This window comes from Phaseolus vulgaris, chromosome 8 (assembly GCF_051622355.1).
Source record: "Phaseolus vulgaris cultivar YP4 chromosome 8, ASM5162235v1, whole genome shotgun sequence".
NCBI classification, from domain to species: domain Eukaryota; kingdom Viridiplantae; phylum Streptophyta; class Magnoliopsida; order Fabales; family Fabaceae; genus Phaseolus; species Phaseolus vulgaris.
In genome coordinates, this window is record NC_143505.1 from 21,858,574 (window position 1) to 21,930,662 (window position 72,089).

The 72,089-nt window shown below is 33.9% G+C and overlaps 4 protein-coding genes across 9 annotated transcripts; 2 read left to right on the forward strand and 2 right to left on the reverse strand.

Annotated features, from left to right (window-relative positions):
* Positions 1–27,324: 27,324 nt before the first annotated feature.
* On the forward strand, positions 27,325–31,750 carry OTP87 (pentatricopeptide (PPR) repeat-containing protein). Its single transcript, XM_068629720.2, has 3 exons — positions 27,325–30,609; positions 30,782–30,937; positions 31,158–31,750. The coding sequence occupies exon 1, from the start codon at positions 27,501–27,503 to the stop codon at positions 30,213–30,215; it is 2,715 nt and encodes a 904-aa protein (XP_068485821.1). The 5' UTR covers positions 27,325–27,500; the 3' UTR covers positions 30,216–30,609; positions 30,782–30,937; positions 31,158–31,750.
* A 1,667-nt stretch (positions 31,751–33,417) lies between these two features.
* Positions 33,418–38,319, reverse strand: HINT3 (histidine triad nucleotide-binding 3). Of its 6 annotated transcripts, none has more exons than XM_068629722.2 (7): positions 37,891–38,319; positions 37,203–37,258; positions 35,169–35,226; positions 34,757–34,823; positions 34,089–34,144; positions 33,915–33,968; positions 33,418–33,812 (listed from the first exon to the last, which is right to left on the reverse strand). In XM_068629722.2, exons 1-7 carry the CDS (start codon positions 38,077–38,079, stop codon positions 33,678–33,680), a joined length of 615 nt encoding a protein of 204 aa, XP_068485823.1. In that variant the 5' UTR covers positions 38,080–38,319; the 3' UTR covers positions 33,418–33,677. The 6 variants fall into 6 exon arrangements, 5 of the variants coding, with proteins under 5 accessions (XP_068485823.1, XP_090150100.1, XP_090150101.1 ...); XM_090293974.1 differs by having other exon boundaries at positions 37,165–37,258; positions 37,891–38,309; XM_090293975.1 differs by having other exon boundaries at positions 35,336–37,258; positions 37,891–38,305.
* Positions 38,320–44,776: 6,457 nt separating this feature from the next.
* Positions 44,777–47,820, reverse strand: LOC150025507 (uncharacterized). Its single transcript, XM_090294070.1, has 3 exons — positions 46,686–47,820; positions 44,892–46,643; positions 44,777–44,844 (listed from the first exon to the last, which is right to left on the reverse strand). Exons 1-3 carry the CDS (start codon positions 47,812–47,814, stop codon positions 44,777–44,779), a joined length of 2,949 nt encoding a protein of 982 aa, XP_090150196.1. The 5' UTR covers positions 47,815–47,820.
* Positions 47,821–63,094: 15,274 nt separating this feature from the next.
* Positions 63,095–65,190, forward strand: LOC137826312 (serine/threonine-protein kinase OXI1). Its single transcript, XM_068632240.2, has 2 exons — positions 63,095–63,730; positions 64,089–65,190. The coding sequence occupies exons 1-2, from the start codon at positions 63,324–63,326 to the stop codon at positions 64,972–64,974; spliced, it is 1,293 nt and encodes a 430-aa protein (XP_068488341.1). The 5' UTR covers positions 63,095–63,323; the 3' UTR covers positions 64,975–65,190.
* Positions 65,191–72,089: the final 6,899 nt, after the last annotated feature.

Genomic DNA, 72,089 nt, shown 5'->3' on the forward strand with positions numbered 1-72,089 from the left:
TAACATTTCAAGTCTATCATTAACACTCAAATATGCTAAGTATTGATGTTTAGGTCCAAACCCTAAAAATACCTCTCGGTCAGATTTAAGATTCTCAATTTGTCACGGAAAGTTAAAAGTAAAACAACAATACCAATAATCAATCAAGAACTGAATATTAATATATAAGATATCACCTCAATACATAAGAGTTTGAGCAGATTACTCCCAATCTCAAAGGGTAGAATTAGTTACGCATACTTCTAGCACCTTTCATTCTCCCAATTGGTTACAATTTACTCTATGGTGTTTTCCTCTCAATCTGGCACACTAGGGTTGAGCCTCTAACCCTCTATTTATCCTAGTTTTCTAGGGTTAGGTTGCTTCCTGTGTCCCGCTAATGGGCTAAATGATAAAACATAAAAAAGGCCCAATCTTTCTTTGCATCTTTTTTATCATTCGGGACCTTCCGGGTTTATCTTTTTAGCTCAAATTATTCTCCTTTATTCCAAATCTTCAATCTTCCCTAGAAATCTGTAATTAACACCAAATTTGGGAATAAAATGCTCTTATTCAAATAAAGCTCATAAAAATGTAAAAAGGTATAAATTCATAAATTAGGGATTATTTTATATGTAAATTAGCAATAAATTCTTATAAGTGCCTATATTTTAATATGAAATATTACTGAAATTAGGCATTTATCACTCTCCTTAGAATCTTGCTTGTCCTCAAGCAAAGTAAATGAATATATTTGAATTTAAATATCAAACAACTTAATTCACTAAACAACAGATCAAATTAGAAACTTATAATGCTTCCATATTCAAATATAGAAAAATATAGACACAATCAACTTCCATGATCAAATCAAAACAAACAAATGACAATTCATCCAGGAATATATTCTCATATGCTCACAGATAAGTGTTTCTCTCTATTTTCACTGAATCATAACAAATCACAGTTGCTTTTCATTTCATCTTCAAATCACAAACATATTAGAAACATGAATCTTGAGGTCTTTTCCAGGGTTCTAATGAGGTTGGGCTTCCAAAAATATTGGTTTTTCTTAGATAACAAAATGCACATCTTAAAGAAGAAGAACATACCTACAATTCAATTATAGAGAACATATATGTTATCTAATTACCACTTTCTTTCGATGTCACCTTTTTCCTCATTTTCTTTCTGTCTTTTCATGATTTTCATGATTTTTTTTCTTTCTTTTCTATTTATTTTTCTTCTTTTGTTTCTCTTTCTTTTTTTTTTCTTTTTTTTCAATAATAGGAAAAAATTCTTCCTATTTACAACTTTTTGAACTTTCACAATAAGAACCAACCATTCCCTTTTCTATATGTATTGCATCTATGTTCTCCTTCCTTAGACTTGCTAAAGGGTAGGAAATTATATCAATAAAGGTTAAGGTGCAATATTAACAAAAAATTTCTTGGCCCAAAAGGGATATATATAAAAAAATGGAATTCTAACAATATACAGGTTGGTTATTTGGCCCTAGGCGTGCCCTAAGTGGTATGGGTGGGGCACACTCATCCACCGCGCGCTCCCCTGCCTGTTGCAAATATCTGTGCAGTTCCTCATTGGTTCTGTGCAAATCTTCATTGTCCGCCTGTGTTGCATGGTGACATTGTCCCCTCCAGGGAGCACGACACCTGAGGCCGCAACAGATCCTTGCCTCGTACTCCTCATATCGCTGGTAAACTCTTAACACGATCACAAGTGGGACCTTGTTTTATCGGGCGGGGCGCCAAATGTTCTCGCTGGTTGACTCGTTCGCCGGTTGACTCAAACAGTAGTGTCTATCCCTCCTATCTCTGCCTGAGAATCGAACTTCCTTTGGTTGAAGAATCTCTCACCTTCAAAGACAAAGGGCTTCTTGACGATCGTTTGCACTCCGACGCTCTAGTCAGTATTAGGGCAAAAGAAACACTAAGTGTATAAAGTAGTTTCAGTCTTAGAAACTGTGTTCATTGTTAGGGTTCTTAGCACCCTTTATATAGGTTGAAACTAGGGTTTACCTTTGTTCCGTTACCCATGTCTAGGGTTCTTTAGAGAATGTCCTTGCGCTGCTATTACACAATCTTAATGTAATCTAGCGCATGGAACTTCCCTTAACTAGAGTGCAACGAATAACAAAATGGTCGCCTGGGTACCAACTTGTGCACCAAATCTCTGGGGTCATCTGTTCTGCGGGTGCCTTAAGTATTCACGTGTCATGCATGCAGTTTCCTTTGGAAACCTTAACCCTAATGGGCCTTAGCGCCTCCAATGACTGTTTACTTGTGTCGCGCCTGAATGCGCTATACACACCACTTGCATGGATCTCTCGTGTCTTGGGACTTCCTCTCATATCTGATATTTTAACTGGTAACTAGTATAATTCTGGGACCCACCTCATGTGGCCCAATATAACGACCACCGACGTCCGATCTCTCCTTCTGCTGGCGAGGTCCGATGTCAATTCCTGACGTTGATGTCTATGGTACCGATGTCCAAAGACTGACCAACACCTTGATATGTGTATCTGGGGCCTACCTTACGTGGCCCATCTTTACTATCAGACACTGGTGTGCGATGTCTGAGGTTTGTCACTGGAGTCGATGTCCGAGAGCTGGTCGGTACAACTTTGAAAGTAACGACGAAGTCATCTTACCTTGACTATCATTTTCAGTGCAACTTATTCCATCTTCTAATACTGCTTAGAGAATGTCTTCAAATGTTTGTCATAAGAACGATCGCACCAAAACAAAGCATCATTCAAAGATGTCTTCCTTTTTTAGTAAAATCTACAATATTTGCCAACTCTCTTGATACAAGTTATTTTCAACTCTAGCTCAACTATTTGTCTTGCATAATGTGCACTTTTACCATTATTTGGTGTAAACGATTATGCTACTAAGGAAGATAAGTATTGTTAGCTATTAGAAAGATTGAGTGAGTAAGAGAAGAGAAATTAATGCTCCTCCAGACATTTAATGCTTCTCAACATAAAAGTTCATAAGATGATAACAAAAGAAGGATAAGAAAATCAAGAAAGCTCAAGGCTACTCAACGACTAGAAAAGGGAATGCAACAAAAATTTTCTTTAAGGCTACATAAATACATCAAAGAGAAAAACAAGAAGAATAGTCATGATTTTCAAGTGCTAAAACTCTACTAAAATCTTCATGTGCCCTAAAAGCTTTGTAAGAATACAATTTGTGTTCATTCTAGCAAACTAGTAGAGAGAGCTTAAACATTGTATATGTTAAAATGCATTACTCTCTATAGTGAGAGAAAACCATGATTTGTTGATCACTCACATTCAATAATTATCTTGAGCCAATAGTGGCTTATGAAAGAATATTGCATTGTGCCAGGAGTGACTTGAGAAAGAATATTGTATTCAACTAGAGTGACTTATGAAAGAATATCGTATTGAGTTAGGAGTGGCATGGGAAAGACTAAGGCTTGATCCGTGTTGATAAGATCTTGGGCCCATTAAAGTAAGTTGATTCTCATTCTTCTTGTATTCTTTTGACCATAACACTAGTTGTTGGTCCTTTCGAAAAGGTTTTTCCATGACTAAGAAATGTGGGACTATTGAGTGTATCGAAACAAGTCCAAGTCGAGGTCTAAGGGGAATGAGGTTAGTCTTTAGAACCAATTTTCCACGCCCCCCTTTTCCAAGCCCCTTGGTCGAGGGCTAAAAGAATAATGATTCATCTTTGGAACCATTTTTAAATTCCCTCAAATGGTGTCAATGTTGTGACCTTAAGTCCATTAAGATAACATTGTTATAGTTAATCACCGCATTGTATTTTCCGTTTTGGAGCTCGAAATTCCATTATGGTTTTGTCGTTAAAAGGTACATAGTTAGGTTAAAGGAGGAAGGTGTATTTAAATTGTCATTGGTCTCGACTCATTAAGTAATGTGAGACTATTGAGTATACTGAAATAAGCCCCTAGTCGAGGTTTAAGGGGAAAAGGGTTAATCACTTTTCCATTTACCCTAGTCAAGAGTTAAGGAGAATGAGGGTCCATCTTTGGAATCACTTTTCCATTCCCTTCAGTCGAGGACTAACAAAATGATGGTTCATCTTTGGAATCACTTTTCCATTTCCATAGATGGTATCAATTTCGTGAACTCAAATTCATTGAGGTAACATCGTTAGAGTTAATTACCACATCGAGGTATTCTCTGCTTTGGAGCTTCATCACTTTTTTTGTCCTTAAAAGGCCCCTTGAGGGTTAATGGAGGAAGACATATTTAAATTTCCCTTCCTTTACCTTGAGACCTAGGTGATGTGAGACTATTGGACTTACTTGAACAAGAATCCCAATCGAAGTGTAAGGGGAACGAAGATTCATCTTTGGAACTTTTTCCATTCTCCCCAGTTGAGGGTTAAGTGAATGAGGATTTATCTTTATAACCACTTTTTCATTACATTAGGTAACGAAGCTCCATCTTTGGAACCTTTTTTTTTGTCCCTACAGGTGGGGCCAAAGTTATGACCACAAGTTCGTTAAGATAACATCGTTAGAGTCAATCAACACATATGAGGTATTGCCTACTTTTGAGTTAAGCACTTTATAACAATCTTATCCTTAAAATACATCTCACAAAATAAAACGAAAATTGCATTCTCGTTCACCCAAAGTATTAAGTTACATTAAGTTCTTTTAAGAACTCTTAAAGTATTCTAGTATCATCAAACACTAATAGTAAGAGAATACTTCACTATTTGACGTCACTCTTGGCAAACACAAGTAAACAAGTAATTCTTAACTATTTTTTCTTAATCTCTCTATAACTAAGAACTCTAAATATTCGTTATAGTCACTTCTAACTAAAAGTAAACAAAAAGAATAACTCTCGTAGGAAGAGGATATACAATAAAGGCCTTACACGGGTGTACTTCAAAAAAAATGAAGCATATGTGAATGTTTCTCTTCCACCAGTACAAAACACTAAGGTACATATAATTATAGGGTTTACAAGTTTTATTGTAAAGTATAATGTCTTAGGTATCTCATACGTGTCTCCATTTTATATATTTGCTCAAAATATGAATCTTAAAGAGCAATCTTCATATGATATCTTCGTTGTAATTTTGATTTTATATATCTTTAATTTTATTGAGCAAAATTACTAAAATTAGCTTGAGTGAACTTACTCGTTTCTTCTTTTGAAAGTGTGTGTTTCCTTTTGCTCATATGCTTAATTAAAAAAATGGAAATTGTGTACAAATGTAATATATATATATATATATATATATATATGTTGGCTTGGGCTCACTTCCTATGTGGAGGTCCACTCCAATATTAACTTTTACGGTTTTTTCGAACACAGAGACAGTCGTCAGCAGAAAAGTAGAGAGAGAGAAAAGAGTGAGAGAAAGGAGAAAAGAGAGAAAGTTTCGCCCAGCAACTTCCGACCGCCACCGACGCTTTGTTCACCGTTGGATCGGGCTGAAATTTTGTCAGCAGGTTCATCCTTTGTGTGACTTCAATCTAACAGTTCGGATCTTGAATAAGTTTTTTGAGTAGAGAGAAATTCATCTAACACTGCAGCAACATTCTCATCTAACACTGTTGTTGATGTTTCGTCCACCGTTGGATCAGGCTGAATTTTTGTCAACAGGTTCTTACCTCGTAGTTCTTCAGTTGGACCGTTCAGATTGTTCAACAGTCACCGGAACAATGACATATAGGCCACATATGGTAACTGCAGTTTGTGAATTTTCTGGTTTCTTGTTCTCTGTTGTATTGCTATTTGGATGGTTATTAAGCATAATTTGTACTCTGATTTGAGACTCTCTTGTAACCATAAGACTGGCTTGTGCCCGTGGTTTTTACTTCTCACATTGAAAAGGTTGTCCACGTTAAAATTCATGTGTCTTCCTGACGTGTGTTTTTGTTGCTGCCATTATTTGTTATTGCTCCTCACAGATTCTTGCAAGTTGGAGAAATTTTTATCCGCTACTTATTGCTCTTGTTGAGATATTATTTTTATTGTGTTGAATTTCCCATCAGAGTGGTATCAGAGCTCCTTGGTTGGAGCTATTTGACTGCTTGAATGATGGAGGCGAACACAAATAAGATGGTCTGTCTGAACGACACTAACTATTACTTATGGAAGGGAAAAATGAAGGATATGTTATTTGTGAAGAAATTGCATCTTCCTATGTTTGCTACTGAAAATCCAGAAGACAAGACTGGTGAGGAATGGAAGTTTGAGCATTAACAGGTTTGTGGTTTTATTCGTCAGTATGTTGAAGACAATGTTTATAATCACATTGCTAATGAGGAACATGCAAAATCATTGTGGAAGAAGATTGAGACTTTGTATGCTTCTAGTACAGGAAACAATAAATTATATTTGTTGAATTCCTTGATGAATTTGAGGTACAAGGAGGGGATTTCTATTTCATATCACTTAAATGACTTTCAAGGGCTCCGAGAGCAATTGTCACAAATGAGCATCAAATTTGATGATGAAGTGTTGGGATTATGGCTACTGAATATTCTACCAGACTCTTGGGAAACATTTCGGGTTTCAATTACAAACTCATCTCCTAATGGTATTGTCTCCTTGGAAAATGTTAAAAGTAGTGTTCTTAATGAGGAGATGAGAAGGAAGGCTCATGGTACTTCATCTCATTCTGAGGTACTTGTCACTGAAAATAAGGGGAGAAGTCAGAAAAAGGAACCGAAAGGGAGTAAACAGAACAACAGAAGTAAGTCCAAGTCTAGATACAAAAATGTGGAGTGTCATTATTGCCACAAAACATGGCACATTCAGAGAAATTGTTTTCTTTGGAAAAAGGAGAACAAGGATAAGAAAGGGAAGCAAAAGGAGAATCATCATGACAATGATGATCGTGTTACTACTGCTATTTGTGATGACGATCTTATTATTCTCCGTGACCATGATTCTGTTAATCTTGTATCAGATGAGAGCATGTGGATAATTGACAGTGGTGCTACACTGCATGGTACACCAAGGAAGGAGTTCTTCACATCTTACACTTCTGGTGATTTTGGAGTGTTGAAGATGGGTAATGATGGTGTGACTAAGGTAGTTGGTATTGGTGATGTTTGCTTGAAAACCAATATGGGAATGCAGTTGTTGCTTATAGGAGTCAAACATGCTCCATATATCCGCTTTAATTTTATCCGCTTTATGAAAATCACTTTGGTTCAGGAAAGTGGAAACTCTCTAGAGGTAATCTAATTGTGGTCAAAGAGGAGAGAATTAGTAAACTGTATTGGACAAAAGCATTGGTTGCTAAAGATAGTGTGAACACTATGGATATGGATGTTTCTTTGTGGCACCAAAGGCTTAGTCATATAAGTGAGAATGGGCTGAATTGTGTAGCTAAGAAGGATGTGCTTTCGGATTGAGAAGAGTGTAAAGTTGGAGAAATGTTTTCATTGCATGGCTGGTAAGCAAACCAGAGTATCCTTGAAGAAGCATCCTCCCTCAAAGAAGTCAAAGTTGCTTGAATTGGTGCATTCTGATGTTTGTGGCCCATTGAAGGTAAAGTCATTTACTAGTGCACTTTATTTTGTTACCTTTATTGATGATTGTTTCAGGAAGCTTTGGGTTTATGCTTTGAAGACAAAGGACCAAGTTCTAGAGAAATTCAAAGAATTTCATGTTTTGGTTGAGAGACAGTCAGGCAAGAAGCTGAAATGCATTCGTACTCACAATGGTGATGAGTATTGCGGATCGTTCGATGTTTATTGCAAGCAATACGGTATTAAACATGAAAAGACTCCTCCTAAAACTCCTTAGTTGAAAGGATGAACATAACATTGATCAAAAGAGTTAGGTGTATGCTTTCTGAAGCAAAGTTGCCTAAGCATTTTTGGGGTGATGCATTGTACACTGCAATGCATGTTATTAATTTGAGTCCTGCAGTTGCTTTGAATGGTGAGGTTCCAGACAAGATTTGGTTTGGCATGAATGTCAGGTATGATCATTTGCGAGTCTTCAGTTGTAAAGCATATGTGCATGTTCTAAAGGATGAGGGATCCAAGTTGGATGCGAAGAAAAGGCAGTGCATCTTTATTAGTTATGGTCAAGATGAATTTGGCTACAAGTTCTTTGATCCTGTTGAGAGGAAGTCAATTAGAAGCCGTGATGTGAAGTTCATGGAAGATCAAACCATTGAAGATATTGACAGGATAGAGAAGACGACATCTAAGATAGATAATAGATTGTCTAATGTTGATCCAGTTTGAATGCCTCTACGTGATTTGGATACTATTGAGAATAATGTTCAGAATGATGAGCAACATGATGATGTTGATGATCAACAACTTGGAGATGGTTTTGATGTTCCTATTGATGACGTTGAAGAGGAACATGGGATGTCACAAGATGAAGATCTTGGTGATGCTCCTAAACCACCTCAAGTTCAAATTCGGAGGTCTAATATGCAAAGGGAACCATCTACCAGGTATTCTTCTGATGACTATGTTACCTTGATAGATGAAGGAGAATTTGAGTGTTATATTGAGGCCATAGAGAGTGAGAAAAAGAAAAAGTGGTTGGATGCAATGCAAGATTAAATGAAGTCTCTGTATGATAATCACACTTTTGACTTGGTGAAATTGCCAAAAGGCAAGAAGGCTCTGGAAAACAGGTGGATTTATAGGGTAAAGCAAGAAAGCAATTCTACATCTCCAAGGTATAAAGCCAGATTGGTGGTGAAAGGTTTTAGACAAAAAAAAAGGGCATTGATTTCAATGAGATTTTTTCTCCTGTGGTGAAGATGTCATCCATTAGAATTGTGCTGAGTTTGGCTACTACTCTTGATTTAGAGGTAGAGCAAATGGATGTTAAAACTGCTTTCCTTCATGGTGATTTGGAGGAAGAGATTTACATGAAGCAACCTGATGGTTTTCTTATTGAAGGCAAGGAAGATCATGTGTGGAGGCTGAGAAAAAGTTTATATGGCTTGAAGCAGGTTCCGCGTCAATGGTACAAGAAGTTTGAGTTTGTTATGTGTGATCATGGCTACAAGAAGACTACTTCTGATCATTGTGTATTTGTTAAAAGGTTTGCTAATAATGATTTCATTATCCTGTTGTTGTTTGACGACATGCTTATTGTTGAAAAGATATTTCCATGATCAACAGGTTGAAGAAGCAATTGAGTCAGTCATTTGCTATGAAAGACATGAGATGATGTGATTCCAATAGCCACATAGAACAAGATTCTTGACACTTTGAGGAATCACCTTGAGCTGGAAAATGTAGAGGCACTTTCTTAGAAGTTGGATCATAGTTCTAAGATCAAGAACTCACCAAAACAAGTACCAAATCCCAAACTCATTTGGATGAACCAAATATTGTCAAATTGAATCAACAAAGGAGAAGGAAAAGAACAAACCGAACAGAATTGAACTTCAAAACAAAAGAACCGAACAGAATTTAAAAACTAAACAGAAAATAGGTGCTGGAAAATTAAAGGAACCGAAACAAAAACAACTCAAAACTCAAGGCAATAAGAACAAATTGAAGAAGAAGAAAGGAAGGAGAAGAGAATGCTCATGAAGATGGAGGAATGGTTGGATGATCACGCCACTAGAAGAATGGATGCTCCTAGATGAGTGTGGAAGCCGCCACTTGAGGAAACCATGGTCCTTCAAGATAAGACTAGAGAAGAAGCTCAAAGCTCTCCAAATGCTCACTCCAATTTTGAGTATAGTTTCTTTAGATAAAATTCAAATCTGAATTTTACAAAGGAAGCACCTCTATTTATAGCCTAAGGTGCTGAAAAATAGGTGGGAAATTTCAAATAAACTCATTTGAAATTCCCACCAAAAACAAGTCACATGGGAGGTGTGACCTTTTTCTACTATGACACCTCCCAAAAACTACACCTACACCACTCTCCTAAGTCACATGGACAATGTGACTTTATTTTACATTTTCACACACCTTTATTTAATAACCACACCTCCTAAAACTATACAAGAGTATTTCAAAGCTTGGCCTTGCCCCTCATGGGATGGATTTGGGCTCTTTGGGCTTTGGCCTTCTTGGGCTTGGGCTTGGGCTTTGGGCTTGGGCCTCATCTTTATTTTATGTCTTCTTTTAATTTTGAGAAGACTAGAAGGAAGAACTTCAAATGTGAGGGTGGATGTCCTCTTCCTCCATTAATAAAAGCCTCCTTTATTTGATTCTCATCATACTCCTCGAGTTGGAGAGAATTCGTCCACGAATTCTGAATCCCTGCATATAACAAAGTCAGTTTAGTTTTACAATTAAAAGTGGAAGAAAAATGTAAACATGACTTAGCATTTGTAAATAATGGGATTTCAGAAAAGGAGATTCTATAAATCGACCAAGTTGGAAAAATTTGTTTGGGAATGATGTGATGTTTTGGAAAAAGACCTCTTAAATGGTGACAACCATTAGGAGGTATGAACAAATCATCCCTAACATTTTTTAACCAAGATGGTGGTGAAATAGGAACCTTGGGTAATGAAAAAGATAAGGAAGGAAAACACCTTGGAGGTGAAAGGATAAGACCCATGTCAACTTGGCCTTCTTTGTCTTTTTCTTGTTTACTTGTGGTAGGTGGGTGAGTTAGGTCTTGTTTTACTTTGTTGATCTTTAAGATTTGCTTTTGTGGACAATGAAGAGCTATGTGCCCAAAACTTAAACATTTAAAACATTTGGTATTTGAAGTTTTGGTAGGCGACTTAGGAGTAGAAGGTTTTGTAGTAGAAACGTTTTTTGGAAATATGGTTTGTTTGGAAAAATTGGAAGGAGAATTTTGAGTAGACATTTTGTTGGCATCCTTCCTAGAAGAGTTGTAGAAATCATCATCATGAGTATTTTTGAAAGTTGTTTTCAAAAGATAGGATTCCACCTTGATGGCTTGGCGAAACACTTTCTTTAAAGAAGAGTACTCATTTAATTCTACAATTTCTCTAATATCTCTTCTCAAACCACGTACAAACCATTTTATCTTTGACTCTTCATTAGCATGCATATTCATTTTAGTCAAAGTTGTTTCAAAATCTTTAAAGTATTCTTCTACCATCCTATGTCCTTGAGGAAGCCTTTGGAACTTCAACAAGTGTTCCTTCCTAGAAGGAGGAACAAACCTCGCGCGCATACACTCTTTCAAAGCATTCCAAGAAACCACGGGAGGTTTCTTGCGATACATAATGTCCATTACAATTTTATGCCACCATTCTTTGGCATAGCCCAAAAAGGATAAAGAAACTAATCTAAGTTTTTGGTCATCTTGGACCTTATACACATGAAAATAATGGTCAACCTTAGTCTCCCATTCTAAATACACATTAGGATCACTATCACCATTAAAACTAGGGACTTTTTTACAAGCAATGTTGAACACTTGGTGATATCTTTGGTCACGGTTATAGCTCTCTTCATGAGAATGATGGTGATGCCACCTTCTTCTATGTTCTTCTTCACCAAGGACTGAAACTTTGCAAGGAGAATGCTGCTTGTAATATGCACCACTTGAATAGCCAGCCATTTTGCAAATAAAAAACAGCAAACACACAAAAACAGCAAACAAGTTAAGAAACAAAATTAGCAAAAACAGTGAGCTTGGCAATGAAACTGCCGAAGTGAAATGAGGCTGAAAAAAGAGATCACTCTCAAAGAAATAATGTTCTTGCACGAATCTGATCTTGAGGCCTTGGAATCCTCAAATGAAATATGTCAAAGCAAGCACACCAATCTTAAGAGCAAACCACCACAAAACCAAAGAAACAATAAAGACAAACAAGAAAAGGTATAAGCAAGGAAAGGTAATTGCAAAAGGAATACTATACGTAAGACAAACTCAAAGAGTAAGAATGAAAGACAATCAATAAAATAAAGAACTCAATGAGAAAAGTAGGCACACAAAAGAAAACCTAAGGAAAAGCACTAGAGGAGATGAAGAAAACAAAAAATTTAGCTACTGGAAATTTTTTTTTATGCAAACTGTGTTTGATATTCACTGATTTAACTGGAACGTTGTAGAGCGAACTGGATTATGAAATTTATACCACAGAAACTTCAAGATGTTAACTCAATAATGGCACTGGAATCAATTAAAAACAGTAAGCCAATTGAGAGAAATAAATTTTTTAAAATCACTGCCAGATTACCGTATTTTTTTCGGCAGGAATGTACACTTTTTTTATTTTATTTATCATTTTTTGTGTACTTCATATTTTTGAATGATTCTTTTTTCTATTCTTTTCTAACACTTTGAATATCTCAAATCCAGAATTTCAGAATTTTACAGTACGTAAATCAGTTGCAATAAGGAAAAACAGTAAGCACTCTTTTCAGAAACAGAGGAATCCTAATAGGAATAAAAAACAGAATGATGAACTAGCAAAGACATAATAGAAAATGATGTAGTGGAACTTGTATAGGTCTAGAATACAAGTATGAACTCAATTCTAAAAAGAAAATGCACAAAGGATCAACATCAATTCAGAAAATTATATGACACCAAAGCAAGAAACAATCAAAACAATAAAAGTACTACTAGAAGTAATGACATATATGGAATAACATGACTAAGACAAAACTTGACATGATTCAAAAATTAAAAGACACAACACAAATTGTAACAAGTGAAAGGAAGCTTAAGGTATACTCTAGGAAGGATAATGCCATTCCAAAAGAGCAACCATACTCATAAGAATTATGAGTGTCGTAAACCTTTCCACAAACACTTGGAGCAAAAGAAAAACAGCAAGAAAACTCAATTAAAATTCTAAAACAGAAACTTAAATTGCAAGAAATTAAAAGAGCTCTTGAAAATAAAGTGCACACAACTCAACAATTAAACAAGAAGAACCTAAGACTCATGATACCACATGATGTGATTCCAATAGCCACATAGAACAAGATTCTTGACACTTTGAGGAATCACCTTGAGCTGGAAAATGTAGAGGCACTTTCTTAGAAGTTGGATCATAGTTCTAAGATCAAGAACTCACCAAAACAAGTACCAAATCCCAAACTCATTTGGATGAACCAAATATTGTCAAATTGAATCAACAAAGGAGAAGGAAAAGAACAAACCGAACAGAATTGAACTTCAAAACAAAAGAACCGAACAGAATTTAAAAACTAAACAGAAAATAGGTGCTGGAAAATTAAAGGAACCGAAACAAAAACAACTCAAAACTCAAGGCAATAAGAACAAATTGAAGAAGAAGAAAGGAAGGAGAAGAGAATGCTCATGAAGATGGAGGAATGGTTGGATGATCACGCCACTAGAAGAATGGATGCTCCTAGATGAGTGTGGAAGCCGCCACTTGAGGAAACCATGGTCCTTCAAGATAAGACTAGAGAAGAAGCTCAAAGCTCTCCAAATGCTCACTCCAATTTTGAGTATAGTTTCTTTAGATAAAATTCAAATCTGAATTTTACAAAGGAAGCACCTCTATTTATAGCCTAAGGTGCTGAAAAATAGGTGGGAAATTTCAAATAAACTCATTTGAAATTCCCACCAAAAACAAGTCACATGGGAGGTGTGACCTTTTTCTACTATGACACCTCCCAAAAACTACACCTACACCACTCTCCTAAGTCACATGGACAATGTGACTTTATTTTACATTTTCACACACCTTTATTTAATAACCACACCTCCTAAAACTATACAAGAGTATTTCAAAGCTTGGCCTTGCCCCTCATGGGATGGATTTGGGCTCTTTGGGCTTTGGCCTTCTTGGGCTTGGGCTTGGGCTTTGGGCTTGGGCCTCATCTTTATTTTATGTCTTCTTTTAATTTTGAGAAGACTAGAAGGAAGAACTTCAAATGTGAGGGTGGATGTCCTCTTCCTCCATTAATAAAAGCCTCCTTTATTTGATTCTCATCATGAGAGCTACTGAAAAAATTCTTGGTATAAGAATCATGCGTGATAGGCAAGAGAATAAGCTTTGGTTGTCACAAGAGCACTATGTTAAAAGAGTGCTACAGAGGTTCCAGATGGAAAATGCTAAGGCAGTAAGCACTCCTCTTGCTACTCATTTTAAATTGAGTGGAAAACAAAGTCCTTCTAATGAAACTGAAAAATCATATATGCAACGGGTTCCTTATGCATATGTTGTGGTTAGGTTGATGTGTGCAATGGTGTGTACAAGACCAGATATTGCACATGTTGTTGGTACTTTTAGTAGATTTTTGACTAATCCAGGTAGAAAGCATTGGAATGATGTGAAATGGATTTTAAGGTATCTTCATGGTACTACTTGTTTGAAGCTTTGTTTTGAAGGTGGTAAGCCTACCCTTGTGGGCTATACTGATTCTGATATGGGTAGAGACATAAATTCTAGAAGGTCTACCTCAAGCTTTGTGATTAAATTTGCAGGGGGAGCTATGGCATGGCAATCTAGATTGCAGAAGTGTGTTGCGTTGTCCACTATTGAGGCAGAGTTCATTGTCATTACAGAAGCATGCAAGGAGTTGCTTGGGTGAAGAAATTCCTTAGTTTTGTTCAAGACAAGTATTTGCTATTTTGTGATAGTCAGAGTGTCATCCATCTTGGTAAGAATTCAACTTTCCATTCTAGGTCTAAGCATATTGATGTGAGGTATCATTGGATACGTGATGCTTTGAAAGCTAGGTTACTGGAGTTGGCAAAAGTTCATACAGATGATAAATGTGTCGATATGATGACTAAGACGCTACTGAGAAGCAAATTTGAAACTTGTTGTCAGATTGCCGGTTTGTCGATCATCTCCACATAGCTGTGAGGGGGAGATTTGTTGGGTTGTGGGCACTTCCTATGTGGAGGCCCAGTCCAATATTAACCTTTAGGGTTTTTTCAAACACAGAGACAACCGTCAACAGAAAAGACAGAGAGAGAGAGAGAGAGAAAAAAGTGTGAGAAAAGAGTAAAGAGAGAAAGTTTCGCCCAGCAACTTCCGGCCGCCACCGACTCTTTGTTCACCGTTGGATCGGGCTGAATTTTTGTCAACAGGTTCATACCTCGTGGTTCTTCAGTTGGACCGTTCGGATTATTCAAAAGTTATCGGAACAGTGACATATAGGCTGCATTCGGTAGCTGCAGTTTTGAGAATTTTCTCAGGTTTCTTGTTCTTTGTTTCATCTATGTTGTATTGCTATTTGGCTGGTTCTTGAATCTATGTTGTGATTTGAGACTCTCTTGTAACCATTGATCATAGTGGAGTTTGATTGACTGGTTTGTGTCCGTGATTTTTACTTCTCACATTCAGAAGGTTTTCCACGTTAAAATTCTTGTATCTTATTGAAGTGTTTTTTTGTTGTTGCCATTATTTGTTATTACTCCTCAGAGATTCTTGCAAGTTGGAGAAATTATTATCCACTGTTTATTTGAGATATTATTTTTATTATGTTGAATTTCTCAATCAAATAGAAATAAGTCAATTGTGCTTTTATGAATAATTTCTTTTACAAGTAGAAATAAGTCAAAGGTGCTTTAATGAATTTCTTTACTAATTGTGTTATAAACGTTAAACCATTTATTTGACCGTTACACATTTACTATAATCAAATTCTGTAAACAAGAGGTCGTCTAGTCCTCTAAACTATTAGACATTAGATTGTTGAGATATTAATAACCTTCCTCTTTTTTATTATGATGACTATACGCTAAGCTTTGAATTGGTTATTTATACTAAAAAAATATAACATATAAAAAACTTTGTTATTTATAACATGATATAAACATGGTGGCAGATAAAAAAAAATCAGAGCAAATATATATTATATGTAAAGGTATAAGAGCTTATAAAGATGGTAGATATGCATAAGACAACATATTGTAATATTGTATTGAGACTATCACTAGCACAAAATGTATAAACAACTATTTATTTAATGCGGTTTTAGGGTTAGCTGCTGTCATTCAAAACGCGGTGACATTTTTTAAATTAATTTAATTTACGAATGCAGCTATTTGTAATAGCTGCATTATTAAATCAAAACACATGATTTACGAATGCGGCTATTTAAATAGCTGCATTCTTAAATCAATTTTTACCCTAATTTTGAAGCGTGCCACTTACGCTTTCATACTTTCTTTCATTTTGGCACTTCGCGTTTTCTCTTTGTTTCTGCTCTGGTGTTCCTCTCTTTTTCTGCGAGTTTCATTGTGTTCTCGTACCATTGTAAGTTCATTTCGATTCGCTCTCTTTCTTCTTCACCAATGGTTTATAAATTTTTTTCGTTTCACTTATTTGTTTGTTTTCTTGCATTGGCGAAGGGTTTATAATTTTTTTTCGTTTCACTAATTTTGAAGCGCGCCACTTACGCTTTCATACTTTCTTTCTTTTTGGCACTTCGCGTTTTCTCTTTGTTTCTGCTCTGGTGTTCCTCTCTTTTTCTGCGAGTTTCATTGTGTTCTCGTACCATTGTAAGTTTGTTTCAATTTGCTCTCTTTCTTCTTCACCAATGGTTTATAAATTTTTTTCGTTTCACTTATTTGTTTGCTTTCTTGCATTGGCGAAGGGTTATCTGATGCTTCATTTTTTCTTTTGTTTATGCTCTCGTGCTTACTTTCGTTTTCTACGAGCCTTCATTGTCTTCTCTGTGTCATTGTAAGTTCGTTTCAAGTTCTCTTCTTTGTACCATTGGTTTATATATATATTTTTTCGTTTCTCTCATCTATTTCTTTTCTTGTATTGACGAAGGTTACCACTGTTTCATTGTCTGCTGTTTGGGTTATTGCTATACCATATCTACTTCATTGTTGTTGCTGCCACCACAATTGCTGCCTTAGGGTTTAGGGTTTTAATTTTTTTAAAAATAATTAAATAAGAATGCGGCTAAATAGTCGCACTTGTAAATCTCCGATTTAAGAATGCGTGTTGATCAAGTGCGACTATATAGCCGCCCTTATAAATGTAAAATAGCCGCATTCGTCTTTCTGCACTAGTATATAAAGAAACAACATTGATAAACACAATTTTACTAACAATTTAAAGTTTTAATTATTTTTAATTATTATTTGAATGTAATCATATATAAATATATTATTTTAATTAGGATTCATCTAATTGGGTTTATTTGAGTTTTAATTTTTATTTATGTTAATCTTATATTTTAATCGCAATAAACAGTCTAATATTTCCCAAAGTAGACGATTTAACTAGACAATTTAGTGGTTACATGGAGTAGACGGTCTGAAGGAAGCGTCTACCACTGTGTGGGCCTGATCAAGCAAAAGTCCAAGTAACTTCTCTCAATTGAAACGAGAAAGAAAATATGAGTTAAAGAATTAGAGAATAAAATCTATAATATCTCAGAGATAAAATTGAAAGCAAATCCTTTTCAAAATTGTGAAGAAATAGAATCACAACAAAATCTGAATTTTCTAGAAAGTTGGAAACTAAGAAATTTGTAAAGAATATATGGGACACATTATATTTTTGAAATCCTTAGAGACTAAAACCTTTAAAAGCAATGCAAGACTCAAGGAGAAATGAGAGTTTGACACAACGAAACACATTTGAAAAAAAAGAGCATCATAGTTTTCTTAGTTTTCTCTTTTTTATTCTTTGTATTTCTTACGTCTTGACTATGCTAGGAAGGATAAACTCCTTTGAGTTGATTCTCTTGTAATTTCATAATGAATTATGATGTTCTATGCAATTAAAATGTTATGCTTCAATTATCTGACTGCATTGGACAATTTTGTCTCTTTGAGTTTTAATTTCATTTTTGAGAATTGTTTTTGAATGCATATTGATGATTCAATTTTTTCTTTAATTGAACTCTTGTTTAGTTTGCATTATTCTGAACAATATTTTGGACGCAAGATTCAAAAAAGTAAAAGATTAAAAACCTTACGAGTGTTTTACATGGAGATGAGTAAGGTACTGAATAAATTTGTGGATGTATGCTTCATTAATTCGATTCCACTATTTTAGCTTATGCATGTTTGGTCAATTCAATTCTTTTTGGATGATTGAATGCATGATGAAGAATGCATTGTTGAAAAAGCTTGAGAGTCAACTTGGTTCCTTTACTATTTTATAAATGTCTATTTTAATTTTGTGCATAACAATCTTAAACCATTTTTTATCTTTATTGTTATTTCTAATCCTTATGAATTACAAATAAGTTATGACATCTAATTGACTAAATTTGTTATTGGATTCGTTGGAGATGGCTTGGGGTCATCTGACTTTTTCTATACTATCATCTCTTTTGTGTTAGGGTTTAACATTGCATTAGAATGTTTCTACTGAAATCGTTTTAATTTGATTGCTAAACAACAACTATCAAACATATTATACAGTAAATGAAATTTAAAAGCTTGTAGAATTTATCTCCCTTTTGTCATTAGTAACAAAGGGTTTGAATGAAGGTCTACCATCATGGTTGTGGTTTTTGGGTAAGAGGTTGTTCTATTTATTGGGGTGGTGTAGGTTAAGATTGAGGTTGGTTTATTACTTATGGTCAAGTGATGGCCTTTAGAAGCTTTGACATGGACATTTATAGTTGAAAGGAAAAGGTGGAAGTTACCAAGTCAATGATTGCATTTTGATGTTGTTCAAGATCTAAGATAAAAACTTTCTATATCTTCTCTTTGTAGTTGCATGACATCTTTGACTATGAGTTGGACATTGTCAATAATGATAGCAATTTAAGAGGCAATGCTAATAGGTACAATTGGTATGAGAATGCTCTTATAAGGATGGTTGGTCCTAAATTTCCTTCACTTAAAGGTCACAAATGGTGTTGGAAGTAACAACTTCTTCCTTTGCTTTTGCTTTGCTACTTTCACAATAGTTGTAGCAAGATCATAGTTTGTCTCCTTTGTCAACATTGATCAAGTACTCGATGTTAAACTAAATGATTTCTTGCTTTGTACGATTGAAAATGTTGACTATGATCTTGTCTTTAGTGATTGACGCATAAATGTTAGTTCTTGCATAGAAAGGTGACTTTTTAGACAGGTTGAAGAGGTCAACTTGCAAGGAGTAATTTCTCTTCTAGTTAAAGACAATGATTATCATTTTTTTTTATAAAAGTTACATTTTCATATGTTCAAGAGAAAATCATTAAGCTTTGTTTTTTTTAAAAGACACCAAGGGTAAAGAGATTCAAAATTGAAACTCAACATTTACAAACTTTTCACCTTCTAATATAATATGTTTATGTTATTCATGTGATGAAATTAGACCATTTAATGGTCTTATAACCCTTAAACTCTCTTTATGATGGATAAGGCATAAACACCATATAACAAGAAAATATATTAATTAATCATTCTTTAACAAATTTCTTGCCAAATTGAATTCATATGCGTATCAATCATTGTTCTACAAGGGATTTTGTAAAACCATCATCGTACACATTACAATCTTGCAATTGGTTCTTTATCCATAAAGATTGTGAACACTAACTAGAAATTGATATGTAATTAACTTATGCTAAAGATAAATGAATTTTTCCCTACTTTTTACTTGTCCATGGAACTAAATTTCGTCCCATTAAGTGACATCTTTCACTAGTGTTCTTCCTTTCTATCTTATCTCCCACATAATTTGTGTTCTAATATATTGTTAACTTGAAAGTTTCTTTCTCCTTTAAGCATAAGCTAAGATTAGTAATACACATAAGATAACAAAAAAAATTCTCTTAACTATTGTTATGTGTACTTCCTTCGGATCACCTTAAAAAAAGAGAACATAAAGGTAGACCAAACATAATATTTGGTCTTAACGTTGTTAGTCATAGAAGAGAACCAATCATTTTTGTTTGTAAACAATGTTGACTATTTCCTTAGAGTCACTTTTTGTTCCAAAATAGGTTGTTAGATGCATTGGTATCTTCATTTCTTTAACATCATCTAATTTAAACTTCTTTAGAATCTTTTTGATGTACTTCATTTGGTGTATGTAAATGAAGTTGTTTACTTGTTTAATTTGCAAACCCAAAAAGAATCTCACTTTTCTAATCATGATAATCTCAAACTCATTCTACACTAGTTGGAGAATTTCTCACACAAAAGATTCACTAGTAGTATCAAATATAATATTGCCTACATAAATTTAAATAATAATAAAATCAAAGAAGTAGTCTTTGCGGAACAAAGTTATGTCTACTTCTCCTCTTGTAAAATCATTTGTTTTTGTAATAAAGGAACTTAAATGTCCATACCAAGTTTGCTTTAAACCATAAAATGTTTTATTTAGTTTAAAAATATGGTTTAGAAATGTAGCACTCGAAAACCTAAATGATTGTTGTACATAGATGTATTCTTTGATTAGAATATTGAAGAATACACTTTTTTTTACCTCCATTTGATATAACTTCTTTTTATTGTAGGAAATAAATGAAAGAAAAATTTGTATTGTCCTCTAGTCTTGCAACATGAAGGTTGTTGTACATAGACTTATTCTTTTATTAGAACATTGAGGAATGCTCTTTTCTACGTCCACTTACCCTATAGTCTTATAATATGAGTATAAGCTTCATTGTACTCCATACCTTCCTATTGTGACTAACATTTGACTACAAATCTAACCTTATTTCTCACAAACTTAGCTTCTTTATTGAGCTTGTTTCTAAAAACTCACACTCCTATTATAGACTTGTTTGTTTGCATACTTACAAGCTTTCATTCATCATTCTTTTGAATATAATCTAGTTCTTTTTATATAACCTTCTTTTAGCTCTTGTTGTTTTATGCTTAGTTGACCTTCTTTGGTTGTATATTGGAAATGAAGGTTGATTGATCTTGATGGAATGATGATATTATTTAGACCTTCTTTTAGGTCACTTATGATAACTTCTATTGGGTGATTCTTTATTATGTGTGAGTTTTGTCCATTTGGTTATCGTTCTTACTATTAAATCGTCTTCTGGGCCTACAAACATTTCCTTTTTGTATTGAGGTGTTTTCTTATTTTTTGTGCTTTCCTACAAATTAATTTATGAAAAAAATAATCATTTGGTTTTATTAAAGGATACGGATACCAGAGTTATAGAAAGATCCTAATATTAATTGGGTGTCTTTTCTAATTATCAGTTGTTTCTCTTTATAGAGGTGAATAACCTTTATTTTGTCTTGTGTGTTATGATTCTAGTATTTAATTATTAATTTTTTTCCTCTTTAGTTAAACCTAGAATGAGTGTACTACTTGTATATATTCAGACCATTTGTTTTGATTTGAATAACAAGAAAGAAGAGATATTCATTCTCATATCCTTTGTCTTCAGTTTACTCTTTTGTTTATCTCTGTTCTATTTTGTAATATGGTATCAGAGCTCTGATTAGAGCTTTGGTTGCTACATTTATCTATGGGTGAAGTTGTTGATCCCTCCCAAGATCTTTGTTCACCTTACCATGTTAGTTTATCAGATAATTCATCCTTGAATAGAGTTTACTCTCTCATTACACAACTAGAGAGACAAGTTTTTGGTGATCAATCCAAGGCAATGATTGCTACTAGCAAAGGAGGTTATAATAACAATGCTACGACCTATGGCATGGGTGGTGGATATGGAAGAGGAAGTTATGGAGGAGGATATACTTCCAAAATTTGCAGTTATTGTGGAAAGACAGGGCATACCATTGATACATGCTATAAAAAGTGTGGTTTTCCACCTTATTTCAAATTTAAAAATCAGAACCATCATCAAAGTCATGCAGCCTTTCACAATACAAATTTTAACAATAATGAGCAGAATCATGAAGGTTCAAAGTTAGAAGTGGAGTCTCAACAAATTGGTTTTACTCTTGAGCAGTATCAAACATTGTTAGCTCTTTTACAACAGGTCAAATCCAGTGACAATGTTTCTAGTCAAGTCTCTGTTATTCCTTCCAACATGACAACACAAACTGGTAATAACTCTAATTCTTCTTCTAGTTCTTGGATTATTGATAGTGGTGCTACTGATTACATTTGTTCATCCTTAACTTACTTCACTTCGTATCATCAAATTGATCCTATTTATGTCAAATTACCAAATGGAAATCAAGTCATTGCCAATTATTCTGGAAGTGTTTTTCTCAATCAAAATCATGTCATAAACAATGTTTTGTATATTCCTTGCTTCACTTTTAATCTTCTTTCAGTAACAAAATTGGTTGCTAGACTATCTTGTGTTCTTACCTTTGATTCTAATGGTTGTCACATTCAAGACAAAAACTCCTTGAAAATAATTGGTTCTGCTAAGATGCAAGATAGACTTTATATACTCAGGATCCCATCTTACCAGAAATTTCAAATTAAACCCCTTGAATCTACACACATCATCAATACTGTTAATGTCAGTGCTAGTGATCTAGAAACCCTTGGGCATTTTCGATTAGGTCATATTTCAAATAAATGTATTGATGTTATCAAGAATAAATTTCCTTTTGTTAAATATAACAAATCTTTTGTTTGTGATGTTTGTCATTTTGCAAAGCAAAAAAGACTTTCTTTTCCTATTAGTACATCTAAATCGGAAAAATGTTTTGATTTGATTCATGTAGATATTTGGGGACCATACTCAATACCATCAATTCATGGCCATAAATATTTCTTGACCATAGTTGATGACTATTCGAGGTACACATGGATTTTTCTTTTGAAACAAAAATCTGAAGTTGTTAAGGTTTTGGAACATTTTGTTATTTTTGTTCAAACACAGTTTGAGACAACAATAAAAATAATAAGAAGTGATAATGGAACTAAGTTTGTCATGACTAATTTTTTTGTCAGTAAAGGAATAATACATCAAACATCATGTGTCAATACTCCACAACAAAATAGTATAGTTGAAAGGAAACATGGTCATTTATTAGATGTAGCAAGAGCTCTTATTATATAATCTCATTTACCCAAAATTTATTGGTCATATTCTGTGATACATGTTGCGCATATTATAAACATGCTTCCCAACCTGTTTTAAACTATTCTTCTCCTCATGAAATGCTTTTCAAAACTGATGCAGATTTTAATGGATTAAAAATGTTTGGTTCTTTATGTTATGCTATCACTTTGTCAACAAATAGAAGAAAATTTGATCCAAGAGCATCAAAATGTGTTTTTATTGGTTGTCCAAGGGGGACAAAAGGATATATTTTGTTGAATATTCAATCAAGAGAAATTTTTGTGTCTAGGAATGTTGTCTTTTATGAACATATTTTTCCATACCAAAGGGTTCAAAATACTACTAATGAAACTAACAGTCCCGATATTGATGATCAAATTTTGTTTGCTGAAGATCAATCTGTCTTAAGTCAGCCATCACAAGTCATTCTTGAACCTTCTGATAATACACCTTGTTATAATGTTGAAAATAGCAGTGATAATAATTGTGAGTCACAAATTGAGGTTTCAGACGTAGATTGTTCCCATATAGACCAAAACCTCAATGAAAATCATGATATAAAACAAAGTTATGAATCAGATCCATCTGTCCGAATGAGCACAAGAATAAAAAGACCACCTGAGTATTTAAAGGATTATCATTGTAATCTTAATGTTTCCAGTACATCTTCAAGAGTTAAATATCCTTTGAATTCTGTTTTGTCTTATAGCAATTTATCACCTTCTTACAAATCTTTTGTTATGTCTCTTTCTTCACATGTTGAGCCAAACACTTATTCTGAAGCTGTGAAACATGACTGTTGGAGGAAAGTTATACAATGTGAGATATCTGCTTTAGAGTCAAATCAAACTTGGGAGACTGCTCTTCTACCTAAGAACAAAGCTGCCATAGGTTGCAAATGGGTATTCAAAATAAAATATAAGGCTGATGGGACAATTGAAAGGTATAAAGCAAGGTTAGTGGCAAAGGGATATACACAAACAGAAGACATTGACTACCTTGATACTTTCTCTCTAGTAGCAAAGATGACCACCATAAGGTTGCTTCTTTCTTTAGCTTCTATTTATAATTGGGAATTGAAACAATTAGACATAAACAATGCCTTTTTACATGGAGATTTAAAAGAAGATATATACATGGTTGCTCCTCCTAGATTGACTTCTATTCCACCAGGAAAAATTTGTAAACTAAAAAAGGCTTTATATGGTCTTAAGCAAGCTAACAGAGAATGGTTTGCCAAACTGTCATCATTTTTGCTTTCTATGGGATATACTCAATCTATGAATGATCATTCCTTGTTCATTAATTCTTCTGAAGGATCTTTTACAGCATTATTGTTATATGTGGATGATATAATATTGATAGGAAATGATAAAGAAAAGATTGCTCGAATCAAACAAGCCTTGGATCAGACATTCAAGATTAAAGATCTTGGGAATTTAAGATATTTTCTTGGTTTAGAAGTAGCAAGAAGTAAGACAAGAATAATGGTAAATCAAAGGAAATATGCATTGGAATTATTAACAGATGCAGGTCTTTTAGCCTGCAAACCTGCACCCACTCCTATTGATAATATGAGAAATTCTCTTCTACTAGAAGTGTTCCTTTCACAGATATTCAAGCCTACAGAAGATTGATTGGAAGACTTATGTATCTCACCAATACCCGACCCGACATAACATTTTCTGTGCAACAACTTTCTCAATTTCTTGCTAAGCCTACAATTGCTCACTATAATGTAGCGATTAGAATTCTCAGATATATCAAAGGGGCTCCAAGTCTTGGTCTATTTTTCTCTTCCACTACCTCTGTTCATCTGAAAGCCTTTTGTGATAGTGATTGGGGCACCTGTAGTGATTCAAGACAATCAGTGACTGGTTTTAGTGTGTATCTTGGGAATTCTCTCATATCTTGGAAATCAAAGAAGCAAAGAATAATATCAAAGAGTTCTTGTGAAGCTGAATACAGGGCAATGGCCACTGTTACATGTGAAATTCAATGGCTAACTTATCTTCTTCAAGATTTCAAAGTTCCTTTTAAGCAACCATCTCTTTTATACTGTGACAATGACTCAACAAGATACATTGCAGCAAATTCAGTGTTTCACGAGCATACAAAACATATAGAAATAGATTGTCACGTGGTCCGGGAAAAATTAAAGAAGGGTCTCATCCATTTGTTTCTCATTTCCACCACCGAGCAACTGACTGATATTTATACCAAAGCTTTAAGTCCTCAATCTTTTAAGAATATTTGTTCCAAGTTGGGTCTCATCAATATTTGCTCCCCAGCTTGTGGCGGGGTATTAAAGGATACGGATACCAGAGTTATAGTAGGATCCTAATATTAATTGTATGTCTTTTCTAATTATCAGTTGTTTCTCTTTATAGAGGTGAATAACCTTTATTTTGTCTTGTGTGTTATGATTCTAGTATTTAATTATTAATTCTTTTCCTCTTTAGTTAAACCTAGAATGAGTGTACTGCTTGATATATTCAGACCATTTGTTTTGATTTGAATAACATGTAAGAAGAGATATTCATTCTCATATCCTTTGTCTTCGTCTTCAGTTTATTTTTTTTTTCATCTTTGTTCTCTTTTGTTCATCTCTGTTTTATTTTGTAATAGGTTTCGATAATTTCCTATTAGAATTATAGTCATTGAATCTTGCATGAATGACTTCTTCAACAATAAATATTCTAGAGTTATAGATTTTGCAAGCCTAAAATATTTCATAATATTCAAGCAAGATATTACTTATTGAATCAATTTTTCCAAAACTTTTCTTGGTATTTAAGATAAAGAATAAAATCCAAAAGGATGAAAATAAGATATGTTTAATATTTTACCTTTCCACAGTTCATAAACAGTTCAAAATAAAATCTATTTTACAAAATAACAAGTCATATCGACTACTTTAACCCATAAATGTTTAGGGCATAAGTTTATCATTTGAACTATTTTTTGTAAAGATTTAAACTCTAAAAATTTATTTCTTTTCTCCACAACATTTTGGTTTAAGTATTATTGAAGTTGAAAATTTATGGTTAATGTCATGTTTTTCTCAAAATGCTTGAACATTTTTATTTTCAAATTCACTTCCATGATCATTTCTAATTAGGACAATAAACATTTTTTTTTACATTTTTATTTTCAAACTCACTTTCATAATCATTTCTAACTAGAACAATAGATAAATATTTTTTATTTATTTTGAACATGTTTACAAAATTTACAGAAGATTTTGAAAGTTTTGTAGGTTAAGAATTGCAAAATTTCTTTATTATATACATTATGAATATTAAGTTATCTAATCAAATTTACTTATTGAAAATTCTCTAATTACACAATTTCACAAACTTAGTTTATATAATTAATATATATTTTAAACACACGTAAACCAATATTTTAACATGAAATTAGTTTAATATTTAATTATATTTATTAATTGTAAACAAGAGATCATTTAATATTATAAACTATTAATGGATAATTGGAGCAAATCGATCCATGGAAGACCTGCTAATTGGGACAAATCAATTCTTGAATGATCTCATTTAATTTTAATGATATTTACGGGAATAACGACTAATCATTAGCGAGGAGCAATGTTGAAAGGAAATAGGAGGAGACATTTTTCTCATTAAACTCTTTAACGAGAACAAAGATAAATGCTACAATTTAATAGGATTGTGAGGTTATACCGATTTTGATAAATGAAATAAAAAATTAATTAAAACTTTTGAGATCAAACGGTGGTAAAAAAAAAAAAACTGCTTCAAACTAAACACAAAAGAAAGGGTCATAACTCATACGTTTCTAAAATTTAAGATTAGAAAAAAAATGAGTTGTTTACAAAGCAAGATTAATGGACAACCCGTTTAAATTTCTAGCATTTAATACTTAAATTATAAACTGTGAATAAAACACTAAAAATCGTATCCAACAAATCCTAACTATTTGTTATTAATAATTGTAGTTAAAACAATAAAAAATCTAAATACCTAATTTAGTGGAATTATAAGTTGACTAGATTTCTTTAGTACATCTTTTATTGAATAAATTTTTTAGTACATCTTTTAATTGAATAAATTTTTTAGTAAATAAAAATAATTTTTATTTAATGAAATAAATAATTGAATAGTTTTTCTTTATTTCAAAATAATTAAGTAATTTATTTTTTTTAAAAGTAGCAATTATATAATTTTTTTGATATTATTTTTATTAAATTATATTATTTTTAATTATTTATTTGCAAAATAATAAAATTACAAAAATAATAAAACTATAAAAGTAATAAAATTACAAAAGTAATAAAATTATAAAAATCATAAAATTGTATATGGTTTAATATAATGAAAATGTGAATACATATTTGCAAATTGTAACTAAAAAGAAATACAATTGTTAAAGCCCTAAACGCTAAACTAAAATATAGAAAATTTTCTGGAAGCTAAAATTTGAGCGGGAAATGCACCTTTGAGAGCTTTCATAAATTGTATAGATTGCAAATAAAGAATTGTTCTAATCCTATTTCTAGCTTTTATGATTTGCCATTGGAATGTTTAACCGTATCATGCTTTTCAGTTTTGGATTTGAATTTTTGATTCATTGTTTGCTTGATAATTACTGAGAATGTAAATTTCTCAGATCATTAAACTAGAATTTCAGGAAGAGACTCTGCCATTATAGTGGATATGGTGATGATGTTCTGCCCCTCACGTATGATCCTTATGAATTATCTAATCCATAAAAACTTCAACTGGAAAAGTTCACAACTTGCTTACAGATTCTCCTCTTCCCTCGCTTTTGTACAATACCCATTTGGTTCATGTGCAAAACATGAAGAGAAGTCCTCATTTTCCAACCCACTTGGGTTCTTACGTGATTACAAGTTTTCAGGGAAGCACAGTGTTAGGAACACGGAAATCTTCCATGCCCATTTGCTTAAAACTTGTGATTTACAATCCGATATCTTCTCGATGAACTCTTTGCTCGATTGGTACTGCAAATCTGATGACATGTTTATTGCCTACAAGCTGTTTGATACAATTGCTCTTCCAAATCTTGTTTCTTGGAATATCATGATTTCAGGTTATGACCATAATTCAATGTTTGAGAAGTCATTGGAGATGTTTCGTAGAATGCATTTTCGTGGTGTTGAGCCTGATGAGTTTAGCTATGGAAGTGTTCTTTCAGCCTGTAGTGCTCTGCGAGCTCCAATATTTGGCAAGCAAGTTTATTCACTTGTAACGAAGAATGGCTTTCTTTCCAGTGGTTACGTTCAGACTCGAATGGTGGATTTGTTTTCAAAAAATTGCAACTTTAAGGAGGCTTTAAGGTTTTTCTATGATGCTTCGCGTGATAATGTGGCATGTTGGAATGCTATTATTTCCGTGGCAATTAAAAGTGGAGAAAGCTGGGTTGCTTTGAACCTTTTTCGCCAAATGCACCATGCATCTGTTATGCCAAATAGTTATACATTTCCAAGCCTTTTAATAGCCTGTGGTGCTCTTAAAGAGTTGCATATTGGGAGAGGAGTTCATGGGCGGGCAATCAAATGTGGTGCAACAGATGTCTTTGTGGAGACTTCTATTGTTGATTTCTATGCAAAATTTGGATGTATGAGTGAAGCTTTTAGTCAATTTTCCCAAATGCAAGTTCACAATGTGGTCTCCTGGACTGCAATCATTTCTGGATTTGTGCAAGAGGATGATATTATTTTTGCACTAAAGCTTTTCAAAAATATGAGAGCAATAGGGCAGGAAATAAATAGCTATACTGTCACTAGTGTACTTTCTGCATGTGCTAAACCTGGGATGATTAAGGAGGCAGGCGAAATGCATTCGTTGGTATTAAAATTAGGAATGAATTTGGATCCTAAGGTTGGAGCTGCTTTGATCCATATGTATGCAAAAGTAGGAGAACTTGGACTTTCCGAGTTAGCCTTTAGTGAGATTAAAAATATAAAGGATCAGTGCACATGGGCAGCCATGTTGTATTCTTTTGCACAGAACCTAAATTCTAAAAGGGCAGTTGAGTTATTCCTTTTAATGTTAGGAGAAGGCGTGAAACCTGATGAGTATTGCATTAGTAGTGTGTTAAGTATTATGAACTGCTTATGTCTAGGGTCACAGATAAATGGTTACGCTTTGAAGTCTGGGTTGGTTGCTGATGTTTCTGTTGGCTGTTCACTTTTAACAATGTACTCAAAGTGTGGTTGTTTAGAAGAATCTTATAAAGTTTTTCAGCAAATTCCTGTCAAAGACAATGTTTCATGGTCCTCCATGATTTCTGGTTTTGCAGAGCATGGGTGTGCATATCGATCTCTTCAGCTATTTAAAGAAATGCTATATCAAGAAATTGAACCTGATAACATAACCTTAACCTCCGCTCTAGCTGCATGTTCTGATCTTTGTTTCTTAAAGACAGGTAAAGAAATTCATGGTTATGCTTTCCGTTTAGGAATAGGAACAAACATAGTTATTGGTGGAGCACTTGTAAACATGTATTCAAAATGTGGAAGCTTGAACTTAGCAAGGACAGTGTTTGATATGCTGCCACAAAAGGATGCGTTTGCTCTTTCTTCCTTGGTTTCGGGTTATGCTCAAAAGGGTCTAATTGAAGAGTCACTTTCGTTATTCTGTGATATGTGCCAAACTGATATAACAGTTGATGCCTTCACAATTTCATCCATTCTTGGGGCTGCTGCAGTTTTGTATCGGTCAGACATTGGAGCACAACTTCACGCTTACGTTGAAAAATTGGGCTTACAAGCAGATGTATCTATTGGTAGTTCACTAGTGACAATGTACTCAAAATGTGGAAGTATCGAGGATTGTCAGAAAGCATTTGTTGACGCTGAGAAGCCTGATCTTATAGGTTGGACATCCATCATAGTGAGCTATGCTCAACATGGTAAGGGTGCAGAGGCTTTGGCTGCTTATGAACTTATGAGAAAAGAAGGCGTCCAACCTGATGCAGTTACTTTTGTTGGGATTCTGTTAGCATGTAGTCATAGTGGGCTGGTTGAAGAAGCCTTCTTTTATCTCAATTCAATGTGTCAAGACTACAATATTAAGCCAGGTTATCGTCATTATGCTTGTCTTGTTGATCTTCTTGGTCGATCAGGTAGACTGAGGGAGGCTGAAAGTTTCATTAACAAAATGCTTGTTGAGCCCGATGCTTTAATATGGGGAACTTTGCTTGCTGCTTGCAAGGTCCATGGTGATTTTGAGCTTGGCCAGCTAGCAGCCAAAAAGATATTGGAATTGGGGCCAAGTGATGCTGGAGTGTATGTGTCATTTTCAAATATCTGTGCAGATGTAGGACAGTGGGAAGAAGTCACAAAGATTAGAAACTCATTGAAGAGAACAGGGATGAAGAAGGAGCTAGGTTGGAGCCTTTTGTGAAGAGCTATGAATATTATGTCATGATTGGTGACTCTTAATTGCTACTAAACTGGTCTGTTGAATTCCTTACATAAACATGTGGGAAAAAAATGGTGAGTTTGACATCTGAAGACTAGAATGACCATTCTGGATGATGCTAGATGCACAGTTTTCATCTTAAGAAATGTCAAAATATACTGATACAGCCATAATGTTATATTCAATTGCAAGTACTTTTACAATCCAGATGCATAGATATGCAAGGAAACACAACTTGGCATTTGTATCCCATTTTATGGCCACATTGAACCGACTTTTTGCACTTGGGAGGCATCATATGCAAAATGATCAAATTGTTGTGCAAAACTGCTATGTTGTAACATTGCCTGGAGAGTTTCTATGGTGCATAATGCAGGTGAAATGATATTAAGCATACGGTTAGAATATTAGGATTCTTATCTAACTGTTTTAGGATTGCTGTTCTTATCTGCAGTAGTCAATTTTCCATGAACATACGCTTTAAGTTTTCATTGATTATTATGTGGGCCTACGGGGTATAATGGTTTTGTTGCTTGTATAACTTGCAGGTGGAATTGCAAGGTCAGATAGCTTCACTGATTGGATTTTGGGTTTAAAATTATCCCATGATTTTGGTGCTTATTAATGTGACAGTCATTAAGTAATTGGTGATTATTAGGCGCAATGCTAATGGCACTAAGGAGCATGATGGAAACACTTTCAAGGTACCAAAATTACCAACTGCATTAAGTTCATATAAAAACTTCGATATGAATACGATCTCGGGAATTCATCTAGATTTGGTAAATTTTTCAGCTGTTCCACTGAAGAGCTACGAACCTTAAATACTATAGGAAAATCATATCAAATGTAAAAACTGTAGGAAAGATCTTTTGTGTAGCTTTTACTTAGCTCATAACTAGTTAGTCCTTGTATATTTTGCAGGCCTACTTGCAACTATTTGTGACCCTAGCAGGGCCTAAAAGCCTTGATTCCTATATGCTAATGATGCTATGCTGGTGGCTGTTCTGCTGTGCCACCCAGGAATCTCCTGCTACATTGCCTGAAAGATTGCAACTTCTAATGAAGAGATTGTTGTTGTAGTGTGGGTGCAAGTCTAGCAACTGCAAAAATCTTACAAAATTTTGCACCCATAGGATGCATCAAATTTATAGTGATTTGTTGGGATCCCCAAATGTTGTTCATCTTGTTTCCATAATTGTCATGAAATAAAGAAGAACTAAAAATGAAAAGACCAAGAACAACTCATCTTTGAAGAACCTATGCTCATGATACCAAATGATGGCAAATTCATGAAACTCTTCTTAGAATCATGTGAAAGATGGTGCGGAAGCCATGGATGTGTATGTGCAAGATCCTCCTAGGAGCTATGGTGATCTTGAAGGTGCATGATATGTATGGAAGTAGGGAGGTTCGGCCAGCCCTATGGTAAGTGAGGAAGATGAAGATTAGAGCCTAGAAACTAGGTAGAAGCAAAGCATGACACAATGTTGACAGCATAACTTTACTCACAATAATCTTGCAATACATGAGGTTGGCTCCTCCTTTTATAGGCTAAGGAGGATCAGATTTGATGACCTAAATGCTACACAAATGTAAGCCAAATGAAATGTAAATGTGAAACACATGGGTGCACATGGTCCTTTATTAGTAAAGGCTTCTAGAAACCTTTAGCTAATCAAGGTTAATGCTTCCTTAATTCTAATGTGCAGAAAATTAAATAATTGTCCACATGGTTATGCTATTTACACCTCATTTAAAGCTAAACTACACTTGATGGGCCTTCACGGAATATGTGCTATTAGGCCTTTTTTCCATTCATAGCTTGATCCAAGTCTTCTTGTTCTAGACGCTCTTGGCTTGGTCTTAGACGCTCCTAGCTTGATCTTAGATGCTCCTAGCTTGGTCTTAGACGCTCCTAGCTTGGTCTTAGACGCTCCTAGCTTGGTCTTAGACGCTCTTAGCTTGATCTTTAGACGCTCCTAGCTTGGTCTAGATGCTCTTGCCTTGGGGTCTAGACGTTCTTGACTTGGCTCTTGCCTTTCATGGAAGGGTGTACTTGGCCCTCTTCCATCAGATGCTATCTCAACGAACTAGAGGTCAGGACAAAATTTATTTAGATTTTTTTCAAATTCATTTAAAATAGATTAAATCCATTTTGTTAATTAGATTAAATTTCATGTGGGATCGACCTGATATGGAATCAACTCAACTCAACCCCAGTCGACTGACTCGAGCTGTCTTAGGCCAACTTAGCTCAACTCGACCTAGCCCAGACCGACTTGGCTCAGCCTAGCCCGAACCGACTAAGCTTAACTTGGGCCATTCCAACTTGGCTCAACCTGGACCTGGGTTTAATTGGCTCGTCCTACGCTCAGGTCGACTTGACTCGACTTAGGTGTGGGCCGACTCGGTACAACCTGGGCCTGGGCTGACTTAACTCGACTTGGGCTCGAGTTGACTCAGCTTGACATGGACCCACGCCAACTCGACTTCACCTACGTCTCGACCTAGGCTCGGACCAACATGACTCAGCCGAGTCGAGTCAGCTCGACATGGACTCGGACCAACTCAAAATCGAACCCAAAACACATGTTGAATAATTCAAAAATTTATCCCATCTATATTTTATCCAAATTCAATTAAATAAATTATACTTAAAATTTAAAAATATGAATTTGAAATAAATCCATTTAAATGGATTTAAAAGTAATATAAATTTAAATAAGTATGAATTGGATTTTGCAATTTGAATTTTGATTTATTTATCATCATCTTTACGAGAAGACCTGTATATGTTACAAAGTGGTTACTTCACTCATAACTTGTGGGATGTGTCTATCGTGTTTCGATCAATAATTACTTGCATGTGCAAAATTCTGTCACGCACACTGTTATAAACAATAATTTCTTAAAACTAAAACAATTGTTTATATAAAGAACTCTTTAATTTGAAAAAACTTATACGTACACGACTCTTATTAAAATATTACTTTTATTAATAAAATACTCATCGGAATATTAACTTCAATTAGAGATGCTTCAAGGAGTGAAGTTGATTGATACTTGCGTTTGTGTTCAGAGAAAAGCATGGAGTCTTTGATATCACAATTTTGAGCTAAAGAATATTAGCATAAAAAAGATAGAAATGTCTTTTTTTAGTAAATCTTTAAAAATATATAACCGATAAATTACAAATTTGACTGTACATATAAGCACATGCATAAAAGAAAAATAATGCATGTAAAAAAAACATCTGACATAACCCTTATACTCCATAGTTGAGTAGTTGAGAATTTTTGAGTTCGGTTTAAAACAATGGTTAAAAAATCCCAACTACCCAATTTTTGAACTTGAGTGTTACATCAAATAATTTTTATGCGCATACATTATTCTTCTGAATGAAAATAGAAACTTATAAGTTACAACAGATGAATAATCCATTTAACTTTTACTTGAACAAAAATTTCCATTCTTGCTTTCCTGGCTCATGTCAGATGGCAGTAACTGCTTCCGAATACGCGCTGCAAGCTGAGAAACTTTCTCATCATCTAAATTAACGCGTCGCCTTAGCAAACTCTAAAATCAAGGAATTATGTTTTTTATTAGTACTCCCATAACATCGTTATAATATCACATATCCATATCCCATCAAACTTTGAAAGGGAAATGAAATTTTACCTCAGAAGCCCATAAACAATCGTATGCTTTACGAGGAATTATGTGAATATGTGTCTGGAAAGCACGTTTTATAGCAAAATTAGCTACATTTCAAAACTTGCCAAGTTTCGAGACCCAAGTAAATGTATGTTCCATAAAAGTGCAAGTGACATTATAGAAGATCTAAAATCTTACATGATATATTACTTGACCAGCAGCTGCCCCATTGTTGACCAACAGGTTGAATGAACCTGCAGGAATTCAAAACATCCTATGAAACTACATGGCGTGAGATTATATAATATTATGTAGAACTATCAAAAGAGTAGATGATAAACAGATCTGATACGAAAACAACAACATGCAAGGTAATTATAATTTTCCCCAAACAAATAACAATAATAAAAGTCTGATATCTTTCATTGAAAATTGGTAAACTTCTAAAGATTCATAGCCTTGTGAGGTATCCATACAAAGGGTGAGTTTGTTTGAGTTTTTTTTTTTTAGAAAGAAAATCATTTTTTAATAGAAAAAAACATTTTTTTTTATGTTTGTTTAAACTTTGTTAAAGAAGCAGAAGTCAAGAAAAAGCTAGTGCAGAATCGGTTTTCAAAAACACGGAAAGACATGTTTGATGAAAGAACAAAGCTTTTTATAATTATATCCAAACATAAGTAATTTCTGTTTTTGTCAGAATCACTTATTCTTCATCACTTTTTTTAAAAGCATTTTATTTGTAATCTTAAACAACTCACTCAATATCTACCAACAGGGTTTTCAATTGAATTTTTTTAAATCTATGCCATATAAGAGAACAAAACATAGTAGAGTTCAGATAAATGTACAAGTATTGAAGTACATACTGCAGCCCGTAGCCTTCATGATTGCATTGCTAATGAAGGGAACTTTTGAAAACATTGCAGCTACCACCTGTATCATCGCCAATCAGGCTAGGTGAATAAGAGCTTTGCTACACGTTTGACAAAAATGAAATAAATCAATCAGGCCCGACACCTTTCACTTAATTAACTAGAGAGAGCTGACCTATCAAAACATAACCAATTAAGTTTCAAGACAGGTATGTACAAATTCATATTTGTAACGAGGAGCATTTTGGGTAAATAAACAGGAGCATTTTGTCTCAATTGCACTTCACAGAAGGACTTTCCTCGTGGAGAAAGAGTTTATTATCGACTTAAAATTATAGAGTAAAGTCAGTAAAGAAGTTACAAAATAATAAAGTAAATCTTCTTGTACCTATTGAAAATTACTTACTGATGGAGGAGTAGCATCCAGTGAAGGAAAATGAGATTTTGGGATAATGAGGGAGTGCCTACAAAACACAACGTAGAAGTGAGAAGTAGATAAACAAAAAACACCGTGCAGTATAGTTGAAAAAGTAAATGGAATTGAATTGTTAACTTTTAGGCAAAGATGATTACCAGATCAAACACTTTGCCATTGACAAACTAAGAAATTATCCAACAATCATCATATTTAACCATGGCATTCAAATATTGTTTCAGAATTCCTCTAAAAAAACAAAAGTTTAAGTCACTTTTCTTCCAAATTGAATTGCACCGTTAAGAATATTTTGTTCTAAAATGCATCACCAGAAGAAGAAAAAGGCTGCATAGCAATTTTGTAATTAACTTGAAATAAAAACCTCCCACTTTTTTACTTTTCTTCCCTTTTTTCCTTTCCCCTCAGCCAAAATCTCTATCCCTACTCTGTTCTTCAAATTTTTGTTCACAGATTCTATACTTGTATTGTATCACATACCCCATTAACCTAATGCTTTAAATTTTTGTTTCTCTTCCTCTAATTCTTCATTCTCTCATTTTCTCCTCTTAGAAAACAACGCAAGAAGTAGTCATTGCAACCCCAGTGTTTTTTTTTTTTTGTAGACTTGAGGTTGGAAACAGAGGGAATTGTGCAATGCAAACTAGATGTATCTATCAGTGCCTAACTTGATCTCATGTTATTAATTTGGTATAAAACAAGTAAATAATAATATTTGCATATTTTCCGGGGTCCATGTTAGAATCTCATAGTCATTACTACAGATAACGTCCTAAGAACATCTAGTCATGAATAAGGATATTTTAAAATTTCCAAGAGAAAAAGAGCTATTCATTTGATGGATCATCCTGTATACAGAAAGGGTTATCAATAAGATGAAGCCATGCCCCACATCATGAGACCATATAATGTGATTGAGTAAAGAATTATCCATTAGATGATATCGCCCTAGGGAGGCATCGTCATTGGAGGATATGGCCATCAATGAGATGAAAACTTCCAGGTTTGGTTGTCACAACTGTGAATAGTGTAATATTAAAAAAACCTACAACTTTACCTTTTTGGAAATGGTTATATTTCATCATCAACTTTACATATTATTTTATGCTTGCTAAATAAACAAAATTATCTTTACAATTATTAAGTTATAAATTCCTAAATACTTATCCATGTGCATATTTTATTTATTTTGTTTATATTATATTCACCTTCATTTCACTAGATTTTTCTTACTCATTCCCTAAAAGGAACCACTAGTACCTCGTTGTCGTTTCCTTTTCCAATTAACTTAACTTTGGTTATTATGATTCCCTCCATGAAACTGAATGACTGACCTCTTTTATTTTTTTTAATCAGATTACGAGATAGTTCAGTACAAGGTTAGTTGGACTTGTAGTTCTCCCCATTAACTTTGGGTAGGTCTCCTGTTTTCTTGGGAATCTGACACTGCATCTGTAGGAGATTACTTTTTGGAAATTATCTTGGGTTGTACTAGATCTTTTAATTCTACAAACGCTATATTTGTTGTTTCTTGTTGTTGTTCGTTGGTGGTTGTTGGCATGTTGTGAGTGTGCGTGTGTGTGTTATTTACCATATGCTATCATTTTTGGGATGCTAATATTAGAGGGGAAACTATTGAAATTTTCAGCAAATCTAAAACACAATTTTTGGGATATTATTTTGCTTTATGTATTATGGTAGATTGGCTTACCAGGCTAAGTAGTTTTCGTGTTAACTTAGATTGTGCACCAGAATGACTTCAAAATTGCATTTGTGATGTAAAGGAAATGCAATGGAAAAGGATTGAAGACATCAAATATTGACTAATAGAAGCAATATTGATATTCAATGTCACAACTCAAATATAAAACTGAAAAGACATGCTCCTTATTCTCAAGTTGTGATGTGTGTAAATATTACATGCCCATAAAATAGTGAAATAACAAAAATACAATGCCTTATGATATACCTATATGGAATTGCACCTTGAGACATATGACACCTTACCCATGACTCAGCGGACTTGTATCCAGTATGCATAGGCACATGTCATCTTCATAAAGCTGTTGGTTTGACAAAATATAAAGAAAAGTCAAAGTTATGAGAAAACATGTTTGAAGAATATATTGATTATAACAATTTATAAACACAATATTTCACTCCATCAATTAAGCATTTATTTATGATTTCTTAGCACATATAAAGTTTGCACCATAAGGCTTAGCTATTACTTTTCATTTTTTTTAAGCAACATAGACCTTATCAAACTCTATTTGTCCATGTTTTGACAACAAAATGAGCCAGTGAACACATTGAGTGCTGTTCATGTATGTTTAACCAACACAGAGTGATTCACTGAGTTGTGGCTTAGCAGCTTTAGTAAATGCAGAATCATTTATAACACGTGGGAGAAACAAAACCACCACACTAATGAAGTTGGAAACCTCATTTTACACTAATCTGCTCCAGCCTTTTAAGATTCATAACATCAAACTGCTCCTTAAACAATAATTACGTCACTAACTAAAATCAATTCATTGCAAGGAACCAGTAACTTTGGAGTTTTGACCACTGCAATCCCGCAAACAAAATCGATGGCATTAACTCCGTAGATTCTGAAAAACTTTCAACGAGGATTTATTCTCAAACACTAATCGTTGACCGCAGTTTCCAAAAAAATAAAAACAGCCTGTACCTTCAAAGCTGGTGATTGGCCACGAATAATGTTGCAGAAAACGCAATCGTTTATCAGAGAGCGGTTTTGGGTGTCGGAATCAGCGGCGCAGACGGAAGGCGAAAGAAGTGGAGCGGGAGGATCCGGAGGAAACCGGGTGGGGTTAAGATGGGCGCAGAAAACGGCAAGCCGTCTTGCCTGAACGGACATGGTGGCGTGGGTTTATGAATGAAGAAAAAGGCTAAGCGTGTTCTATGAGTGGTGTTTGAAACTGGAGAGAAGAAAATGCAAAGAAACGAACATGATGGGGTTTGAGCTGGTGTGGCTTATCCACACGCGGGGACGATAGATGTGTTGTGGTGCCTCAATGGTCATTGGTCAAACCATTCTCCCTCCTCCTATCTCCAATGTCAATGTCTTTCTTACATTTCACATCACCCTCAACAACAACAAAACTATTATTTAATCCTATTTTTATTTTTATTTTAAATATTTATGTAAATTTAAAACTATTCTCATATAGTATCTAATTATAGTCTTAAAAGAAAGATATATGCTAATAATAAAGAAAAAAATGTATAATATAAATTAGTGAATATTAACATTGTTTTACTAACTCAATATTCTTAAATATATCACTCGTTATTATATCTATTTATATTTTTATATTTTTATGTATGACATTTTCGTCACAATAAAAATATGATATAATATGTTTTTTTTTTCTAATGCTTGAAGAGAAAATGAAGAATCTAGAATGTTCACCCTTTCGAATTACCATCAATCTATTTGTTTTCCTTTCTTAAAATAAAATCTTATTATTTTTTAAGAAAACATTTAATTTGAATTTTTTTTTCTCTTATAATGTTATTGTTGTTTAATTTCATTTTAAATTGGTTGTTATGGGAAGTTTATAGATTATATATTTCAAAATTTATTTTTTTTAAAATGAAATACAGTATGAATTGTGCAATCTGAAAAGTATTTATAGATCTGAAATTATATTTTTTATTGCATAATCTAGAATATAGTTTAAAAAGTTGAAAATATTATAAATTGTGCCCTATTCATTTTTAAAAATACCACTTGTATTGTTTAATTCAAATATTCTAAATTGCATAATTTGAAATGTATTTTTCAAAAGCTAAATACATTCTGGTTTATGCAATTTGGAAGGTATTTCAATATCTGATATCACATTTTGAATAGCATAATCTAGAATGTATTTCATTTTTAAAAAATATATTCCAGATTGTGTAATCTAAAATATTGTTTAAAAATACATGTATTAAATTTTCTTTGGGTGATTTTTGAAATTATTAATTTGTATAATATATGAATTATTTTAATAAGCAAAGTTATAGTTAGGACAAGGGGTAATAATATAGACCTACGATGTCGATTCGTAGGAGAGATCATGAACCAGTTCCTCACCAAAACAGATTTCTCGGAGGACTTGTTGATGATACATTTATACTAGTCAATTATGTTGATCATATTGCCTTCAGACTATGGTAAGGTGAGGTGAGGCAAGAAAGAAAGACTACACTTAATTGTGATATTTGGATTTGTGGTATTCTTTGTACTTACAAACACCCATATATTTTTTATGTTAGGATCGAAGGAAATTGAAGTTGGTCTCCTATGGTCGGAAGTTAAATAAACTTGGGATCCCTTATTGGTAGATCGAGGTTGAGGTGTCTAACTTTGGCTTGTTGTTTTCGTACAACATTAGTTATGGGATGATTAATAACGAATTGATATATTACTTTTTGGAGAGGTGGCACCAAGACACCAACAATTTCCACCTTCATATTGGTGAGATGACGATCACCCTGGATGATGTCTCGACACTACTTCATATCCATATTGTGGGACAGTTATGCACATATGTGATAGCTGTCGTTTTGCTGTCAAATTTATATGATTCTAGCGTAGACTTGTCTAACACTAGAGAGATGATAATATAGTTGTGGTCAGATGACCCCAAGTCGTCTCCCAACGAATCCAATAGTAATTTCAGTGAATAGAATTCAAAACCTATCTGCAAACAATGAAAATTAGCAATAATGGTAAAGAAACAGGGGTTGTGATCGTTTAGCAAGAAAATATAAATGATGATTTGAATCAGTAAAGAATGCAGATTGACTCCCAAGTTCTTCCACCAATGAATTCATCACAGGCTCTCTAAAGATTATTCTTTTCTCAATCCTCAGCAAAGCTAAACTAGATTGAACATGCGCCAAACCTAATTCAACTGAAGCTCACCAGTAAAGCATGCATCTACCGGTTTAATCAATACCCACTTTGTTCCATGCGTATACTCCATGGGAATGCTTATCTCCTCTCTCTTGAATCATGCGCCCAAGAAATTAATTAGAACAATGCGAACTAACTAAGAAACCAAAGTTTAAGATAAAGAAGACTCTCAATCATACGTTCAAGTACAACCTCTCACAAAAACTAGTTTTCCAGGAGATTAGACAATAAAAACAACTGCTATAGAGAATTAAAAATAGAAACTTTTATTGATCAAAACCTCAGAACTCAATGGGGAATCACAAAGGAATCAACCAAAAGGTTTAGCTTTCCATGCGGAGGCAAAAGAATTACAAATAAGAAAAGAAACTAAGAAAACCCTATGAAGCCCCCTCTTTTCTCCTTGATGCTTGTGTCCTTTTATAGGCTTTTCTGCTCCAAGGATCTTGGGAAAATATTGCAGTTTAGATTTTATAAACAGTTTCCACTTTCCATAATTCTTTTTATTTTGCAGAAGATTTGCTTCCAATTCTGTTTCTAGAATCTAGTAGCTTTTATTTTCTCTTTCTTCTCCTCAGAATTTGTTTTCTGTTTTGATTCAAAGAAGCAACTTGGACTTTTGCATATTTGGCCCATTCACAAGGGTAGATGCTTCAAATCATTTACCCTAAAAACACAAAATTAACAATAATAATATATAAGGCCCAAATAAACCCAATTATAAGAATATTAATTAAAACAATGGATTTATTTATTATTATAGTCCAATAATCTATGATTAAGGCTATTGAGTGTGAATAAATATATGCTCATCAAATACCCCCACACTTATCCTCTTTGCACTCCTGGGAAAAACACTCTACAAATATTTAGAAAGCTAAAAGGAAAAATAATGAAAACTAAAATGCAGCAAACCAGAACAACTATATCAGCATGATACATTTTCAAGACAATCAAGGAATCAAAACCAGCGTGAATGGAATCCTATGAATTGAACTACAAGTAGGTAATCGAATTCAAAGGTGAATCAAAATTTGATATGCTCTCTAACTCTCAAGTGTTTAGGTTTGTATTTACACTCAGCACCCATGCAGACAAACACTACCATATGCTTAGCAGGACTCTAATATTCACAACCATTGAAAAATATGCAATCAAAGATCAAGAGGACTTTATAAGGGATGTAATGGGGCTAAGGTAAAGGTAGGTAAAAGTGGGAAAATAGGCTTAAAAACCATAGAAAAACAAAGGAGCAATGAAGGATAAGTCTAAAAACAAGTGTAAGTATTATCGCAACTCAACTCCTCTTTTTATTTCAAGATATAATTTTTTTTTCATATAGTAGATAGTCAATCCAATGTATTAGAAGATCTACTCTTATTTTGTTTATTTTGCTTTGCTTTTCTTTTTCTTGTTGTATTCTTTTTTTCTATCTTTTTTTTTTTTTAAACTGAAGAGGTAAACTATGAAAATGACATACACCCCCACACTTATTCAAAAATCTATTCCCAAATAATTTCAAAGCTCCTTTATCTTCTAAGGTAGGGACAAACATGGTTTTTCTTGTTTTGAGGCTTGTAATGAGGGTTAAAAATAAGAAAAAGGTTATAGGCTCAAGGGGCTAACAAATGGATTATCATAAAGGTAGGCTAATATGGCTAGTGGGTTAATTTAAACAAAGAATGCCTCTATCATATCAGTTCATGCACATAAATTACAGTTGTAAAACAAAGAATCAAGCTAAGTTATAGAGTATAAGCAGACACAAGTGAAAACACACTAAAAAGAATATTAGACAATCTGTCAATGAAGCTCAAAATCTCACCTGGGACAGTTTATCACAAAAGATTCAACTCTAAATTTCTCATAACCAACTTATTTTTCAAAACTTTTCTAAGAAATCCACACAACAAAGATCAAGAAACTCAAAATTTATCTAGAAACATGCATAATGCTTGTATTAAATGCTCTAAATGTTTGCTAGAAGAAAACAAAAAATATTAAGGAATTTTTATTTGAAAGCAAACCAAGTAAACTCCCAGGAAAGAGAGGTGAGTCACAAATGGACAAACTTAAATACCAAGTCTTTCCTAGCCAGAGTCTTCCCTGGATCACTTTTCAAAATATTTTTTTTTTAAAATAAAAAAAAAACATAAATAATGAGTAAAAGAAAATGTAAAAAAATAAAAATAAAAAAAAATAAAAGAGTAAAACAAATCCTAACTACAATTCTCCCCCCACACTTAAATCATACATTGTCCTCAATGTAAAAACAATTAATATATGTGTATGATAAAAGTAAGGGAAGAAATAATCCCTCCTCAAGCTTGAGGGTAATTGGGGTGCTGCAAGGTAATCTCTTCCACCGTCTTGTCTTGAGGAATCTCATGAAAGAGCTTTAGACAGTGTCCATTCACCTTAAATGTATTGGTAGACGTTAGACTCTGCAATTCTACAACACCATGAGGGTGGACATGGGTGACCAAAAACGGTCCAATCCATCTTGAACGCAACTTTCCAGGCATGAGCTTTAATCTGGAGTTGAACATTAACACACGCTGGCCGACAACAAACTCCTTTCCAGTGATGAAGTGGTCATGTAGATGCTTGGTCCTTTCCTTGTAGAATTTGGAGTTCTCATATGCCTCCAAACGGATCTCGTCCAACTCTTGCAGCTGAAGTTTTCTCTGCTCTCCTGCCTTGTCATAATCCATGTTGCATGTCCTTATTGCCCAGTAAGCTCTGTGCTCGATCTCCACAGGTAGATGACAAGCTTTTCCAAAGACAACCCTAAAGGGAGACATCCCAATAGGTGCTTTATAGGCTGTACGATGGGCCCAAAGAGCATCGTCTAAACGTTTACTCCAGTCTTTCCTTGTTGGCTTAACCATCTTCTCCAAAATGCGTTTTATTTCTCTATTAGAGACCTCAGCTTGACCATTTGTTTGTGGATGATATGGTGTGGACGCTCTATGGATCACCCCATATTTCCGAAATAGGACATCGAGTATCCTGTTGCAAAAATGTGTGCCTTGGTCACTGATGATGGCTTTAGGAATCCCAAATCTGCAGAAGATGTTAGATCGAATAAAAGCTGCAACAACATGGGAATCATTAGTTCTTGTGGCTATTGCCTCCACCCATTTGGAGACATAGTCCACAGCAAGAAGGATATAAGTGAATCCAAAAGAAATAGGGAAGGGACCCATGAAATCAATACCCCACACATCAAAGACTTCACAAAATAGCATGGGTTGCTGGGGCATCTGTTGTCTTTGGGAGATGGCAGTGCCTGCTCTTTGACACCTCTCGCATGTGGATGAGACGGTCCATGCATCTTTAAAAATGGTTGGCCAAAAGAACCCACAATCCAGTACCTTTCTTGCAGTACGTTGTGCAGCCAAGTGTCCTCCAACAGATGAAGCATGACAAAAATTTAGCACAGATGGGATCTCTTGGTCAGGAATGCATCTGCGTATGATCTGATCACTGCAGAAACGCCATAAGTATGGGTCATCCCAGACATAGTATTTGGCATCGCTCTTGAGTTTGTCTCTCTGTGCCTTAGTTGCCAATAATGGAAAAACAGAAACAACAAGGTAGTTCACTATGTCAGCGTACCAAGGTATAAGTTCAGATGTGCTAGATAATCTAGAATATGCATTAGATGCTCTGGTTGGACCGTTTACTGATTCCGTTATAAGAAGAAGATGCTCATCTGGGAAATCATCATGGATGGGCTCTGCATCTTGTTCCTTCTCAATTCGACTAAGGTGATCTGCAACATGATTACATGCCCCACTCCTATCTTTAATCTCCAAGTCAAATTCTTGGAGCAGCAACATCCACCTAATCAACCTTGGTTTTGAGTCAGTCTTCTTTAAGAGATATTTCAGGGCAGCATGATCAGTAAAAACAACCACCTTGGATCCTAGGAGATACGATCTGAACTTATCTAAGGAAAAGGCAATAGCCAACAACTCCTTTTCCGTGGTGGTGTAGTTAGACTGAGCAGCGTCTAAAGTTCTAGAGGCATAATAGATCACATGTGACAAACCATCTACTCGTTGTGCAAGGACAGCTCCAAGTGCATAATTTGAGGCATCACACATGATCTCAAAAGGGAGTGTCCAATTAGGAGTTTTTATAATTGGAGGTGTCACAAGTGCTGCTTTAAGGGCATCAAATGCCTCTCTGCATCTTTCTCCAAAATCAAACAATACATCCTTCTGTAGCAAGTTAGATAAAGGTAATGCTATTTTGCTGAAATTCTTGATGAATCGTCTATAGAATCCTGCATGACCAAGAAAAGACCTAACCTCCCTCACAGAAGAGGGATAAGGTAGTTGTGAGATAACATTCAGTTTAGCAGGATCTACCTGAATACCTTTCTCAGAGATAATGTGACCCAAAACTGTACCTTGTGTAACCATAAAATGACACTTCTCATAACTTAATACTAAGTCATTCTCAATGCATTTATCAAGTACTTTGACCAGGTTAGCCAAACAATCATCAAAAGAAGAACCATACAGGCTAAAATCATTCATAAAAAATTTCTATGCAATGCTCAATTAAATCAGAAAATATGCTCATCATGCATCGTTGAAACATTCCTGGAGCATTACATAGGCCAAATGGCATCCTTCTATATGCAAAGGTTCCAAATGGGCAAGTAAAAGTGGTCTTGTGTTGGTCCTCTGGTGCTATACATATCTGAAAATATCCAGAGAAACCATCCAAGAAACAATAATGCGTTTTACCTGCTAGACGTTCCAACATTTGATCAATGAAAGGAAGAGGAAAGTGGTCCTTCCGGGTGGCTTGATTCAAGCGTCTGTAGTCAATACAAACTCTCCAACTGTTCTGCACTCTAGTAGGAATAAGTTCATCATGCTCGTTCTTTATCACTGTTATCCCAGATTTCTTGGGAACAACCTGAATCGGACTCACCCAAGTGCTGTCAGAGATAGGGTATATGATACCAGCTTGTAGCAGCTTAGTGACCTCCTTCTTCACCACATCAAGAATCTGGGGATTAAGCCTGCGTTGAGGTTGTCTCACAGGTTTTGTCCCTTCTTCTAGTAGAATTCTATGCATACAAATAGAAGGGCTGATACCTGGAATGTCTGTCAGCGTCCAACCAATGGCTTTCTTGTGCTCTCTAATCACCTGCAACAGTTTCTGCTCTTGTTCATCAGTTAGAGAAGTAGAAATAATCACTGGAAGTTGCTCCCCTTTTTCCAAATAGGCATACTTAAGATGATCCGGAAGTGGCTTCAGTTCAAGTGATGGCGGTTGGATGATGGATGGTACTGGTCTAGTGCTAAGAGAAACCTTCGCAACCTGCAATTCTTCATGGTTGATATCATCTGATGTTGCTAAGTGTGAATCAACAACATCTACATCAGTTACAAAACCGAGAAAATCAAACACATTATCATCCACAATATCATCTAAAATGTCAATATGATACACAGAGTGATCTTCAATTGGGTGTTTCATAGCGTCTAGGATATTGAACTGGACTAAATTGTCTCCAAACTCCATAGTCAGTGTGCCTACATGAACATCAATCTTGGTGTGGGCTGTCTTCAAGAAAGGTCTGCCCAAGATGATGGTTGTTGAACCAGAATTTGAATCTTCTCCACCCATGTCCAAAATGTAGAAATCTGCAGGAAAAACAAGTTTATTTACTTGAATAAGGACGTCTTCAATAAGCCCTGCAGGTTGGACTGTGCTTCTATTAGCGAGCTGAATGACTATGCCTGTGGGTTTAAGAGGACCAATAGACAAAGAAGTAAACACAGATAAAGGCATAACATTTATAGATGCTCCCAAGTCAAGCATCTTATTTTCAAATAGGTTATTGCCTATTACGCAAGGAATGGTGAAAGTGCCTGAGTCTTTGCATTTTTCAGGAATTGTTACCGCAGGCTTTTCAATGAGAGCAGAAACATTCCTTCCCATGTTTACCTTTTCGTTCCCTTTAAGACGCCTTTTATGTGTGCATAGATCCTTCAAAAACTTTGCATATTTAGGAATCTGTTTAATAGCGTCTAGCAGAGGAATATTCACCTCAACCTTTCTGAATGTCTCGAGAATCTCCTTGTCAGTTTTTTCCATTTTTCTGCTCGTCTGAACAACTCTTTGTGGAAAAGGAAGAGGAATAGATGGTCTATCGAGACTAACATTTTCTCCTTGTATATCAACTTCATGAGACGGTCTAGGAGGAGCATCCATGTCATTATTCCTTGTGTTGACCCTTCTTTGATCATCATTTTCTGGAGGAGTAGTAATGTTGGAGGTGTTAGACGATCTCAGTTGATCGTCTACTTTGGTGGATTTTTGCACAGGTGCTTGCAACTGTGTACCACTTCTCAGAGTGATGGCACTAACATTATGTGGATTGATGGCTGTCTGGGAGGGAAGCTTATCAGACCCTTTGGAATTCATCTCATTCATACGAGTGGCTAACTGACCAATCTGATTTTCCAAGTTATGAATGCTTACCTCTGTTCTCTGTACTCTTTCATCTGTTCTTTGTACTATTTCACTTGTTCTCTGTTGGAATTGCGTATTAACTTCAGCCATGTGCTTTATTACATCCTCTAGAGAAGATCCACCTTTTTCTGATACAAAAGTTGGTGGTGGGGATGGTTGTTGCTGTGAGTTACCCCATCTAAGATTCGGATGATTCCTCCAAACTGGATTATACTTATTGGTGGACAAATCATGGTTGAATGGTTGCTGAGGTGGGTTAGATAGTCTACTATTGAAGGGAAAACTAGTAGACTGTCTACCACTATTAAAGATGTTTGCAGCATAAGCTTGAGGACATTCAACATTGTTTCCTCCTTCAACTTCTTGAAGAGTGGGGCAAGCATCAGTGGCATGGTTAACGGTGCAAATTCCACATACCCTTGCAACCATCTGAGGCATAGTTAGTTGCTTCATCATGGATGTGAGATCGTCTAGTTGTACCTTCATCTGAGCATGATCAGCTGCATAATTGGTTGTCATCTCATGAACTCCACGAACAGGTGTTGCAGAGTTGCTACGTGTTTGGAATTGTTGATTGTTAGAAGCCATGATCTCAATCAATTGTCTTGCAGCGGCTGGTGTCTTGTCAACTAGAGCTCCTCCACTAGCAACATCTATCATTTGTCTATCAATAGCTATCAGACCCTCGTAAAAATATTGTATTAGAAGTTGTCCGTGAATCTGATGGTATGGACAACTTGTACAAAGCCTCTTGAATCTCTCCCAGTATTCATAGAGACTTTCTCTATCTTGTTGCCTGATCCCGCATATTTCCTTCCTTATTGATGTGACTCTGGATGCTGGAAAGAATTTTTCAAGGAACACTCTTTTCAACCCTTCCCAATTAGTCACTGATCCTGCCGGCAAATAATATAGCCAATCTTTAGTTGCATCTTGGAGTGAAAAAGGGAATGCTTTAAGCTTGATGTGCTCCTCTGTGACCTCAGCTGGCGTCATGGTGGTGCACACTGTGTGAAACTCCTTAAGATGTTTATGCGGGTCTTCACCTGCAAGGCCATGAAATTTAGGCAGCAAGTGTATCAAACCAGATTTAAGCTCACATTGCTCATCTGGGTATTGGATACACATAGTTTGGAAGGAAACATCTGGAGCAGCAAGTTCTCTAAGGGTCCGTTCGTCCATAATTCCAGAGTTAGGGCTTCCGACAGTAGTTGGTGATGAACTAGAAGACGAGGTTGTACTAGACATGTATTTCAATTGAATATTCTATTAGACCTATCAGAGCAAAATCTTTTTTTTTTAAAAAAAAAGGAAACAACCCAAGTCAACTCCCAGGAAAGAGAGGTGAGTCACAAATGGACAAACTTAAATACCAAGTCTTTCCTAGCCAGAGTCTTCCTTGAATTGCTTTCAATTTTTTTTTAAAGAAAAACAAAGAGTAGCAACGGAAGTGTCTACCCTAAATGCAAGATTCTAAAAAAAACTAATGTAATTGCTACACTTAATGCTTAAAAAAAATGACAAGGAAAAAAAATGTAAAAATGAATAAATAGGGAAAATAAAAAGATCAATAATAAAAATAAAACAGAAACAGAAATAAATAAAGAATGACAAAAAAAAAAACTAAAAACAGAATATATATAGATAAAGAAAATAAAAACAAACAAAATAAAGATAAAAGATATAGGAGACAAAATCAAATCAAATAAAAAAAAAAACAAAATAAAGATAAAAGATATAAGAAAATAAAATCAAAACAAATCAAAACAAAATAAAGATACAAGATATAAAGAAAGAAAATATAAAACAAATCAAAACAAAATAAAGATAGGAGATATAAGAGATAAAATAAATAAAAAAAAGATGTTCTGAATATTATATTTTTTTAATTTTTAATTTTTCGTTTTATTTTTATTTTTTTCGTTTATAAAAAAAATAAGAAAAAAAAAAGTTGAATATTAGATTTTTTAGTTTTAATTTTTTTTTTTGTTTTTTAGGGTGTACTAAATAAATAAAAACTAATAAGAAGAAAACAAAATTTAAATATGCAAAAAAAATAAAATTAGGAAGGAAAAAAAAATAAAAAAAATTATACAGATAAGAAGAAAAACCTGATAACCAAAATCAAATTGGAATCCCCGGCAACGGCGCCAAATTTGATAGCTATCGTTTTGCTGTCAAATTTATATGATTTTAGCGTAGACTTGTCTAACACTAGAGAGATGATAATATAGTTGTGGTCAGATGACCCCAAGTCGTCTCCCAACGAATCCAATAGTAATTTCAGTGAATAGAATTCAAAACCTATCTGCAAACAATGAAAATTAGCAATAATGGTAAAGAAACAGGGGTTGTGATCGTTTAGCAAGAAAATATAAATGATGATTTGAATCAGTAAAGAATGCAGATTGACTCCCAAGTTCTTCCACCAATGAATTCTTCACAGGCTCTCTAAAGATTATTCTTTTCTCAATCCTCAGCAGAGCTAAACTAGATTGAACATGCGCCAAACCTAATTCAACTGAAGCTCACCAGTAAAGCATGCGTCTACCGGTTTAATCAATACCCACTTTGTTCCATGCGTATACTCCATGGGAATGCTTATCTCCTCTCTCTTGAATCATGCGCCCAAGAAATTAATTAGAACAATACGAACTAACTAAGAAACCAAAGTTTAAGATAAGGAAGACTCTCAATCATGCGTTCAAGTACAACCTCTCACAAAAACTAGTTTTCCAGGAGATTATACAATAATAACAACTGCTATAGAGAATTTAAAATAGAAACTTTTATTGATCAAAACCTCAGAACTCAATGGGGAATCACAAAGGAATTAACCAAAAGGTTTAGCTTTCCATGCGGAGGCAAAAGAATTACAAATAAGAAAAGAAACTCAGAAAACCCTATGAAGCTCCCTCTTTTCTCCTTGATGCTTGTGTCCTTTTATAGGCTTTTCTGCTCCAAGGATCTTGGGAAAATATTGCAGTTTATATTTTGTAAACAGTTTCCACTTTCCTTAATTCTTTTTATTTTGCAGAAGATTTGCTTCCAATTCTGTTTCTGGAATCTTGTAGCTTTTATTTTCTCTTTCTTCTCCTCAGAATTTGTTTTCTGTTTTGATTCAAAGAAGCAACTTGGACTTTTGCATATTTGGCCCATTCACAAGGGTAGATGCTTCAGATCATTTACCCTAAAAACACAAAATTAACAATAATAATATATATGGCCCAAATAAACCCAATTATAAGAATATTAATTAAAACAATGGATTTATTTATTATTATAGTCCAATAATTTATGATTAAGGCTATTGAGTGTGAATAAATATATGCTCATTCACCCATATATTTTTTATGTTAGGATTGAAGGAAATTGAAGTTGGTCTCCTATGGTCGGAAGTTAAATAAACTTGGGATCCCTTATTGGTAGATCGAGGTTGAGGTGTCTAACTTTGGCTTGTTGTTTACGTGCAACATTAGTTATGGGATGATTAATAACGAATTGATATATTACTTTTTGGAGAGGTGGCACCAAGACACCAACAATTTCCACCTTCATGTTTGTGAGATGACGATCACCCTGGATGATGTCTCGACACTACTTCATTTGTGGGACAGTTATGCACATATGTAACATTGGATTCCATTGCAACTACAATAACATTGGTTGAGTTGATAGGTTTGGACATGAGTGATGTCATGGTAGAGATGAGGTAGTGTCATGACGCATACGTAAGGCTTAGTTAGCTCTATGAGGTGTATGAAGAGTGTTGTGTCCACCGGATATGGGATTGTGATGCAATGACTTATTTGTTGCATCTTGTGGGATGCATAATTTTGCTGCCAAAAGGGTAACATCAATAAGTGTGTTGTACTTGCAACTCTTCGGTGATTTATGAATGTGTGGTGGATATTCATAGGGAGCTAGTGACTATTTTACGGAAAGTGTATCGTGTCATAAGTAATAAATTTCTCCCTAAAGACGGATATCGAACCCATAAGGAGTAGTTGAATTCTCAAGTATAATATTTAGTAAATAGAAAACAATATGTAAAAGTTTGTTGGAAAAGGTTGTTTGAATTTGCAATAATGTAAATAAAGCAAAGTAAAAATATTTGTGTGATTCAATTGGAAAAATTGGGATTGGGGTTCATCCTTCTCACTCATTTGTATTTACAAAAGATTATAATATTCAGTCTTGATTGATATTGATGCACATATAAAAATCATTATATTGATTCCTCGCATACAAAATTAAGAGAGTCTCCTAAATATCGATTCCTCATATATTTATAAAAACTCCTTATCATTACAAACAGATGTTATAAACCAATTAATGTTTCAAATAACATTCAAATATGTTAATCATTACATTTAGGTCAGATTCTTAGAAATGTTATAATATATGACCTTAAACAAGAGGGGGGGTGAATTGTTTATAAGAGATTTTCGAAAACTTTTGAAGGTTTAATGAAACTCAGTGAAGAAATCCAGAAGAGGAACAAAGTTAGCCAAGAACACAATTTGTTTTAAAGAGAAACACAGAAAAACAATCGGTTGTTTCTTCGATTCAATCTGTTGTTTGTACCCGTAAAATTATAAACAACTTAAAGACAGAATTTAAAAGAGATCAGAAAAAGAGAAATGCACACAAGCAGTTTATACTGGTTCACTCTTACAACAAGAGCTACATCTAGTTCCCAAAATCCACTGGGTAATCCACTAAGCAATCAAACTAGATTACAAACACCACACACCAAAGTAGTGACCTTGAACCCCTCAAGAAATACACTACCTTTGGCAAACAACACCAAGAGTATTGATCTTGAACATCTCAAGAACACACAACACTCATTGGCAAAACAACAACAGAAATACAGAAGATTGAGAAAAGGATTACACCTGATCAAAGTACAACTGAAACGAATACAATTGCAATCCTATTTCACTCTCACTTGAAAATCCAAAGCTTAATGTGAATCTTGAAAACTTGAGATCAAATTTGTCAAACTGAATTTCTCAAAACTGTTTCTTACCTTTCAAAAACATATAACAAACTATTTATATTTTCTAAAGATTGGTTAAAACATTTAATGAAGGAGCGTATTAAGTTAGAAAACATTTAAGACAGATTCACCATTCAAAACTGAATTATGTTAGGATTTTCAAAGAAACAATCGGTTGAAAACACGAAACAACCGATTGATTGGGTTTGACAATTAAGTCAACCAAGTCAAACAGCTTTCAACCATTTTCAAAACCTCTAAGAGCAAAACAACCGGTTGATTCAACAAAATAAAAGGTTGTTTTTCACTTAGTTGGAAAAACATCTAATTCAAAAAAGGTTTCAATTCACATCAGTTTTAGATTCAACAAAAAAGTGGATCACACTTTAATCTACCCAAATCCCACCCACACACAACAGCAACACCAGCCTTTCATCAAACACCTTGGATTTGGATTCTTCAAAGCTCTTGATAACTCTTGATCAACAAGAAATACTTTCCAATCATATCTAAGGACCAAAATCATGAATAATTCAAGCTTTGAGAATAAAATGATAATACCAATCATCAATCAATAAATGAAATATTACAGATAAATATCACATCAATACATAAGAGTTTGAAAAGATTACTCCCAATACTAAATGGAAGAATTAGCCACTCATGTTGGCAATTACAAGCATGGAAAGAAAGAAAAGAAGATCCAAGATGTTTCTCCTTGACGATTGCCTCCTTTAGAATTTTCTATCTCTTTCTATTCTCCCAATAATTGTCTAAGATTATGCCTCATGACTCATATTTAACATAGTTGGGCTTGGGCTAAATGACTTCTTGCCTAGGCAAGTTAATACTTGCTTGGGTTAGTTTGACGAGAAAAAAGCCCAACTTCGCTGGAGTAAACTCGCCTAGGAGAGTTCCTATGGAGTGATCTTGCTTGGAAAAGTTTGGGCGAGTTTTGAGTGAGTTTCCAATGTTCCAAATTTCCCTTTTCATCTTGTTTATTATCCTTTAGCCCTTTCATCTCCATTTTGCCCTAGAATCTTGAATTTAATACAAATTTGGAAATAAATCGTTCTTATTCGTATTATAATCACAAAATATATATAAAAAAAGGTTTATATTAATAAATTAAGAGTTGAATTATAGCTATTTTATCAATAAACATCCATAAGTGTTTGTCTTTTAATATGAAATATTATTGAAATATGACATTTATCAGGAGCTACAACATTGACCCACACATATGACTAGCTAGGAGATGTCATTTTTTTCTTAAATGAAGCAGTTGGGTGGTTATTCCACGCTTTAACATGTAAATAAATTAATAATTTATAAAAGTTCCATTTGTTTTTATTTGATAGTATGTAAATAATGTTGTTTTGAAATTGTATATGAGTACTTTTGAAGGATGAGCAAGAGGGGTTTGAATCCCAATTATGAAGAGGTTCATCTACAGGTAGGATGATGATGGAGATCAAGCTCAAGTGGACATGGAGGCCAATCAACAAGATCAAGAAGAGGTAGAGGCGCAAATAGAGGACGCCCATGGAGGTCAAAGCCCACCTCAAAGGCTTACAAGAAGCATGTTCAAAGCTTTAGGAGCTAGGGGACAATTATTTTCTCTTTTTGTAATTTCTTTGGTTGAAGGTGCTTAGAGGGAAACATTAGAAACCTCTATTGTTATAGCATCTTTTAGTCTTTAGTTAGGAGTCTTAGGGGGGGTGTGTTAGTAGATAGGTGTAGGAGTAGAATAGGAGGTGCCAAAGTGAAGGAAGAGGTCACACCTTCCTCATGCATTGTTTATGCTTCCAATAGCAAGATATAGATGATTCTTTGACATTTTATGGAATCAACTTGAGTTGGAGAATGAATAGGCACTTTTAATAGAAATGGATCAATGTTCTATGTTTCAAGAACTCACCAAAACTTGCACCAAACACCAAACTCACATGGAAGACCCATTTCTTGCCAATTGAACCGATTAAATTGAACAAGAAAGTAAATGAACCGATTGAAACTCTAAAGAAAGCAATTGAACCGAACAAAATATGAAAAGGAGCTACTGAACTGAATTAAAACAGTAAGAAATTGAAAAGAACCGAACAAAAATGCAAGAAAAGGAAGATGAACCGAATAAAAGAAACTACACTTGTTTTAGAGTTCATATGGACATGGAAATGGAAGAACTAAATGGAGAAGAGAGGAAACTTATGTGGATGAAGAACTTGATTGATGAACACGCCACTTGAAGTGTGATTGCTCCAAGATAAGTGTGAATTGCCGCCACTTGAGGGAACCAAGGCTCTCAAGATGAGACTAGGAAGAGGAGAAATCAAATCTCACTCACTCAATCAACAAATTGGGAGAGTTTCTTTACTACAAATTCCAAATCTGAATTGTGAATGACCTAAGCCCTCCTTTTATAGGAGCAAGGGCTGGTCATGAAGCTTACAACATAAGCTAACCAAAAGACTCTTCATATGCTACTTACTAATAGCGCCTAAATGAAGCATGAAGAGTACTCTTCTAGAAAATTCTAAACTAATGCCTAAAGATGCTTTTACAAAAGAGGTATCTAAGGTTTCCCTCTAAGCACCTTTCCTAAAAACTATGTATTTAAACATTCTATATTATTTACAAATTTATAAAAGAAACTATAAAGAGAGATATTTAAATGAAGCCTATTCTTGAAAACTTGTAGACTTCTTTGGCTTTAGGCTTGATCCTCTCTTTATTTTATGTCTTCTTTTAATTTTGAAAAGACTAGAAGGAAGAACTTCAAATGTGTAGGTGAATGACCTCTCCCTTCATTAATAAAAGCCTCCTTTATTTGATTCTCATCAGGGGGTGTGTTAGTAGATAGGTGTAGGAGTAGAATAGGAGGTGCCAAAGTGAAGGAAGAGGTCACGCCTTCCTCATGCATTGTTTTAGGCGCCGATTCTAGTAGCTTTTAGGAGGGAGTTTTTGAATTTGTGTAGCTTGCATTTCAGCACCTTAGGCTATAAATAGAGGTGCTCCCTTTGTATTTTTCAAATTTGAATTTAGATTAAAGAAACTATACTCAATTTTTGAGAGAGCATTGGAGAGCTTTTGAGCCTTCTTCTCTAGTCTTATCTTGAAGGATCCATGGTGTCCTCAAGTGGCGGCAGCACACTCATCTAGAAGCAACCATCCTTCTAGTGGCGTGATCATCCAACCTTACATCCATCTTCATGAGCATTCTTTTCTCCTTCCTTCCTTCTCTTTCAATTGTTCAAGTTTAGCTTGTGTTCTTGAGTTTTGGTTCGGTTATTTTATGTTTCCAACAGCTGTTCTTCTTTTCTCTGTTTTTGGTTCGGTGCATTTCTGTTTCCAGCACTCCTTTTCAGTTCACTTGCCTTTTAATTCATTTTTAATCGGTTCAATTCTGTTCTTAGCCATTTCTATTCGGTGCTTTTGATTTTTACCTCTTTTTGTTGGTTCAATTTGACAATATGAGGAACTTCCATGTGAGTTTGGATTTGGTGCTAGTTTTGGTGAGTTCTGGACTTAGAACATTGATCCAATTCTAAGAAAAAGTGTCTAACTATTGTCCAACTCAAGTTGATTCCTAAGAATGTCAAGAATCATTCTCTTCTTTTCTATTGGAATCACATCATGTGGTATCAAGAGTTTAGGTGTGTTCTTGTTTAATTTTTGAGTTGTGTAGCACTTTAATTTCAAGAGCTCTTTCATTTTCTTGCAATTTAAGGTTCTGTTTTAGGCTTATTTGAGTATTGCTTGCTGTTTTAATTTTTGTGCCTATCATATGTTTGAGTATTTTCCTTTTTGGAATCACATACAAGTTTTGTCTTAGTCTTGTTTTTCCATAATTGTACACTTCTTGTAGTACTTTTATTGCTTTTGTTGTTTCTTGCTTTAGTGTCATATAATTTTCTGAATTTGATATTGATCCTTTGTGCATTTTCTGTTTTAGATTGAGTTCATACTTGTATTCTAGACCTATACAAGTTCCTATACATCATTTTCCATTATGTCTTTGCTAGTTCATAATTCTGTTTTTCATTCCTATTAGGATTCCTCTGTTTCTGAAAACGTGCTTACTGTTTTTCCTTATTGCAATTGATTTACTCACTGGAAAATTCTGAAATTCTGGATTTGTGTTATTCAAAGTGTTATAAAAGCATAGAAAAAAGAAGTACTCAAAAATTCAAAGTACACAAAAAATGATAAATAAAATAAAAAAAGTGTACAATTCTGCCGAAAAGAATACGGTAATCTGGCAGCGATTTTGAAAAATTTATCTCAATTAATTGGCTTACTATTTTTAAGTAATTCCAGTTCCATTATTGAGTTAACATCTTGAAGTTTCTGTGGTTTAAATTTCATAATCCAGTTCGCTCTATATCATTCCAGTTAAATCAGTGAACATCAAGCACAGTTTGCATAAAAAAAAAAATTCCAGTAGCTAATTTTTGTTTTCTTCATCTACTCTAGTGCTTTTCTTTAAGTATTCTTTTTTGTGCCTACTTTCTCATTGAGTTCTTTAATTTTCTTGCTTGTCTTTTGTTCATTAATCTTTGAGTTTGTCAAACATCTAGTATTCCTTTTGTTCTAGCCTTTCTTTGCTTATACTTTTTCTTGTTTGTCTTTATTGCTTCATTGGTTTTGTGGTGGTTGACTTTGAGATTGGTGTGCTTGCTTTGACATCTTTCATTTGAGGATTCCAAGGCCTCAAGATCAGATTGGTGCAAGGACATTATTTCTTTGAGAGTGACCTAAATTTTTCTGCCTAAATTCACTTCGGCAGTTTGCATTGAAACACTCACTGTTTTTGCTAATTTTTTTGTTTCTTGACTTGTTTACTGTTTTTGTGTGTTTGCTGTTTTTGAATTACAAATGGCTGGCTTTTCAAGTGATGCATCCTACAAGCAGAATTCTCCTTCCAAAGCTTCAATCCTTGGTGAATTACATGAAGCACAAAGAACCATTAGACGCTTGGAAGAGAAATTGCAAAAGATGGAGGTGCAACAAGCTAGACCATCTCCTTCAATCCATGATGAGCATCATTCACATAGACCTTCAACAAGAGCCTCTTCAAATGATTTTGGCCGTGAAGATGAGCATAGGAGAAGGAGACCTCCACCCCAATTCCATGGACAAAGACATCATCATCAAGGGGAAAGACATCACTACGACAATGGCTTCTATCAAGATGCAAAGTCTAGGCTTCCTTCGATCAAGCTTCCTTGTTTTAATGGCTCTAGTGATCCTAATGTATATTTAGATTGGGAGGCTAAGTGTGAACAAATATTTGAGATCCATGAGATCCAAGATGAGCATAAGCTTAAGCTAGCCACCCTAGAGTTTAGTGATTATGCCATGAAATGGTGGCATGGAATTGTAAAGGACATTATCTATCACAAGGGTCCTCCCGTGGACTCTTGGAACTCTTTAAAGGATCATATGCGCGCTAGGTTTGTGCCCCCACATTTTAGGAAAGACCTCATGTTGAGACTCCAACGGTTTCAACAAGGCACGCTAAATGTGGATGAATATTACAAGGAACTAGAGACGCTTGTGCTTAAAATTGAATTAGAAGAAAGTGAGGAAGCTATGATTGCTAGGTTTGTGAGTGGTCTTAGGAAGGATATTCAAGACATTGTTGAGTTACAAGAGTATTCATCATTGGGCTCTTTAGTTCATCTTGCAATGAAGGTGGAAGCCCAACTTGCTAAGAAAAACTCTTTCAAAAATACTTCCAATGATGGATACTACTCCAAGTCTTGGAGAAACAAAAATTCTTTTTCTAAATTTCCTTCCAAAGACTCTTCTTTCAAACCCAAGGAAACTAAGTCATCTACTTCTAGGCCTAAATCTCCCACTAGAACGTCTAATACTAAATGCTTTAAATGTATGGGTTATGGTCATATAGCTGCAAATTGTCCTTCTAAACGAAGTATGTACATGCATGAGGGCATTGTAGTTAGTGAGCATGATTCGGATTCTCCTAAGCATTCATTGCATTCTCATGCATCTAGTGAGGAAGAGAGCAAATGTCCACTTGAAGGGGATTTGTTAGTTGTGAGAAGACTTCTTGGACAAGTTTCACAACCTTTTGATGAAAGTCAAAGGGAAAATATTTTCCATACAAGATGTCTTATTCAAAACAACATTTGCTCTTTGATAGTGGATGGGGGTAGTTGTGCAAATGTGGCTAGTACAAGAGTAGTAGATAAGCTTGGATTGCCTACTATCTCTCATACAAAGCCCTACAAATTACAATGGCTTAGTGAGGTAGGAGAAATAGTTGTTAATAAACAAGTCCTCATCCATTTCTCAATTGGAAAATACAAAGATGAGGTATTATGTGATGTTGTGCCCATGGAAGCCACTCATGTTCTTTTGGGAAGGCCTTGGCAATTTGATAGAAAAGTTTTACATGATGGCTTTACCAAAAAACTCTCTTTTGAATTCCATGGTCACAAGGTTACTTTAAAATCTCTCTCCAAGAGAAGTCCATGAGGACCAAGTTATCATGAAGAAAAAGAGGGAGAGTGAAAAAGATAAAAAAGATAAAAAAAGATAAGAGTTCTAAGCCTACACTCCTTGTGTCTAGGCGTGAGATTGAAAGGGAAATAGTGGCTCATCATCCTCTTTTTTTAGCCATCCCTAGAACTCTTAATATAGAAGCACTTGTTGATAGTCCTCATTGCTTGGAAAATTTGGTAGAAGAGTTTCAAGATGTGTTTCAAGATCCTCCAAATGGACTTCCACCTTTGAGAGGGATTGAGCACCAAATTGATTTAATACCGGGCTCTTCTTTACCAAACCGTCCAGCATATAGGACCAATCCAAGTGAAACCAAGGAAATTCGCCAACAAGTTGATGCTTTGATTGAGAAAGGGTGGGTTCAAGATAGCATGAGTCCTTGTGCTATGCCTATCATCTTAGTGCCAAAAAAGGATGGCACATGGCGAATGTGTTCCGATTGTAGGGCCATCAATAACATCACAATTAAGTATAGGCATCCCATCCCTAGACTAGATGATTTGTTGGATGAATTACATGGTTCTAAAATCTTTTCAAAGATTGATCTTAAAAGCGGCTACAATCAAATCCGTATCAAACCGGGTGATGAATGGAAGACGGCTTTTAAGTCCAACTTTGGTTTATATGAGTGGTTAGTTATGCCTTTTGGTCTAACTAATGCACCAAGTACCTTCATGCGCCTCATGCATCATGTTCTTAGACCATTCATTGGTAAGTTTGTTGTTGTTTACTTTGATGACATTCTCATTTATAGCTTATCTTTGGATGAACATAGGTTGCATGTTAGGCAAGTTTTAGAAACCCTTAGGAAGGAACATTTGTATGCTAATATTTCTAAATGTATGTTTGCTCTTGATCATATAGAATTCCTAGGGTTTGTTGTGAGTTGCAAAGGGGTCCATGTGGACAAAACAAAGGTGATGGCCATTCAAAATTGGCCTACACCGAAATCTTTGAATGACTTAGCATACCTATGTTAGAGAGCTTTCAACTAAATTGGAGTAAAGCATATGACCGTGTAAGATAGATTGTCTTTCTAGAGTTAACATGAGGCGTGTTAGAATGCACGTTGGCATGAAACAAATTTAACATGTGTTTTGTGAGATCTTCTTAGTAGATGTGAAGTGTAGACGTGGATTTGAGAATATTCCAGTGTAACTTTGCAACATTAATCTGCCTAGTTGAACTTAGCTTGTTGGTAAAGATTTATGTATGTAGTTTATTGTGACAGACAAACCAATATAAATTTTTATGAGTATTTTAACTCTTCCTTATCTAATTTATTTTTGCATTTTACTATCATCTTACTAACCTAATGATGTGAGTTGATTCTATAATTGCACATGTTTTTAGAATTTTCACTTGGATTATGATTTTGATTAACAATAATAGGTGAAACTCAATGAAGATTGTCAATGGACATGAACACTTGGTTAAGTAAGTGTGAAGGTTTTCTTCAAAAGAGTAAGGAGGAAACACAATTAAAAGGATGAATGATGATGAACACGAAAATAAAAGCAAGGTAAGGAAGAGATAATTGACGAAATACAAATAAAAGAAATAGACAAAGCAATAAATAATAATGGCAGAATGGAAAAGAAGACAAAGGAAAAGAGTAAAAAGAAAAAGAAGCTTATGGATATGGATAAAGATGGTGGTGAACCACGCCACTTCGGGGAGGGAGCTCCAAGATGAGTGAGGGGTGAGTCGCCACCTGAAGCAATCTCTGCTCAAGATAAGACTCAGAGAGAAGTTGGAAAACACTCAAGAAATCACCATGACAATGTTTTTTTACTCAAATTTCAATGTGATTTACAAGAGGGGAGACACCTTATTTATAGATATGAGTGCCTTGGAGAGGAAAAGAGGAAGGGTATGGGCGTAAAGCTTCTAAAAATTAGGTCAAATGTGAGCACATGAGAGAGTCTTTTAAAATCTAGGTCAAATGTGAGCACATGGGTGGCACATGGGTGATCTTCTAAAAACTAGGGTTTCTAGAAGCCTAAACTAGCTTATTCTTCTTCTAGTTGGGCAAATGTGAGCCCAACTGATTACAAATTAAAGTTGTCTTAGAAAGACTAGAAGGAAAAATAATTGATATCTGGTCCATGCCTAATTGTTCTTCTCCTGAGGATCTTCTGATAGATGGTGGGGCCCTGTGTCTCCGCCTGAGATGTTTGACCTAGCCTTGAATATTCCTTTGAGCTCGTGGTTAGCTTCTTATAAAATTGGGTCATATCCCCTAAGAAAGAGAGTTATTGTGAGAATATGAATCTAAGAATTTTTATCAAAGTGTGTTTTAAACTAAGTATTTGATTTGCATCTGCATTTGATTGGTAAAATGTAAGAATTATGATATGGTCACTGGTAAAGCAAACATGCAAGTATGCTAATCATGTTATTCAGTTGTGTTACAAAATTTGTGTCTAGTGTGACTGGTTAGACTTTAAAAGTTAAGGATACAACAATCCTTCAAATATGTTTGTTTAACCATAATTGTTATGAGATCTTGAGGATATTTTATCAGAAAAAACTTGTTGAAAAATATTTATGAAGATATATATCTTTTTGAATCTATCTTTCAACAAATCGGCTTAAGTTAAACACTCATCAAGTGCAATCTATCAAATGCTAGAATTACAATATGATCATCAGTAACTAAATATTACATATAAGTAATTTAGTGGAGCTAGTGAGATGATATGACATTTTTAAAAGATGGGTCACAATCTGACTGCTTGATAATCTAAATCATATATTCAAATGATATTTGTGAAAGGTTTTTAAATTTAAATTAAATCATAATTCAACCATCTCTTCTTGTGACTTCCCTATTTTTCACAGGTGCAACTTTAGCTTATAAATTGTGTGCATATCGTCTAGCAAAAGCTTTACCTATTAGATGAAGCAAAAGAGCATGTGTCTTACATGATCTGTCAAACGAATCACATTAGATGAAGCAAAAGCTTTGTCATACGAATCACATTGTGTCTTACATGATCTATTTAAAAACTATCATTTTACATACGAAACATGTTCGTGTTTATATTTTTTTTAACAAAACTTAATTAAAATCAATAAGGACCTCTTGGACCTTACTCTAAAAATCTCATCATTTTTATGGCACTTAAAACAATAAAGTTTAAATATAAAAATTTCATAAATAAGTTAACATGTTGTAAAATAAAGCACTGTGGTAATTTTGTAATTATGATGTCACATATTACTTTGGTTGTTAAATGAATTGATGTAATAGGGGCATATTGCATTAGTTCTTAAGCAATGATGTAATATGTATGTCAAATACTATAACCCTTCTTTAAAATTGATGTATTATATCTCTATTACATCTATTCATTTAACAATTGATGCAATAAGTTAGATACTACATCAATTTTAAAGCAATCAATGTAATATGTCTCATTGTTAGCGTACACTCCCTTTACTTCCTTTTCATTTTACATCATTCTCTTTTTTTCTAGCGTTTCACTTTTTTCGCATCTCTATCATTCTATTGTTGCCTTTTTTTTCCCACTTCTTTTGTTTCTCCATACTCTGTCGTCGTAACTGCCACTTGCAAGTTGTGTGTCGTTGCTACTTTCAAGAATTTATATTCGTCACATTTTCACCTTCAAATTGTTACATCGTCGCCTACATGCAAGGAGTTGCGTCGTGATCACCACCCCGAAGTCCCATTGCACCTTCGCTACCACCTACAAGAAGGAGTTATTGTCACCACCATTCTCCTATCATAACTTTCAAGTAATTATAATATTTATTTTTTATTTTATAGATTAGATCAATGTTAATTATTATTTCAATTATAAATTTTATTATTTAATTGTCATACTTAGGTATTGATTAGTAAATTTTAGATATTAAAAATTAATTTTTCTGGCAAAATATAGTTGTTAAGATTGGTTCAAATTGATTTTAATCACATGTTAGGAAACAAAGGAAAACAATTTCTTTTAAGAAAATCATATACTACATTGATTAAAACTTGAACCAATATAAGAAGGTACATATAACATCGGTTTTTTCACATAATCAATGTTTCACATAATCGAGTTTTTTCTATGTTTGTTGAAGTTTTAACTTATATAGAAAAGTTTTGAGGGTAATATTAATGTGTATATTTTAGGAGATAGGGATCTTATATAAATAACTTTTTACATCAATTAAGATATAAACGGTTACTACTTTTTTTTATATAGGTGACATTTATATAAATTCTTTAATCGACATAAAGTAAAAAAATAATATTTAGAAAGTTTTTTTAATGATAAATCTATATAGTTTACATTCAATAACTACTAAAAAATTTCAAATGAGATAACTCATTTGGTTTCTCTTACTAAAAGAAGGTTAAGACAAAGATTTAAAATTTAAATAATATGGTGTATATTACAAATATAATTTTTGATGAGGAAATTACAAATATAATGACTTTGTGAATGCATGTAAATTTAGTTGCACTAAACCCAGCTCTCCGTGAGCCACTTCTTTCATCCAATAATGGACTGAAAAAGGCATAAATTAATGTATCATATATCTTGGTAAGCTAAATAAAAAAGTTGATGGAGATGCAAAATATTGGTGGGTAAAAGCAAAGCAAATGCGAAAATAATTAATGACTTTTATAGTAAAATAAGTTAATAAAACTAGGACATTTGTGCGAAACATAGGATATTTATCAGTAATTAGTCTTTGTAAAAAAAATTATTGTATTTATCTAAAGAATCATAGTAGAATTGAATGAATGATATTTAAGCAGAATAAAATAAAAATGCTTTTGAAAAAAGTACTTATTTGAAAAATGCATTTTAAGGAATGTGACGTTGTTGAGAGTGTTCCTTTTTGCATTTTCCTTGTTTGGGTAAACCATTTTCTTAAAATAGCCTCCTCTGGTGTTCAACTTCGAACGTCACTTTTAGATGATTCACGCGTAATCCTCATTCACCCTTCTAGAGCAGCCACGTCGGGTCCACCCTAGCAAACAAACCGGTTTAACACCCAATAAAAACCCGCCACGTCAGCAGAAGAAGGGAACACAGAAGCGCACCCTATAAAAACCTCCCATGAGCAGAAACCAGAATCAAGGTCACCCGAGAGACACCGCAGCGGGTGGTTTCTCTCGGCGTGCCCGCTCACGATGTCCAGCTGTGAGAGCGACAGCAGCAGCGACAACGGAGAGCGGGGGCGGCGAAGGGAGACCCTGGACTTCCAGAACCTGAAGGTGGTGTCGGCGGTGGGACGCGGCGCGAAGGGCGTTGTGTTCCTGGCGCGGGTGGAGGGTGAAGGGAGCGGGGAGTGGATAGCGCTGAAGGTGGTGTCGAGGGAGCTGCTGAGGGTGAAGAACAGGAACGGGGGAAGGTGCAAGAGGGTGTCGTTCGAGAGGCACATACTCCGTCGTCTGCATCACCCGCTATTGCCCAGATTCCGAGGCGCTTTCGACACCGACCAACTCACCGGTTTCGCAATCGATTATTGCCACGGCGGAAACCTCCATTCGCTCCGGATGAAGCAATCGGAGAAGTGTTTCTCCGAAGAAACCGTAAGGTACAACCCACGTCTTTTTCTATTTTTACTTTTCATCTTCAATCCACCTCCTTCTCCAACCTTCACCCTCTGCAAGAAAATGCAACAATTATTTTAATCTGGGTTGCAGACTTAATTGAAATTTTTTTTTTATATTTTCAATCGAAGAAAAAAACAGTTTTGTGCTTTTGTAAGAAATAATTTGGAATTACTTTTAACTAAAAAATATATTTTTATATCATATAAAAATGACTATAAACTTAACTTAATTAACCATCGGAAACAGTTTTAAATAATGTTTTTATGACGATTATATTATCTTATTTATGATTATAATATTATTATGATGATGATGATAACACGTGAACTTTTGTAAAAGGTTTTATGCAGTAGAATTGGTTCTAGTATTGGAGTATTTGCACAAGTTTGGAGTAGTGTATAGGGATTTAAAGCCAGAGAATATCATGATCCAAGAATCAGGTCACATAATGTTAGTGGATTTTGATCTTTCCAAGAAGTTAAATATTAGGTCAACCGAGTCGAGTTGCAACTCATCACCGGGTTCTGGTTCTGAGTCGTCGAGGGAGAAGGATCGGAGGAAGCGGCGATTATCACGATTCAACTGTTACTGTCATTCAGGGATATCCTTGTACGAGTCAGATATGTCGAACCAACTCAGCAGCATTCCAACGCGTCGAAGCATGTCGGACTCGGTGGAGAAGTCCAACTCCTTTGTGGGAACGGAAGATTACGTGGCACCGGAGGTCATCTCCGGAGAAGGACACGACTTCGCCGTTGATTGGTGGTCATTAGGCGTTGTTATGTACGAGATGATTTACGGAGCGACGCCGTTTAAGGGTGCGAATAGGAAAGAAACGTTTCATCGTATCATAACGAAGGAGGCCGATTTATCAGGTGCAACAACGCCTTTGAGGGACTTGATTCAAAGCTTGCTTCACAAGGATCCTAACCGTAGGATCCAGGTAAATGAGATCAAGAACCACCATTTCTTTAAAGGCGTGATGTGGGACACAATCTTGGAAATTTCACGTCCACCTCATATTCCTCAAAATGAGATAAAGGATTCAGTAGGGTTTTCTCAAAAGGATGTAGAATCATTTGTTCATGGAATCTTTTTCCCCAAGAGTAAAGAGGAACCAAAAAACAATGAAAACCAAACCCCAAAGGAGGAAACTAATAAAAATGCCTGGGTTGACAAGTTAAATCAAAATTCTGCCAAAGATGAAAACTTTTTAATTTTTTGATTTCATCTTTTTCTTCACCTCATTTTCCTCATCCTACATCTATATCTTATGTAAAACTTCTGTAAACATTGCTGTTTCTCCCCCCTCTCTCTCTACCTTCTATTCAAAATAAGATTATTATTTAGATAAACTATAGTTAGTTGCAAAAATACTCTCTTCATCAATTGAAGGTATCTCTTGTTTATATCAATCAAATTATTAGTATCTTTGTGAGACACCAATCCTTAAATTCTTACATCTCGTTAAAAAAATAATTATGTCTCAATTACTATAGTTAAATCATTTATTTTTATGTCTCATAAAAATATTCAACTCCTCTTCATAAATAGTTTTTATCTATATCTTTTTTAACAAGGAATATATTACAAAAGTAAAATCATAATAAAAATTATAAAGAAATGTTTATAGAGGAATAATTACACAATACTCACCACATGAATAAAGAAACAAATTGAAGTAAACAACTCAAAATAAGAAGTCTATTAAAATTGCCTCAGTGTAATATTCATTTAAAACTTACTTTAGATGAAAACTAAAGAATATGACTTTTTAAGCAAATTAAAACTATATTAAAATTAATTTTAAATGTTTTCAATATTCAATAAGTTAGTACTAGAAGATATAACATCATATTATACAAACATAATAAAACAAATCATGCATTAGAGGAAAGTAGTCTTCTTCCATCCTAGTCCATATTATACAAACATAATAAAACAAATCATACATTAGAGGAAACTCTTTGTTTCAATAATGGAAAAATTGTTCATAAAAGAGAATGAACACTAATAAAAGAGGATGAACAGTAACATAAGTTATTTGAATCCAGAGATATGTGTGAGGAAGACAATCTTTACGAACAGTGAAAACTATGTCCTTCTCAAATACACAATGTTGCAGAAAAATATTATAAGATTATATTATAAAATAAAAATATTAAGTATATTTATAAATAAAATATAAATATTCTCTATATTTATAATAAAATTAAAAATATTATATATATTAATAAAAGTAAAATAATAATATTATAAAAAATTAAATACATAATTGATTATGTATAGTTTAGTATATAAATTTGATTATATATGATAATAAAATAAATAATAATAATAATAATATAAAACTATTATATATTTATAATAATAAAAAATATTATTAATATTAATAACATAAATATTTAAATAATGATATATAAAAATAATTTATAAAATAATGATAAAATTATAAATAATAATATTAATTAAAATAATGCTAATAATATAAATTAAATAAAATTATTAAATAAATAAATTATTTTATTTTATTCTATTTATATCAAATATTTAATAATACTATTAATAATAATTATTTATTTAGTAATGATAAAAATAAATTATAATATAATAAAATTAAATATAGTTATTTATATAAATTTTTATTATTATTATTAATTAAAAAAATAAATTAATTATTTTTTTAAAATATAAAAAAAAAATTGTAATCTTAATCTTTTATTAATTAAAAAATTAAAATTTTAATCACACAAATTACACAAAAATATTTCAGATTTCATCATTCATATATTTTTATAAACAAGGGTAAATTTGTAAACTTACATTTTACATATTTTAAAAAAATTAAAATTTCTTCACAACCATCACATTACTTACAAATTTCAATAAATTTTCCTCATACATCCACTTTAACATATCCTAATCTAAACACACTCATTTTCTTCACACTTTCCTCTCAAATCTTCACACATCCATTGCCTCAAATCCCCACACATCCTCTTCCCAATCCAAACACACTCTTAATGTTTTAGATTTTGACTTTAAAGGAATATTCAATTTAACATAGTTTATGATTTCCAGAATTAATAAAGTTTATATTGGTAGAAAGCTTAGGAAGCGTATAGTTTTATTAGACGTGATAACTAGCGGGTGGTAATGGGGAAAAAACTCATTATTTTGGTATGCTAACCTGCTTATATCTATGAAGCATAACCCACAATTCGTGCAGGTCAATAACGGGTCAGAGCAGTCCACATAATAATAAAAAAGATGTTTCTTATTACACCCTATCAATTTCAAAAATCGAATTTCAAAAGCCAGTATAATTGTTCTAGATTCGAAAAGGTTGTGGTTATGGAAATGTTATCTCTGAATATCTTTTTTTCTCTTTTAAAAATTCATTTAAGGTATTAACTTTTATGTTATGGAAATAAATTTCAAAATTGATAAGATGCAGAAATTTGATGGGGTGCAAGAAGAAACATCTTAATAAAAAACATTGCCTCATCCAAATTTTATTTTCTATATATATTACAAGTGAATTAATATTTGTTTATCTTTGATAAAATTTTAATTTTTTATGCGGGTTGGTCCGTAGAGCAATGGGTCACTCTTATGCGGGGCGGGCTAATAGACTGAGTTTGTTTTATTTAAGCGAAGCGAATTAACCCAACCCGTATTTTGCAAGTCAATGCGGGGTAGGCTAGTACAGACATACCATCCTGCATTGTCACCCCTAATGATAACATTTCTAAAATTACCACTTAAAATATAAAATTCCAAAAAAAATAAGTTTGAGAGAGTGTACCTTGGTCCAGGGCAATTTCTAAAAGAAGATTTGTAAAAGTAGTATATAAATTTGCAACAAACACCAACAAATCCAAAGATTAACATAGATTAAGCATTTATAAAAGATAAAAACATCAATTGTCATTTCCCATTATCTAATATAATCTTATTAGTATATATGAAACATGAAAATAGTGTAAATGATGTGGAAGGAAAGGCCTTGTAAAAAGAACTAACTTTCTAAAAAGAATAAAACTTAAGAGAGTATTTGTAAGAAAGACATACGAGCTTCTTGAAAAATTGTCTAAACTTTCTTAATATATTTTAGAATTCTAAAAAATGTTTGACTTAACATTTTACCTCATTGTATTTTAAATGCTAAAAAATAATTAATTTATATCACTATAAGAAAATGATTAAATAAAAATTAATTTTAGAGACAAAACATAATTAGTTGCTAAATTGACTAAATTAGATACTATTTTAAAGACTAAAAAAAATTATTGGTATATAAATTAGTTTCTATTACGGATAAATAATTTCTAAATTAGTATCTAATTAGCTACCAATGTTTTACCTACCAACTTTACACTACGAAAAAAATCATTAAATAGTAACCAAATTTAGAAACAAAATATAATTAGTCACTATATTAACTAAATTAGATACTAATTTAGAGACTAAAAAATTATTAGCATCTAATGTGATTTCTATTATTAATAAAATATTATAAAATAATTTTTAAATTGATATCTAAATTAGCTATCAAAATTTTAACTACTAATATTTTAGATTCTAAATTAGTCTCTAAAAGACTAATAGAGACTAATTTAGAACATAAGAAGGTAGTAGCTAAAACCTTGGTAGCTAATAGTTAGAAACCAATTTAGAAACTATTTTGTAAATTTTTATTAATAATAAAAACTACTTTAGATACCAATAGTTTTTTAGTCAATATAGTGACTAATTATTTTGCTCTCTAAAATTAGTTTCTATTTAACAATTTTTTTGTAGTGTTAGAATCAAAATAATTGGTAGCTAATTAGATACCAATTTAAAAACTATTTATCGATAATATAAACTAATTTAGTCTCTAAAATAGTATCTAATTTAGTCAATATAACAACTAATTATTTTTTGTATCTAAAATTGGTTTTTATTTTATGATTTTTTAATAGTATATATATGAGAACATTTTAATAAATTATCATGTATAAGTTAATTTTAATTTAGGATAATAAGTATTCATTTAGAAAATTAATTTGAAGAGAATCAGATTAAATTTGAGTTTTTTTCTTTTAAGGAATGTTAAGGCTTCACTTTTCTTCCAGCAATTTTAAATAGTACATTCATGGGAACATAAAAATGAATTAAGTTATATTTTTATATGTTTTTATTGTAGTTGGAATTGTTCGAGCTGCCCAAGCTGTATGAGTTAATTGACCTATTCGTGGAAGGGTTGACAAACGTTCTTGATGAAGATTGAGTAGTGACCACTTGTAAAAAATTATTTGATGCTCAAGTTAGTAAGAACTTAAAGAGATATGAGAGTGTGATTAAATGAGTAAAAAAGTATTGAGTTTAATTTAGTATTCTCTGAAGTTATATTCTTAGGATTTTGGGCCGCTAAAATATCCAATTAAGTGATATTTGTTGTCGGATATTAAGACTAAGAAAAATGAATAAAATCCTTTCATTTATACTCTTCAATGTAAATCCTTTCTCTGTGATGTGTTATCTTCTCCTTTAATCTTAGCCAAATGTGTGGTGGTTGGATGGTCCTCCATCAACTAAGAAACATGCATTGATCTAAGAGTATGAGCTCTTCAGGATGCAATAGGGAGAAATCATAAGTGATGTGCATAAATGATTTACACATATTGTAAAACATCTTATTAGGCTTAGGAAAGACATTTGATAAGGGGGAGCTAAATATCAAAATTTTGAAATTTCTAGGCAGAAGTTGACCGCCTAAGGTAACAACAATATTAGAGTCTAAGGATTTGTCAACCATGACAATTGCTTCTCTGTTTGGAAATGTACCGACCAGTCCTCAGACGTCATTGACTGCTAGTGACGGTGGGCCACGTAAGTTAGGTCCCACAAGCGGCATGCGCCAATGTCTCACAAGCGGCGTGCGCTAGGGTGCCGATGAGTTGTCAGACGTCGATCACCAGGGTGTGCCGATGTGTCCTCGACAACAGAGTGAGGGCGATGTGACATCGGGCATCGGTGATTCAAAAAAACAGAACTGAACCACGAGAGGTGGGTCTTAGAAAACACACCGGTTATCAATAAAATCATCTAGAGTTAAAGGAGAAGCCCTAGGTTACAAAGAGTCCATGCGTGTCGTGTGAATAGCGCATTCAGGCACGACACAAGTAAAGAACCGCTGGAGGCGCTAAGGCCCATTAGGGTTACGTCTCCCAGGGGCAGGCTGCATGCATGGCATGTGAACAGTTAGGTCACCCCAGAACGGATGACCCCAGAGATTAGGTGCACAAGTTGGTACACAAGTGGCCATTCCGTTAGAGGTTGCACTCCAGTAAGGGAGCCTTACACGCTAGATTGCTCTAAGATTGGGTAATAACGACGCTAAGGCATGCCCTCAGAAACCCTAAATGCGGGTAATGAAAATAGCGGAAACCCTAGACTATATAAAGGGTAGTAAGAAACCTCACAAAGGTACGCAATTCTTGACACTAGAATTATTACACACTTTTCTATTTCTTTGCCCCAGTATTGACTTGAGTGTCGGAGTGCAAATGACCTCTAAGGCACCCCTTTGTCTTTGCAGGTACAGAGTGTTTGATCCAAGGAAAGCACGAACCAAGGCAGAGAATTGGGTGTGTGATCGTCGTTAGAGCTACGAAGGCAATTGAGTCAATCGACATGAACAGGAAAGTTAAGAGAGCATGAGCTAGATATGAAAAAACTCAACGAGTAAGAAAGCAATGAAAGAAAGAGCAAAAGCATTGCCTTGAAAATTTGTTGTTCAAAAGAAATACGTAAGTGAATGAGAACCAGAGGAATGCAACTACTTAGAAAACCTGAACCTGCTTGTCATAAAGTTTCTGAGGAAGAGAAGTAAGGACAAACCTTCACGCAAAAATGTGTGTAATTTTCATTCAAATTTTTCTATTTTTACATGCTTTGATCGTAGAAAATAAGGACATGTCATAATTGAATGTTTGAATAATCAAAACAAAGTGAATGCTAGTGATAGGAAATTTGAGAAAGGTAAAACCAATAGAACATAGACTATCTTAGGAACCTCAGACGAATCTCAATCAACCTAAATTAACTTATTTAATCGACCATGGATGAAACATTTATTCCTATAAGATAGTGGATGAGTTTGAACTTAGGATTTAAGTCTCCTTGTATAGTCAATTTGAGTTTGGAGATTGGGTATTCCTAGGTAGTTTATGACCAACGTACATATAATTCGTGTGACCAATTAGAGATCATAATACCTCAAACTATTTAAAAATAATTTTATTATTAAATATTTTTTTACCTTTAAAGTCAGTTGTTAATTATTTATAGGTAAGTAACATTTAACTATTTTTTAGATATTATAGAATCCCTATACTAAGATGAAGTATTGATATACTAATCCCATTAATTAAAATGAATACTTAGGTACTATAATAATATCAAATTAACCACTTAATTATACAATTAACATAAGGATAAGTCTATAACTATCACATGGAAACATACGTTATTCTTATGTATTACCTGGATTAGGAAAGTCGAGAAGCCGACTAATTGTATACCGGCTATTCAACTTTTCGGTTAGATAAGATGCAACTAAGCCTCATAATTAGGAAGTAAAACCTAATTACACACTCTAAAAACATGTTTAAACAAGTATTGGACCTGCGATAATCCTTCTACAGAGAAAAGCCCATTAGAAAACTATAAATAGGAGATCATCCTCAAGGTAAAAGGTAATGAGTCTTTTAATCTTGAACTTACAAATTTGAATATAACTGTGATTGAATTAAGCGTTAGAGTGTATTTACGGGTACCCCCTACACTATACAAGAGGAGAGACCGAGACAGAAGATCGAAGGACCTAAAGATAGAAGAGCTTGAATTTATAAGTTGTTGATCAAGGATGATCTTGAAGCTTTGATGTCTCCAAATCCATGGTGTTTGATGGAAGGCTGGAGTTGCTGCTTGTGGGTGGGTTTTGGGTAGAATGATGTGTAATCCACTCTTTGTTTGAATCTAAAACAATTTGGAATCAAAACCTTTTTGAAAAAAGAATGTTTTATAAAGAAGTGGAAAAACAACCAGTTGTTTTATCGTTTCAATCGGTTGTTTGACACTTAGAGCTTTTTGAAAAGGGTTTGAAGCTGCCTGACTTGGTTAACTTTGTTGTCAAACCAATTCAATCAGTTGTTTCAAGGATTCAACCGATTGTTTGTTGAAAATCCATAACAGAATTTCTGATATGTTTACAAATAAGCTTTAAATGTTTTCTAACTGAATAGGCTCCTGCTTTAAATGTTTTAACAAACTTTTGGAGTATTTAAAGAG

Excerpts from the sequence above, each read along its gene's own strand:
- OTP87 (XM_068629720.2), top strand. The coding sequence starts at position 27,501 with ATGGTGATGATGTTCTGCCCCTCACGTATGATCCTTATGAATTATCTA.
- HINT3 (XM_068629722.2), bottom strand. The coding sequence starts at position 38,079 with ATGTCCGTTCAGGCAAGACGGCTTGCCGTTTTCTGCGCCCATCTTAAC. Across the intron at positions 34,824-35,168 it reads TGGATGCTACTCCTCCATCA|GTGGTAGCTGCAATGTTTTC; the intron begins GTAAGTAATTTT and ends GCGATGATACAG. Across the intron at positions 34,145-34,756 it reads CATGAAGGCTACGGGCTGCA|GTTCATTCAACCTGTTGGTC; the intron begins GTATGTACTTCA and ends GAATTCCTGCAG.
- LOC150025507 (XM_090294070.1), bottom strand. The coding sequence starts at position 47,814 with ATGGACGAACGGACCCTTAGAGAACTTGCTGCTCCAGATGTTTCCTTC. Across the intron at positions 46,644-46,685 it reads GCAATTCCAACAGAGAACAA|AGGTAAGCATTCATAACTTG; the intron begins GTGAAATAGTAC and ends TACAGAGAACAG. Across the intron at positions 44,845-44,891 it reads AATGTTGGAACGTCTAGCAG|ATATGTATAGCACCAGAGGA; the intron begins GTAAAACGCATT and ends GGATATTTTCAG.
- LOC137826312 (XM_068632240.2), top strand. The coding sequence starts at position 63,324 with ATGTCCAGCTGTGAGAGCGACAGCAGCAGCGACAACGGAGAGCGGGGG. Across the intron at positions 63,731-64,088 it reads TTCTCCGAAGAAACCGTAAG|GTTTTATGCAGTAGAATTGG; the intron begins GTACAACCCACG and ends CTTTTGTAAAAG.